The following is a 62,921-nucleotide window of genomic DNA, read 5'->3' as shown; positions in this document are numbered from 1 at the left end:
CAATCCAGGTGAGGCAGTGGCTGTACTGAACCGGTGCCTGGCCGAGGTAATGGGCTGGATGAGGGCCAATAAACTGAAGCTCAATCCAGACAAGACAGGGGTCCTGTTGGTGGGTGGTTCAAGCTCCAGGGTAGGTGACTTGGACCTTGTCCTGAATGGGGTTGCACTCCCTCTAAAGGACAGGGTCCACAGCTTGGGAGTGCTCCTCGACCTGGAGCTGTCTTTGGAAGCTCAGGTGACTGCAGTGGTGAGGAGCGCTTTCCTTCAACTTTGGTTGATCCATCAGCTGCACCTAGAGAACGATTGCCTGGCGACAGTGACGCATGCATTGGTTACTTCTCAGTTGGATTTCTGTAATGCGCTCTACGTGGGGCTGCCCTTGAAGACAGTCCGGATACTTCAGATGGTGCAAAATAGAGCTGCCAGGTTGCTGACGGGGACTGGGCGTTACTCGCCTATAACCCCAGTCCTCCACCAGCTTCACTGGCTCCCCATCGAAGTCCGGGCTCAATTCAAGGTGCTGGTTATTACCTACAAAGCCCTTAACGGCTTGGGACCTGGATACCTAAAGGAATGCCTGCTTCCTTATTTGCCCTCCCACCCCTTGAGATTGGTGGCAGAGGCCCTCCTCCAGGAACCCTCCTTGAAAGATATTAGGAGGGTGAGTACCTGGAGGAGGGCTTTCTCTGCGGTGGCGCCCCACTTATGGAATGCGCTCCCCAGAGAGGTACACCTGGCGCCATCGTTATTTGTTTTTCGGCACCAGACCAAGACCTTTTTATTTAAACGATATTTTAATAATTGTTCATATTATTTATTGGTTTTAAATTTTTAGCCAGGATGAATCCAGATTTTTATATATATTTATCTGTAGGACTGTTTATTTATGATGTTGGAAGCCGTCCCGAGGCTTATGCAAATGGGACGGCATACAAAATTTCCAAATAAATAAACAGGTTTCTATTGGGTTCCCTTGTTCTATATCGGGGTAGTCACACTTTTCCACCAGAGGGTCAGTTGAAAGGTGCCAGGGCTGGGTGCAGGCCGGAAAGGTGGTGCGCCTGGGCCAGGGCGGGGGCGGGGTGCCCAACAAGGCAAGGTGAGGCGAGGTGCAGGCAGGGGAGGGCCTGCGCCACGAGGCGGGCACACAAGGCAGCAGCTTGCTTGCTTGCTTGGAGATCGTTTTCTCTCAACAAGCAAACCGCTGCCTCCGGCATGCGAGGTGAGGCGGGTGGTGGCGGGGTGGGGCGCGTATGCGGCAGGCCCAAATGGGCATGGCGGGCCGGATCCAGCCCCGGGCCATAGTTTGAGGACTCAGGTTCTCTATGTTTCCATTGCTTTTTCCTTTATATCCACAGTTTTAGGCCAAAGTTTTCATTTCAAACTTAGTTCTTCAATTCTATGTTTCATCTTTCGATACTGTCTTTCTGTTCATAATGTTTAATAATTGGGGTTTTTTTTACACAATAAACCGTTTGGTCGTTATACTGCTGGAAAATCCTTTGAATTTTAGTGTGAATGATGGCTTGTCTATCAAAATTGTTCATTAATTTTTTTCATCAAATCCTTATCTCATTAATTTCCCCACTCTGTTCTCATATATTTTAATTTCAATGATACTGTGAAATGCTTGCACTGAAGTTTTTATATTTACAGTCAATCTTTCTTCAAATTAATTAAATTTGCACACATTTTATGAACTCTGCATTTAAGCTTATCTGAGCCTTTTCCCCTTCTCAGACTAGGTTTTCATAATTTCTAGCACCCATAACTAAATAAACTTACAATTTCCAAAATGATGAGCATATATTCTAAGAAGAATATAAAAACACCCTTGATAATAAGACAAGATTATTTACATATTACTTATACTTGACATTTGATCAAGCTGTGTATAAATTCATAATATTCACTAATTTGACTTCACTAATTGACATTTCTGTTTTGTAGTTAAATAGTTATAGCATTCAGTGGAACATGCTGATGGGAAGTTAGTTGAAACCTTTATGAAGAAAAAGAGAAGGATTCAATGGGATAGTTACTAATTGTGTCTAAAAGGTTCAGCACAAATCAGAAGGTTGTTTCAGAATCAGGAGTAGTAGGAAAACGGCACAAAACAATTGTAGTGGACTAGTTACTTGTGAGTTCAGCGCTTCCACTTGGTCAAATTTCATTTACCTCCAGTTCCAAATGAGTAAAGAAAGCAGAGCTAAGTCCTAGATAGGTGAAGTTGTGCCTATTCAAGCCCAAGTCCCCCATGCTTCTCCAGATGATCCTCAGCATACATGGGTGAAAGGGCTTGGTGTGCTGCTGTGGTTCTTCCCTGATTTGCTCTCCAGCGTCTTATAGAAGGGAGTCCACAAGCCCTTCGCTTTGTAAAGGGACACTTAACCCAAACAGTTCCTCCTGGAACTGGCACTTTGCAGTGGCAACCCTGCTGATAGAGAGGATGAGATTGCATTGTTGCTTTATGCAGTAGTTTTAGATACATATAACCAAACAGCCCCTGTAAGTAAGCCTCATTGAATATTTACAAGAAAGGCATGGTATAAATGCTGGACATAAGAAAAATTAATTATTTTTATTTATACTGTGATGTAAAGAATTAGTATGGTGCTGTCATGGTTGATATTTGCAATAATTAAAATTATGTTTTACATTTTGAATTAAATGAAACATAGAAACAAAGAAAACAGAGCAAGTCAGAAGGGGCCTCCCAGGCCATCTAGTCTGACCCCCGGCACCAGCCGGCTCCGCTCACGACATGCCCACCATGTGGACGTCCAGCCTATCCTTGAACACCCTCCCCGATGGGGCCCCAACAACCTCCCGTGGAAGCCCATTCCACACCCTCGGGGTCCTGACTGTCAGGAAGTGCTTCCTGGCATCCAAATGGAAACTTGGCTCCCTGAGCTTTGCTCCGTTGGAGTGCGTCCTGCCTTCCTCTGCAGGGGAGAACAGGTCTCTACCCATCTCCATGTGACTGTTATTGCTCATTACACATGTCACAAACCGCTTTGGGCAAATTTTTGTGAAAATATGAATTAACAGGATGACTGAAATGTATACATTTCTGTCCACAGCATATAAAAAGATTTATTAATGACACCTGGATGGATCGCTATGGCTTTCCACTCCCTCAAGAGACCATCGTATTGCTGTGGTCCTCCATTGTGTCTGTCTATGGTCTCGGAGGACTGTTGGGGAGCGTTTGCTGTGGGTACCTTACAGCAAAATACAGGAAGTGAGTATGTGCATCTTTGTTGTATGTGTGGCCTCCAAGGGCCAGATGTCTGAAATGGAAGCCAGTCACCTGCCCTGGAAGTTGGAAAACTTCATTCAAAACTTGTTGCTTATTCTTCACCATGCAAAAAACCAAAGTAGGTTTCTCCTGTTCTCATATCCACAGATCTGCAAATGAAACTGCCAGCTGGGTCATTTTTTTAATACCTGAAATTCCTGCCTTTAGGCATGGGAATGTGAGTTCTGGGAGGTATTACTCAGCCATAAAGGAAAGGCGCTTTGCATATGTCTCGTGTACTGGTTTGTGGTTGACTGGTTTACTCATTTACTATATGCAGCTTTTAGGGCCTGCCACAGAAAATACAATCAGCACTTGTGCGGCAGTTTGGGGTGAAGTAAAGGTAACCTGAATGGGTGTGTACTTGCCTGTCCATCACTTTACAAGGAGGTTACATGTGTTTTCTCATCCAGGACAATTTTGCTGCATTTGATTCTTGCAGTACTTTGAGGTGCAAACCAGGGAAAGATGTTCAGCAGCATTCGCAGGATGCATGCTCACCCCATACCGTATTGCATGTGTAAGGTTCTTTGAATTCCACTTGGTAAAAGGCCACATCACAAGACCAGTGTGATGCCTCCTCCCGGCTGGGCATATCATGCTATTGTAGTGGTGATGCTATTGCCCCAAAAACTCATTTGAAAAAACTCATGAGAAGATTTTTCTCCTGCTGGTCACTCATTTCATTGCAGGAAAAAATGTCAAATGTTAACCAATGGAATCATGCTGACTGCGGCACTGTCCATGGGTTTCAGCAAGAGGGCCAGATCCTTTGAAATGATCTTCCTTGGGCGCCTCCTCTATGGAATTGGCATTGGTAAGTAGAGAGCAGCAATACAACTGCCCCAACACAGAGCGCAAATCTTCAAGGAGAAGGGGTGGCGCTGATGGCCAGCTATTCCAGAGGTTGCACTTGGCTCAAGGACGTGAAAAGGGTGAGATTCATGGCTCTCCCACAGGCGTCCCTTCCTTCCCTGTGCAGGCTCTGGGCTCGCTTACATTTCCCCTCCATGTTGCGCTCAGCCATAAAGAGACAAGCCGAGCGGAGCCATGTGTGCATCCAGTGTCCGAGCTCAAAGATGCCTGGGCCGCAGGGAGAAGCCAGGACCTGCTGAGCCAGGACCTGGGTGTGTTCTGAACCATGTGAGGGGCCAGTTCATCAGGTGCAAGAGAGGAAAAACAGTTTGTGCTGACTTCATCTTAGATAACAACAGAGATGTCAGATTGTTCTCTCTTCATTGTGTGCTTTTGTTTATTTTAAGGGTTTGCTTTTAATATACACCCTCAATATGTGGGAGAGATTTCACCAAAGAAGCTGCGTGGATTTACCAATGCCACAGTGGCTGTTTTTCTGACACTAGGAAAAGTTGCAGGACAAATTATTGGTCTTGGGTAAGTGCACCTGTTCAGAGGTATCTATAGCACCCAGAGGCTGATGGGGCAGAGAATGGGTGGCACCCTTTTTCAATCTCCAGTGGCACTTCTGTTAAATCCCAGTAGCCCATACCAGAGAAGTGGGAAGCTGAGGTAAATGAACCTAAAGGTAATATGTGCAGAGAGAAGGGGGGAAGAGCCACACAGCCACTCCCATTGCAGAGAGCAGGGCTCTTCAGACATTTTAAACAGGGGGCCAGTTCACTGTGTTGTGGGAGCGGACTATAGTTTGAAAAAACTATGGGTGAATTCCTATGCACACTCGATATTAAAAATTAATTATAATTAAATGAAAATTTAAAAATAATTTAAAAATTAAAAATGTTTGCTCCACTCACATGGGCTGCAGCAGACACCCAAGATGAAGTGGGGAAGAGCATGCCCATATTCAAGGGACATGCTACAATGTCTGCAATCATGCTGGGGGGGAGGGGAGATGGGCGCGATCACAGGCGCACTTGTGCAGGGAAGGCGGACAGGATCACAGCCATCTCCCCCACCAAGCACAGCTGCAGTCGCGGCCATCTCCCCCCCACCCCCCAGCAAGATCATGGAGGGCAGACGGGCGCGATCGCGGGCATGCTCGTGCAGGGAAACATAGAAACAGAGTGAGACAGAAGGGGGCTCCCAGGCCATCTAGTCTGACCCCCGGCCCCAGCCCGCTCCGCTCACGACATGCCCACCATGTGGACATCCAGCCTATCCTTGAACACCCGCACCGATGGGGCCTTAACCACCTCCCGTGGGAGCCCATTCCACACCCTCGGGGTCCTAACTGTCAGGAAGTGCTTCCTGGCATCTGAATTGAACCTTGGCTCCCTGAGCTTTGCTCCGCTGGAGCACGTCCTTCCTTCCTCTGCAGGGGAGAACAGGTCTCTACCCACCTCCGTGTGACATCTCCTCACATACCTGTATGTCGCCAACAGATCCCCTCTGAGTCTCTTCTTCTCCAGGCTGAAAAGGTCCAGTTTCCTCATTCTCTGTTGAGGTGCAACTCAACATGTAAACAACCCAACTGAAGTCCTTTATTGCTACTTATCTACAAGTTTTACAACTCTACAGATAAGCTCTGTTGTTGAGGTCTTTGCAATGCAGATGCTAATCCTTTAGTGGTGTCTCTCTTACTAGCTCTCCTGGCCCCGCCTTTCTTCTCTCTGGTGTAACAAGGCTTGCCTTTGTTCCCACCTCCTCAGAATTCTGCAATTGGTTGATAGGGAACAGTCTATCACGCCCCCTGCGCCACTTCTGGCTATGCAACCAAGGGTGGCGTTCCTTCGCCCTCTTGACCACTCCATCACACTGCTGACTCATGTTTAGCCTAAGTGGAATGTGAACATAGAGGGTATCACCTTTTTAGAAAGGACAGGAAGGGAAAGGGGGGGGCATGGCTTAATACGGCAGGGAAGGGATAGGATGCAGTGAGATAGAATGCAGCACAGATGGGGATTCGGTAGAGGCAGTCTGGGTGAAACTTGACAGGGAAAGAGACCTCACAGTGGGGGTATGTTATCACCCTCCAGGTCAACTTGACACCCTGGATGAAATCCTGACAGACCAGATTCTAAGGATATCTTGGGGGAGAGACACAATAATTATGGGAGATTTCAATCTCCCGGATATTACTTGGGAGACTCACTCGGTGGTGACAGCCAGGTCACGTCGCTTCCTAGAAGCTATAGAGGGAGGGTTTTTCACACAGAGGGTCCGAGAGGTGACGAGGGGGGGGAACATCCTTGACTTGGTCTTGACCGATAGAGAGGAGCTTATAGATGAAGTACAGATTAGGGGAGCTCTGGATGCGAGTGATCACTCCATCCTTTGCTTTGAGATCAGGGGACTGCGGATGGGCAACAGGTCGAGCACTAGAAGCTGGGACTTCAAGAGGGCCAACTCTGGCCAACTGAAGGCCAGACTGGGGAAAGTCTCCTGGGATGGGTTACTGGAAGGTAAGCGAGTTGAGGAGGGGTGGATGACACTCAAAAGGGAGGTTATGGAGGAGCAAGTTTTGACAATACGTCTAGTTAGTAAGGCGGGGAGGAGGAGGAGAGTGCTGCCATGGATGCGAAAGGAGGTGGTTAGAGGGATTAGACGAAAGAGGAACCTCCGTAGGAAATGGGTAGTGGGGGAAATAGACAAAAGGGTATACCTGGAGGAGGAGGCCCGTTGCAGAAGGATTCTTCACAAGGCTAAGGCTGATTATGAGCTGAGACTTGCCAAGAATATCAAGAGCAACAAAAAGGGCTTCTTTCAGCATGTAAATAACAAGAGAAACAGGAGACAGGAAGTGGGACCAATTAATAAGGAGGAAGGGGATCCAGTGACTGATGCAAGGGAACAGGCACAGATGGTAAATGACTATATGCCTCTGTGTTCTCCCCAAAGCAGGACAGGGGATATCCGCATAGGAGATTAGATGAGACTGGGGACTTAGGGACACAGATTAGAGTCACCCCCCTTGAAGTCGAGGGGCTCCTCAGGGCATTGGACATCACAAAGGCGCCAGGCCCTGACGGGTTACACCCGAGAGTACTTAGAGTGTTGGCAGGAGTTCTCCCACGCCCGCTGGCCTCTATTTTTGAGGCCTCGTGGAGAATGGGTGAAGTTCCAGAGGACTCGAGGGTGGCATCAGTGGTCCCAATTTTCAAAAAGGGTAGTAGAAGAGACATGGGGAATTACAGAGCAGTTAGCCTTACGTCCATTGTAGGAAAAACAATGGAAAGGCTCATAATAGCGAGAGATCTAGTGATACCAGATAGGGAAGGGAGGCTGGCAGCCACACAACACGGCTTCCGCAAAAACAGGTCCTGCCAGACAAACCTTGTGGAATTCTGTGGCAAGGTTTCGAGATGGCTAGATGGGGGGATGCAGTGGATGTGGTTTACCAGGATTTCAGCAAGGCCTTTGACAAAGTGCCCCATGATATCCTGGTGGAGAATCTGAGCAGTTTTGGGATACACCAAAGCACTGTCCGGTGGATTAGGGCATGGTTGACTGACCGAAAGCAGAGGGGAATCCCCATTAGTGGGGAATTGTCGGGATGGTGGCCAGAGACAAGCGGGGTCCCCCAGGGCTCTGTCCTAGGGCTGATCCTGTTTAATCTTTTCATTAACGACATGGAAGAAGGAGTGAACAGTCTGCTGATCAAATTCGCAGACGATACTAAAACTGGAGCAGTGGCCACAACTGAGGAGCAGGTGATCCAGATCCAAAAGGATCTGGACAGACTATGGAAGTGGGCAGGAGACAACAGGATGGTATTCAATGTGGATCAGTGCAAGGTCTTGCACTTGGGGCATAGGAATAGGTGTCATAAGTACAGGTTAGGGGACAAGTGGCTGGAGAGCAGCACTTGTGAAAGGGACCTCGGGGTGCCGGTTGACTGCAGGCTAGACAAGAGTCAGCCGTGTGATGCGGTGGTCAAGAGGGCGAACGCCACCCTTCTGCATAGCCAGAAGTGTGGCTTCTAGATCAAGAGAGGTATTACTACCACTCTACACGACTCTGGTGCGCCCACAACTGGAGTATTGTGTTCAGTTTTGGGCCCCTCATTACAGAAAGGATATAGCCTGGTTACAGTCAGTGCAGTGTAGGGCCACAAGGTTGGTGGGTGGTTTGCAGGGGATGGGGGATGAGGCGAGACTGAGGGAACTGGGTCTCTTCAGCCTGGAGAAGAGGAGACTCAGAGGGGATCTGTTGGCAACATGCAGGTATGTGAGGGGATGTCACACAGACGTGAGTAGAGACCTGTTCTCCCCTGCAGAGGAAGGCAGGACGCGCTCCAACGGAGCAAAGCTCAGGGAGCCAAGGTTCCATTTGGATGCCAGGAAGCACTTCCTGACAGTCAGGACCCCAAGGGTGTGCAATGGGCTTCCATGAGAGGTCATTGCGACCCCATCGGTGAGGGTGTTCAAAGACAGGCTGGACATGCACATGGAGGGCATGTCGTGAGCGGAGCCGGCTGGAGCCGGGGGTCAGACTAGATGGGCCGGGAGACCCCTTCAGACTCGTTCTGTTTCTATGTTTCTAAACAGGTGATACCCTTCTATGTTTACATTCCAGTCTTGCCTTTCATCCCACCAAGTTTCCATGATCCCCACCAGGTTATATCCTCTTATTCCCTGGAGAGCTTCAAGCTCTTCCTGCTTATTACCCTTGCTCCTAGCATTGGTGTACATGCACCTCAACTCCTTCCTACAGCTTCCTTTCTTTGGAGTCCCCAGCCTCCTCCTTCCTCCCATCTTTCCCGATACCAGCCCTCTCTTTTTAGGAGTCCAGTCAGTCCCTGCAGTACCTCTAAAACCCTGGTCCCAGAGCCCTCATCCTCTCCCCACACTTGTCCAGTGCAGACACATTTCTGGGGGGCCTGACTCCCCCCCACCGGCTCAGTTTAAAGTCTTCTGGACGAAGCTCCAGAGGACCTTTTCCCCACCCTCAGGAGGTGCAACCGTCTCTTGCCAGAAGTCTATTGGCAAGAAACCAGGTGCCCTGGTCGAGGAACCCGAAGTGACCCTCCAATCCCTGCCCGGCCCAGATCCCCAGACCGGTTAGATAGATGAGAAGGCCACTTGGGCCTTAAGGTCCCTGGGTTTCTTCCCCAAAGCCTCGAAATCCCTGATGATCCCACCCACACCCTGCCTGGCTACATCATTTATACCCACATGAATCACCAGAAGCAACTGGTGACCCTCGGAGTAAAGAAGATGATCTACTCTGTCCTTCACATGCCGGATGCATGTGCCCAGCAGGCAACAGACTTCCCTCGCCTCAAGGTCGGGGTGGCACACCACCACCTCAGTGCCCCTCAGCAGAGAGTCCCCGATGATGATCACCCACCGCCATCTGCTCGTGGTGGTGGGCAGCCGTGCCCTGGCCCTCACCTCTCTGCAGTGGCCCCCTTGCCACATATGGCCCCAGGCTGGGGGGGTCTTGCTGGTCCCCCAAGGCCTCATCAGCCCCAGCCTCCCCAAGCGGAGAGGACCTGTTTCCCAGCTCCAGATTGGTGCAGGAGAAGGAGGAGGCCGTGCTGGCCTCCCCCTCCTGAGGGTGACATGCCTCCACGTCTCTGGGGCTGCTCCTCCTGTGGCCTCTCCCTCGACCCTCTGTCCAGAGGGGGGCTGCTCCCGGGGGGCCTGGAGGGCTCTCTCGGCCCTCAGGCACCGCACCTCCTCCTCCAGGAGGGACACCCGCTTGCACCCAGGGCAAGTGTAGCCCTGCCTCTCCTGGGGAAGAAGGGCGAACGTGTCGCAGCTGTCGCAGCGGACAGCAAAAGCCGTGACTCCCGCCAGGGCCGTCTCCTGGTCTGCCATTGGGAACCCCTCAGAGGCCCTGCCTTGGTCCCCCGCCTTGTCTGTCCTGCGCTGCTCTGCTCCTCACTCGCCCAGCTCTCCCAGACAACCCCCCCCCACACACACACACACACAAGGATAAAAGAAAAAAAATAAACTGGAGGGGAGCCAAGCCCCCAGGGAAGGGAGTCCCCGGGCAGCCCGGGCCACAAAGAAGGGACGCAGACAAGGGACGCGCCTTATCAGCCCCTCAGGCCGGTGGCCCCGCCCCCTGCTTCCTCCCGGCCCCCCTGGCCCCCCCCCCCCCCCCCCGCCGCTCCCCCCCCCCCTCCTCTGCCCAGCTCCTACCTGCCTTCGCCAGCCTCCTGGCCGCCCTCGGCACTCCCTCCCAGCCTCTGCTGCGCCGCTGCTCGATCACGGGTGCGCTCATGCAGGGAAGGAAGGCGCAATTGCGTCTTCCCCCACCCCGCAAGCACAACTGAGATTGCGCCTGTCTCCCCACTGAGTACGCCTGCACCAGCTCAGAACTTTTGGAGCGAGTCCACCAGCGAGTCCAGAAGCTCTGAGGCGGGACCGATAAATCAGCATGGCGGGCTGCATCTGCCCACGGGCCGTAGTTCGAGGATTCATGGCACAGAGTGACTTTACAATCCTGAATGCAAATCGGTGGCAGCAATCCTCATTGACGCAGCACTATATTACAGCAAGACAGAGAGCATATTTGCAAAGCTGTGTGAGGAAGTGGCAGTAGGCAATAGCAGTATCTTCTCAAAAGTAACGACTGAAGCAGCACAGTACAAAAAGCTAGTCTGTGCAGGTAGCCTGAGGGGGAGGACTGGATTGTTCAGGAGTAAATTTGAGGAACAAGCTTTGAGCATCCAGAAAGCCACTTTTTTGCATGGAGTAGTAGCAACAAACCTCACATTACATAGTGAAAGAAACTGAATCAAGTAATTTTGAAATAAATTTTTTATTGTTTTCTTAAAAGAAATAGAATACCAAAAGGAGAAAAAATGTAAAAAAGAAAAAGAAAGAAGAATGCCATGGGATCATCCATGAATATAATGGATAAATTCATAACCTGGCAAATTCCCCTTCTCCCAGAATTGTATCTTTTTGTCAATCAGTACTTTGTTGAAGTTTGCCAAAATCTTAATTATATTTCATTACAAGTCTGCCAAATATGGCAGAAAGTACCATCTACTTCTTTACATTTTCAACATTTTCCATTATAATTCTTGTCCATTTTAAAAATATCTTTCAGAGTAATGTTCCACCAAAAAAAAAAAAACCAAACAATTTTCTCTCAGTGCTTGACTGGCTGGAAATTTAATGTTTTTTCATAAAGCTGCTCTTTTTTGGGACAATATTTCATCTCCAGGGTTCTGTGTCCAAATTATCATGGATTTTTAAACTTTCAGTATCAAATTGGAGTAGTTGCTTGTAGAATTATCCTAACAAATTATCCTTCTGTTGCAAATCAGCTTTTCAAATTCTGTCAGGCCTCTCACAATACCTTTCCCTGAATGGATTTCATTTTTTAATCTTGAAACCAGTTAGTAGTAGTAGAGTCATTTTATATATTTTCTTTCATCTTTTAGTTGTTTCCAAGGCTTAAATAGTCCTTGATTGATCACCAAAGGTTATAAGATCATTGTTTTTCCTTACATACTTTCCATATGTTTCAATCAGGGAGAAATCGGAGGACTGCTTATAGAATACATAATTTTTATTAAGCCATCTCTTGCTTAAGTCCTTTTAAACTGACTCTTTGGCCCACAACTGACTTTTTATGTATCCCTTCTTCTATTTCTAGCTTCACTAATCTATCATTAACATGTATAATCCAATCTGAAATCCAAACCAAACTGGCTGCGTAGTAATATAGCTTTAAATAAGGTACCGCAAGACCTCTTCTCTCTTTTTCATCATGAAGAGTTTCATTTCGTTTCCTATACCACCCCATAGCTGAAGCTTTCTGGGCAATTTACCGTTATTACCTAATAATACTTTTATTAGGCCAACAAAAACATCACCAAACCATTTTGCGATTCTCCACTTATTAGCCCAACCTGTCTGCCATTGCATCTGTCCTGACAGAGGGGCCATGGCTCTTTGTGCTCTTTGGGTAGGCCTGATCACGGTATTTCACGAACAGGGAGCTGGAAGATCCTTAGAAATCACACCCTCCACTCTCCTACCTCATACACTTCCAAACCCTGGGCCTAAATTGTGCTGGGACGATATTTGAAAGCTAGCTTTCACTGTTCTCTGTACCTGGACTAAAGCAACTGGCTGAAACGTGGCTGCTTCTTCGGCAGGGTCTGACAGCCACACTCATTTTTGGGCACATAAGTATCTTACGGAGCTCACACACAGGGTGCAGATCGCTCACTCTGATGCTTCTTGCACCAGCAAAGCTGGCAAGGCAAAGCAGCATGCAGGTGCTCCTCCTCCGATGCTGCCACCTTTCCTTTTCTGCCGCTCTGGCTGCCTGGGGGCGAATGTGTTCTGAGGAGAGGGGGTACGGGGGTGGGGGAGAAGAGCAGCCAGCTCCCTGTGCCTCACTGGCCTGGGGTTTCCTTGCTGCTGCCGCCACTCCCAGTTTACTCCTCCACCCCCGTGGCTGGGGAAGCACTGGCCCATGTGTGCCCAGATGTGGCACCCAGGAGCAGCTGTGTCCAATAGGAGGGGGAGACAAGAGGAGCATGTGTCTGAAAGGAAGGGAGAGGCACGGGCACAGGTGGTGCAGCTGGAGCCCAGCCACAGCGGCAGCAGTTGCTGCTGTTGCTGCTGCTGGGGAGGAGCAGTGCCATGTGAACGCAGCTCCGAAGCAATTCTCTTGAAGGTCTGGTGGTCTCCACAGCACTCACTAAAATGCAGTTAAGCCAGGCTGAATGGAGTTCTCCATTTCCTCACTGAAGCTGCAGAATCTGAATTTGGGTTTGGAGACAGAAACATGAGATCCAGGGGTAAGAAACCAAGTGCTAGCCCTGGCCTGCCCTTTGGGGATGGCCTCAAAGGTTGCCTGGCCAGCTGCAGCAAGGAGGGTGGTGAGAGGTGGAGGAGGCTGTGCCAGCTGTGGGAATCCTTATTTTCTGTTCATGGACAAGTGAAATTTTACTTGTGCAGGGCACTTAAGGCTGCATTTGATGTATGCCAGCCTTTTAAAAACTTTCCATACTTGGTTTCAATGCTGGTAGCTATTCTAAGAGCTCTCTTTTTGTTTCTTTTATTAGTGACTTTTATTAATTTTATTAATTGTATGTATTTATTCTATTGACTCTATATAAGCCAGAACTCTTTGTGGCTCTTCTTGGTGGTATCATTTATTCTCACATGGAATAGAAGAAAGGGACAGGTGTCTGTGGGCTTCATGAGCTTTGGGCCTTTCACTTATCTCTCCAGAGTTCCAGGGAGATGGCATGCCTTGGTGAGGCATTGCAACACACCTGCATTTCAGTTCCATGCAACCGAGAGCCCCCACAATAACCTCCTCCTCAACTGTCTTTCTGAAACTTGCTTCCTGTTGTGCAGGTTCCCTTGTCATTCTTCTTCTGCAGGATGTCCTCTTGTTAGGGTTCTGCTGAAAGCACTTATTTAGTTCTAGTGGTTCCACTGGAGAAAAGTGGTCTTTGATTCTTCTGCTCCTGACTGCTACCCTTCTCCACTGAGTTTCCTCTTCATTGGTTTCCCTCAGCAGTCTCCACTTCTGCTTCCATCTCTGGTGCTTCAAGTTGTTCTTGCAGCTCCACCTTCTGTTCATGAACTCTTTACTCTCCCTTATTTCTTACTCTCAAGGAAATAAAAAGAAGATAAAGTCTGGTTCCTGACTCTTAGCTGAGCAGATGAGCAGAAGCTGCCCCCGCTGGTCTAGAGAGTCTGGAGTACAAGTAGTCAAGCTCCCAGGGAGAGCAAACTGGAGTTTGGCAGCTGGGGTCAAGGGAGGTCCCTAACCCTTTTCCTTTCCATGTTTCCCTTTAGTTTCCACCTGCCCCCACCATTTTCTTCCTTGTAAGAAACTCCTATTTACTGGTAGGACCCTGTTGTTAACCTTCAGCAAAGACGGAAGAAAGTACTGATTGTTACAATGGCACAGCAAGATAGAATCAAAAAGGCAGCAGAAAGAACGGACTGAGAAGGCTCCGCAGTGGTGGTGACCTGCATGGTCTGTGCAATGTTTGTCTTCTTGCCAGCAGTCAGCATGGCCCACACTTGCAACAAGTGCAGGAAAAGGTGACAGCATTAGAGCAGCAAGTTTCCACCCTCAGGGATTCGAATAAAAGAAGACCAAGAGTTCTTAGGGAGAGTGGTGGAACTGCAATTGCTAGAAGTGCAACAGCAAGCTGAACAGAAGAAGAGAATCCTGAGGTAATGGGAAATGAAGAAGAAACTTCCCGGAGAAGGCAACAGTTAGGTGCAAAAGAACTTAAAGATGGCACTGCACCAGTGGAAGGAGTGGAGCCACATTCATCGAGGATGGGACTGGAGGGCAGTGGAAGAAAGGAAGGCTGCATACATGTAACTGGCATTCTGACACTTTACTTATTTATGGACTTAGTGTCTGCTACATCAGCCCAAAGGTCCTCTGAGCAGGTCACAATTTGTAAAACACAGTGTGGGTTCTGTGCCTGCATGGGGCCAGTTTTTGGGAAGATTTTCCCAGATAAACTCATTCTCATGGGAGCCCTTAATGGAAGACAGTTGCAGGTCTCTGGAGTGCAGCCCATGGAGGAAGTTAAGGATATGACAGATGGATGCCCAGTGTGGATCAAAGGTTCCCTCTGCCCTGGTGACAGCTGCAAAACAGAGAGAAAGAGAGGCAGAGAGAGAGAGATCCATTTCACTACAGAGGGACTTCCCGTGTTTGGTTGTAGGGCTGCATCTAGGGTTGCCCATATCACAGGACAGATAGGGATGTCCTGGTTTACTGGCTGATTCTCCATGCAGTAAGGCAGATGGTCCTGGCATCTGGGTACAGGATCATCCCTTGGTTCAAGAGATGATTTCTGGTCTTGAAGGGAATTAACTGAAATTGTGGTTGGACAGACAGAATAGGTAGGCAAACCATGCCTGTTGGGATCATTATGGCATGATGAGAATGCAGATGTGCCTTTCCTCCAGATCTTTGCCAGCCTTCTGGTGATCAGCAGGAATGGTGGAAACAGGCAGATCAGGGTCCCTTCACAGTGAAGAAGAAATGAGTCCCTCCACTGAGCCCTGGCTGAGTTCAGCTTAGGAGCAGAAGGCAGCACTTTTGGGGAAGAGGTCAACCAACAGGGTACCCAGGTTTCAAAGAGCTGCATCCAGACTTCTGCGTGTAGCTCCCATTCATAGGTACCCTTGGTCTTCCTGCTCAGGGTGTCTACTGTAATGCTCAGGGTGTCTACAGGTGAATAACTATGATGACATTGCCTCTCTTGAAGCACCAGTCACAAAGTGAGGTGAGTCTGGGATGTTGATAGGGGCTGCCTTGCTCCTTGCTCAGGTTGAACACCATTGTAGTGTTGTCCATGATGACCTGAACCTGCTTGTCTTTGAGGCAGAGGTGGAATGTGACCAGCACCTTCTGGACCATGGGGATCTTGAAGTAGTTTATATGCTGTCCCTGGTCCTGATACCCCCAGACTCCATGGGTCCTGCTGCTGGCTCAATGTGTTCCCCAGGCTGGGCGCAACATGTCCATAGTCAGGGTCAAGCCTGGCTTCTTCAAGCATGAAGGTGACTCCCTCTGCTAGGTTGTGTCGGCAAGTCCACCAGGTGAAGTTTGCCCAAACCAAACACAGGACCACCAGCCACTTCCGGGCTAAACTGTGCTGGGGCCGGAAGGCATGCACAAACTAGCTGCGGCGGCCAAATCAATAGCCTTGCGAACAAGGTGACTTTTACCTTCACTGCCATGAGCCCCAGGAGCTGCTGCATCCACTGCACCATTTCTCTGGGTTTGACCTGGAGCCTGAGGTAGAGTCTACCAGTGCCACTGCCCTGTCTGCTGGTAGGCACTCTCATGCTGCCATTGCAATGAGCCTTGCCCTGATGTAGCCAATTGAGGTGAATTAGTTCCCTTGGCACAATAACAGCAGAAGATTCTGCACAAGACCATGTGGAACTTCTTATAGGGGATGAAGAAGTTCATGTCATGGGAAGAAGGCCAGCATCCTGTACCACAACAGAATACCAAAGCAGAGATCGTATGAAGGAATGAGCTGGAGTGCTCCCTGCAGTAGCAGCATGAATACTTCCTCCATCAGCATGGGAGAGAGTGATGTTGAGTGCCGGTGGTGTCACTCCAATTCTGCCAGGACCATCAGAGGAACCATTGCAGGAACTGGTGCTTTCTTCGAACCAGCTGCATGCAGCTGGAGGGGGACTGGCAGGCTGCAGTGGTTAGCAGCATTGCCCTTTGGTGTCCAGTCTCCTATTCTGCACCAGTAACTAACTGGTGCGGATACTGAAGAGGTCTTCACTGGCAAAGGGCAATTCTCCAATCTGCTGCAAAGCGCCGGAGAGAGGAGCACTCCACTATGACCACAGGGATGCTGCGGAAGGAACAAGATGTCGCACTCCTGGACCCAGTACAAGCTTTCCAACCAGTTGGATATTGGCTGTGGCTATGCTGGCGCCCTCCACATCCTCTGTGAATACAGTCCAAGTGATGACATTGTCTGGAGGACCTGTTTGGAAAAAACCTTCCCAGGTCTTTGGAGGGGGATTCCCAAGTGCTGCACTGAAATGATTTCTTCTGGCAAGGAAGTGAGCACCTCCTCATAGCATTGAGTCTGAGGCTGAGTCATGGTCATCTGGGTCTGAAAGTGATGATTCTCCAGCTGGCAAAAAAGGCTGCCAGGAGAGGGGAGGTAGCTGGGGTGCAGAAACAGGCATGAGACTAGATGAAGGAACCACAGAAAACAGGACCCTCATTTCCTCTAGGTGGTAGACGGGAAAGCCCCGCTGCAGAACCTGCAGGTCGAGTGGACTGCCTTCAGTTCCTCAGGTTGGTAGACCAGGATCCCCAGTGCAGGAATTGCTTGCCAGCGCAGCCTCCCTGCAACAGCAGTGGTGAAGGTGGCATCCAATTTGGATGGCACTTCTGGTGAAGCAGGCTGCTGGGGTAGGGCAGGCGCAGCAGGAGGTGGCACGGGATCATTGCAGGAACCAGCATGGGCACTGGCGTGGGACCAGGCGCAGGAAGAGGCACAGGGAATGGAGCCCTCAGAGTCTCCGGGCAGTCAACTGAAGGGCCACTGCAGAAGAGTGTGGGGAAAAGAACAGTGTTGCCACTCGCTCCATCAAGGCGATTGCAGGAGCCTGTGAGGGAGCTGGGGAGAAGGACTGCGGGAATGGGCAGGTGCAGGAACCAGCATCAGAGGTGGTACAGGGACTGCAGCAATGGGCACGGGAGGGGCCACGGGAACAGGTGTGGGGACTGGTATAGGGCCTGGTGCGGATTGACTGTGGGACTAGGCACAGTATCCAAGGTGGGGAACAGAACTTTCAAAGTTCCCAGGTGCTAGGCTGGGGGCCCCACTGCAGAAAAAATGCAGAAAAGGACAGCATTGTTGATGGTTCTGTCAGGGCGATCGCAGGAACCTAGCAATCACAGAGCTGGGGAAAGGACTAGGCAGGAATGACTGCAGAAAGCACACAAACCTTCTGTCATTTTGTGGCCTTTTTGCCTTCTGTGCCCTGTGTTCCTCCTTGTCCATGCACCTGTACAAAGGTGTGGGTGGGATGGGTGGAGCTCTGGAGATGGATTGCAGGAGAACGGAGCTGCAGGTGGGGGGTGTGCCAGCGGCAGCACTGCAGCCAGGTTAGCAACCCTGAGGGTGCAACTTGACAATGCACACTCTGTTCAGTAAGTCGGCACCCTCGGTTCCTCTGGACCTGGCATGGTTCTGTCCCAAGCAGAAGAGGCACACGGGGTGACGTTCATGGCAGGTAGGCAGGGTTCATAGCAAACACATTTCTTAACAGATACTTTGAGCACCATCAGGGAGAGAGAAGAAGAGTAAGGCAAAAGGATAGACCCAAAAGAGTCAATAATAGGTAGGGGGTTTTGTTTTATTTTAATATTATTTTTAGAGAGAATACTATTAATTTATTTGGGGATTTTTTAAAAAGCAAAGGTGGGGTAAAAGGGTGAGGACAGTAATAAATAGAAAGAGTTACAGAGAAAGAGATCAATCTGGATGGGTGACTTGAAATCTTGTGAGCTGCCCACAGAGCCTTGGCTATAGGCAGTATAGAAATGGGATGATGATGATGACGATGATGATGGACGATATTAGAAGGTAGTCATGAGATAGCAGGAGAAAACTCAAGGAAGAGGCCCGAGGCACCCAAAGAACTGAAGAAAATGGTGGGAGCCCCTCCTGTGTATATGGGGGGGGGGGCTTCCACCAAACAGACTTAGCTAGGAAAATCTTCCTGACAGTAGGCCCCACACAGGTGCAGAGCCCACGTGTGTAATGCACAGAGACCACAAAGAACAACGGCAAGTCAGCCGGTGCAACACTGAACAAGAGACTTGATGAGCAGTCCAGTCGTGGCAATGACAGCAAGCCTTGCAAGAAGAAGAAGAAGAAGAGGAAGAGGAAGAGGAAGAAGAAGAAGAAGAAGAAGAGAAGAGTGTTCGTTGTGGCAGAGTTGTTGCATGAGATGGAAACACACATATCTCAGGAAAACTGATGGAACTTGTCAGGTATGTTCTCTCTCTGGAGGACAGATTAGTGATGTAACTGAAGGACTGCCAAGGTTCATACTGACACGTATCCCTTTCTTCTTCCACATGTGGGAACAAATGACACTGCCAAGCAGTTCTTTGCAGAAATCATGTCAAACTTTGAAGCTTTAGGGAGGAAAGTCAAGAACTTTGAGGCCCAGATAGTTTTCTCTTCAGTCCTTCTAGGACTTGGAAGAGAACTAGGTGGGATTACAGCCCATGACTGGAATTCAACAATTGAAGGATAGAACCTTCAAGAAGAACAGAAGGAATAGAAAGGGAGGTAGAGTCACACTCTGTTAAGAAGACATATCTCTGCACAGAAATACAGGAGGACGAGCTTAGTAGCCCCATAAAGAGCATCTGGATTAATATAAATGGAGCAAGGAATGAAAGGAACACAGCGGTTGGAGTCTATTACCGAACACCCAGTCAAAGGGACAATGAGGATGAAACTTCTGAAAAACAAATTGCCAGGAGTCATGATGTCATCGTTATGAGGACTTGAAATTCCCTGATATCTGTTGGGAGACAAATTCTGCCAAACATTTCCCTTCCAAGAGATTCCTGACATGTGTTGCTGATAACTTCCTCCAGAAAGGGCAAATACTATTTTAGACTGCATTAAAGACATATCACTTCCAAATCACTAATTCCTCTCTATTCAGCCCTGGCTAGGCCTCATCTGAAGTTCTGTGTCCAGTTCTGGGCACCACAGTTTAAGAATGATGCAGACAAGCTAGAAGGGGTTCAGAGGAGATCAACAAGGCTGATCTCAGGACTGGAAACAAAGCCTTATGAGGGAAGATTGAAGGAGTTGGGCATGTTTAGCCTGGAGATGAGAAGACTGAAGGGAGATGTGATCGCACTCTACAGGTAATTGAAAGGCTGTCAGAAAGAGGAAGGACAAGGTCTCTTAATCCTACGGGACATGGAATCATACGGGCTCAAGTTACCGGAAATGAGATTCCAGTTAAATATCGAAAAAATTCCTGACTGTTATAACAGTATGGCAGCAGTATGGCAATTACCGAGCCAGGCTGTGGGCTCTCCCACACTATGGGCATTCAAGATGCAACTAGACAGCCATTGGAGGGGGATGGTTTAACTGGGAGTCCTGCACTGAGCAGGGACTTGGATCCAATGGGCCTCTGGCCCTTTCCAACTCCATTCTATGATTCTACCTCAATATTCCTATAGCAAGCTGCCTATATGATTCCCCACCTGATCCTCCACCCCACTAACTGTGCATGTAACTGATTATAAAAGTGTTTTGTACAGACTCGATCTTGTACAAGTCTCTTTGAGGACTACCTAAATCAGGGGTGTCCAAACTTTTTGCAAGGAGGGCCAGATTTGGTGAGGTGAAAATGTGTGGGGGCCGACCATTCAGCCTGACATTCTTTGAACCATTAACATTAAATGCAAATGAACTATTTTATGAAAGACCCTGCACTAATGTGAAGGGTGATACTGAGATCTCAACTGCATTATATAGGCCAGGTCTGGCTCAAAAACAGTGGTTTTGATGCGCAGGATGTCACGCAGGTGAAAGTCACTTAGTCTCGTCCTCACGCGGTTCTTGTCAATGTTCATAACCAAGAATGTCTTCTCGCACAAGTATGTCGAACCAAACAAGCTCAGCATTTTCTTAGCAAATGTTCGAATCTCTTGGAACCTGTCTTTATCCAGCTGGTGGTAAAAGATGACAAGAGGGAGCTGTTGGTGCTGACTGCGACACTCGGCGTCACACTGCAGCTCAATAAGCTCCAGCTGCAGGTGGTCTGGAGCATCATCAGGGTCCACAGAGAAAGGAGATGAAAAAAGCGTGATCTCCTTTTCAATAGCTGCAAAATCCTGAAAGCGCTGTTGAAACTTCTCAGCCAGAGATGAGATGTCTGCTTCATACCTCCTTATTTGCGCACTCATATTGTTCTGTGAAAACTGGTCATTTCCTGCAGCGATGGGAAATGTGTGGTATCGGGCTGTGTTTGTGACAGGTGCCTTTGGAAAAGTAGCAGCTTGGTTCCAAAGGCTTTGATATGTGAATGCAGTTGGCTTACCACTGCATTTTGCCCCTGAAGGCTCGTGTTCAGCATGTTCAGATGTCGTGTTATGTCAACTAAAAATCCAAAATCAGCCAGCCAAACAGGATCAGATAGCTCTGGCATCGGTTGTCCCTTGTTTGCCAAGAATTGTCCGATTTCCTCCCTAAGAAAGTAGAAGCGCTGCAGTGCAGACCCCCGACTGAGCCATCTTACCTCGTTGTGATACACAACATCTCCGTATTCAGCCTGGATGTCGAGTAGAAACTGTTGAAACTGGTGGTGGCACAGGGCTTTGGAGCGAATATAATTAATAGCCTTCATCACCGGTTTCATAACATGATCATATTTCAGATGTTTGTCACAGAGAACTTGTTGGTGAATAATACAGTGGACTTTTATAGATTTGCCTCCTTCTTCGCTGACTTTGTTACAGACTAGGGTTGATAATCCACTTCGCTCACCAGCCATGGCAGGTGCGCCATCCGTAATAATCCCAGTGACTTTATTCCATGGTAGTTTCATGTCATCTACGGCGGAACAAACAGAAACAAATAAATCTGTTCCTCTTGTTTGGTCCTTAAGGCTCTGGAGGTCAATTAGCTCTTCACTCACGTTCATGTCATTGTCCACTCCTCTCAAAAAAATCAATAACTGAGCGGTGTCAAATGCATCCATGCTTTCGTCGCAGGCTAACGAAAAAAAGTCAAACTCCACTCCTTTTGCCTCTTAATATCAGATGAAACGTCTTCAGTTCTCCGTACCACAGTGTTACGAGCCAGGCAAACATTGGCAAACTCTTGCTTCTTCTCAGGACAAATTTTCTCCACCATTTTCATCACGCAGTCTTTAATAAATTCACCCTCAGTAAAAGGTTTGCAGTGCTTGGCAATCAGCGTTGCCACCTCGTAGCTCGCCTTTGTGGCATTTTCATTTGACTCACGGACTCTTGTGAAAAAGCGCTGCTGTGCCGTTAAAGCAGCTTCCAGTTCCTTCAATTTTTCGCCATGTTCGTTCCCAGATAGCTTGTTGTAGTTAGCATGTTTCGTCTGGTAGTACCTCTTGATATTGAATTCCTTGAAAACAGCCACAGTCTCTTGGCAAATTAGGCAGACACAGTTGTTGCGTATTTCAGTGAAAAAATACTCCAATTTCCACTTGTCCTGGAAGCGGCGGCCCTCGCTGTCAACTTTCCTTTTTTTAGTTACAGTCGCCATTTTAGAAATGGGCGCACAAGCCTTGTGTCGCAAGGGTCACGCGGCGAGAGTGCTGACTCAGGTCTACTGCCATCTTCTGGTGAAACCACCAGCCTTGAAGGGGCAGGAGGCAGCAGGGGACAGCTGCGGGAACCGCTGTGCTGTGAAGGGAAAAACGCCAGCCGGCGGGGATGAGTGACAGGCTGAGCCGGCGGGGAGAAGAGATTGCGGGCCGCTTGAAATTTGAAAACAGGCCACAATTGGCCCCCCGGGCCGGACTTTGGACCTACCTGACGTAAATGCTGCATATATTTCCTCTATGTCTGAATAAACTATAAATGTTCTTTTGATCGTACACCTCCAGCACACCTGCTCTCTTTAGTTTTTGTTCTCAGTATCAAGTGAAGAGGAGCTTTTCTCATAGAAATAAAATCACATGTAGAGGTTCCGTGACATGGTCTTTCTTACAACGAAATACCAGACAGAGGAAACACAAATACTCAGAAAAAATCATGGCCCGCTTTTTCCAGCCACGATGGCTTCTCTGATTGGAAGTTCATTGGGTGTGAAGTCTTGTTTTCTTTTGCAGGAACAGGGCCTGCTGAGATTGTAGGGTTGCCAGAAGAGTGGTGGCACTTCCTGTTAGTCTAACCTTGACATTGTGCGGTGGGTCAGGGAGCAAAGCAACACAGAGGGGAGAGGATGGGCCTAGGCAAGCAAAGAACAGCCCTAAAGGGAAAACACGAAGGGTGTGAAAGTTTACAGAGTGGAGGGGCTGGGGAGCCTCCTGATGGCAACTGGCAAAAGCAGAAGAGGTCCCTCACATGCAGCAGGCAAACGGCAAAAAAGAGGTGGCTGTTGGTGCGAGGAAGTAAACACTCATGGGATACAGATGGTGCCTGAAAGGCAATCAGAGGCCGGGGGGGGGGGGGATCAGAGAGTCATAGAACAGTCGAGTTGGAGGGGGCCATGAATAGCATTGGACCAAACCCCCTGCTGCTGCAGGTCTCCAATTTACATCGTCCCACTCAGAAGCCAGAGCAATCGCCATCCTCTGTCAGGCACTGTGCAGCTAGTTCCATGAACAATGAATCCACGCGGCTTATTTGCACATGAAATTTGAACTAGCAATTTGGGATGAGCAGTACTATTTGATATGTTTCTGATTTTAAAAAATGTTTCAAGATCAGCTGATGCCAAATAAATTGACTGAACATAAGATAGTTTGAATATGATAATTTGATACTGGGTAATAGTTTCCCACATACTTTCCCCCATTTATCATATACAGTTTGAAAGAATAACAAACAAGCCAGTTGCAGAATAACCCATAGTATATAAAATCCCCTTGTATTTGTTTCAGTATAAAAGCTGGATTGTACTTCATTCCATTATCCCTGAAATAAAATGTGCTAGCCACAGTGAAAGTCTCTAGTACTTAAAGTTCTATGCTAAAATTACTCCCCTTGTTCAAAACGATCAAAAAGGTTACAACATTCTATTCAACATTTGAACAATGAATGGATTTTCTATTTGGAGAACTTATTTCAGTGGGTTTTTGGGGAGGGGGAGTAGAGGGGGAAGAGAAGAATAATGGAATTGTTTAAATGTTGGTGCTGTTCCTTCTTCACTACCAGATTCAAAATAAACCCATGTGATTTATATGCCCTAAAGTGTTTTTGTATGAAGGGCAGTCTCATCTTTGTGTGGCATTAACCCTTCACTTCCCACTCTAGCTAGCGGACAGAACCATGCCGTGTCAATGCCGGCAATGTTACCTATGCCTAATGCCTCAGAAGCCTGGCCTGGTAAGGAACCTTGTGAAGTGTGGCATGTAGTCCACTGTGGGTTTTGAAAGCAGTACAAGGGCCTGCCTTTGTTCTGCATAAACCAAATGACTCTTTCGTCCTCCTCTTGGCAGGGAATTGTTAGGAAATGAATCCTCGTGGCCTTTGCTGCTGGCCTTTAGTGCACTCACAGCCGTGGTCCAGCTGGTGATGCTCCCTTGCTTCCCTGATTCACCATCCTACCTTCTAATACAGAAGGGCAACGAAGAAGCCTTCTTGAAAGGTAGGAGACCCCTTTGCAATTGACAGGACCTTGCAGGACCAGGCTGGGACTCCACCAGGCCCTGAGGGCCAGGCTTGCATGTGTGCTCAGGGGCGGCCCTTGAAAGCTCCTCTCATCTTCTGCCCTCTCCATTCTGTCAAAACCTGTAATCAGACTTTCTGCTGTCAGCGAGTGGAGGCCATGGGAAGCCGCCTCCAGCTGAATTGGCCTGCCCATTTCCAGCAACCAGGGTGGAACTGGGTTTCTGGTTTGTAAAGGGGGGACAGGTGTGCCACATGCCTGTTGCCGGGCATATGTGTGCATACATACATATCTAGGATTTTAGGGCCTACTCAAGTTTCACATTATTCTTTTGCCAAGTTCAATGATGTAAGTGCCTTCCCCAGAACAGATGCAACAAAAAGCCCCAAATAATTCTGGAATCCTTATAAAGGCAATTTAACAGTTTTTTCACTGGTCAGCGACTGCTGTTTCTGCAAATAAATCCAGTGTGGTTTTGGACTGACCATGCCTAGCTCTGTCTAAGCATTGACCTCGCACAGAATTATCACAAGACTTGCTACACTGCAGGGGTATTTTCAGTATTCATTCTGTATTCCTGTGCATAAATGACAAAGTTATGCCAGTGGACAAGAGGCAATGAACCTCAGCATGCCATGTTAGCAACGTGTTAGTTTCTTGTATTTATTTTCATGGTCATAGTGTCTCCTGTGCAAGATAAGTCATGGACGAATATACATTAGTTTTAGATTTTGTTTAATATTGTAGTTGCCTCACTTTATTTTAGCTACTTAGTATGTGAATGGTGAGAATGCAAGAACAAACATATTGAATGTGTACATAAATGTGAATAAAAATATAATCAAAGAAAAGCAATAGAATCAACTTTAAAGCCAAGTAGAATGGAAAGGTCTGAGCTACCCACCCAGATGAGCAAAGATGGGACCAAGTCCCGCTGCAGGAGGGGATTTCACAGCTGTGGTCCTGCCACAAAGAAGGCTCTTGTCCTGCACTCCCACCAGCCCAGCCCCTTTGGATGGTTGGATGTCCATGCTTAAGGCTGTATTAAAATTCTAACAAATTTCAGTGTTATCACTTGACTGTGTTGTTTTTTTGAACATAAGCAAAAAGCACTTTAACACACTTTAAAAATGAATTCAGGAGTAATACACATGACTAAAATAGCATTGACTGAAAAGGTAATAGTGAAGATGTGGAGAGGTGCAGGTGCATGGATTTTGTGAACTTTCAGCACAGACTGAACCATCATAGGGAAAACAGGAGAACAACATTAGATGACAATGTTGTATGTGTTCAGTTGTATTACACATGAGAGTAATTCCAGAGCAAACACCTAATGTGTAAACAGCCCTAATAGACTGGTCTCACTTTTGCTAACTTTCAGCCACACTTCATGTGTTAAGTGACTGACACATACACTGTGTGCATGGTAGGGCACACGGATAGATTCAGATATTTATTTTCTTCTGTGTCACAGCCATCAAGCAACTCTGGGGTGAAGGAGACCATCAAGCAGAAATTGAGGACCTAAAGAAGGAGAAGGCAGCTATGCCAAGCACCAAGCACTTACGGGTCCTTGAAGTGATACAGGCACAATCCCTGCGCTGGCAGCTGTATGTGATGATCACCGTCATGACCACGTTACAACTCTGTGGCATCAATGCAGTTGAGTCTTGCCTGTCTATGGTGGTAGCTGCTGAGAGTTGACAACCTGTTGGACCAGCAGCCCCAGAGAGAAGCAAGGTTCAGAGAACTATGCTGGGAAGGTTTCTGAAAGCCTCAGCCCTTCCTTGGCTTGTTGGGCATGGCCCAACCATCTCCAGGTTAAGGGTCAGGCATTCGGGTGAACAGGAGGCCCATGGGCAGGGGGCCAGGTGATCTAGCCCCTACTTCAAGTCAAGTGCACATTAGCAGTTATGTGCAGCCCCAGCACATCAACTAGCAGTGACTCTTTGTGCAGGAGCCTCACTCAAGGTAGGTTGCCTTCATATGAAAGCTAATCTGAGGCTGATGTGAGTTTCAAGGAATTGCAGCAGGAGCCTCCACTGACTCATGTGTAAGGAAATGCTGTAGCATGTGGAAGGCAGGCAGGCGGGCCGAACAGACCCTCTGCTGGCTATGTGTGCAGGCCAGCAGACGGCTCCGTGAGAAGGCACAGCTCTAATCCCATCAGAGCCTGAATCAGGTCTTGCATCATAAACCAGCCATAAGCCACTTATCTTCTTTTCTTCTAAAGAAGCAGACACCCTCATCTCCTTTCTGCCACTTTCAGATCTACTTCTACTCCTTTGAGGTCTTCCGCACTGCAAGGTTTGAAGAAGAACTCATCCCATACCTTGCACTGGGGGTCGGGATCTGCGAGTGCCTCTCATCTATCCTGTGTGTAAGTTCAGAGAAAAATTAGAGCTTAAATAAAAATTGAGGCCTTCCTGTCCTCCTGCCTCTTTTTGTACAGAAATGGGGCCGGGGGAGGTTGCAGGTGCTCTTTATACTATGTTATGCTTACATGTCATAAGCATGCTTACATGCTTAAAATGTTTATATTTTAAACATTAAAACATTCCAATTTTTAAATCTTTGTTAACTGCCCAGAAAACCTTAGGCTGTTGGGTGGTATAAAAATGAAATAAATAAATAAATCCATTTCAAAATCTACATTTAAAAAAAAGACAGAGCTTCAGGATTCTTAGCAGACTGTCACAGTATATTTTCCAGATCCTTCTTCAAGATTGGGAAAGAACTGCAAGGGAAAAACGGGATTTCTTATGCTAATGCCATGTCAATGGTATGCTGTTGAGGGGGTGGTTTTCTGCCACCAGAGGCAATGCATCGGCTCAGCTCTTCTTCGCTTCACCTTCTTGCCTTCCAGAGCTCCATCATAGAGCATTTCGGACGGAGGCTGCTGCTCTGGGGAGGCTACGCATCGATGGTCCTGGTGCTTGCACTGCTCACAGTAACCCTCTCCCTCCAAGTAAGTCAGTCTTTTGGGCCTGGCTGTGGGGCATGATGAAGCTGCTGCCCCAGGTGACAGTTCCTCACAGCTTCTCAGACACAAGGCATGAACACCAGCTCAGCACACACTGTTACCCAGAACCTTGACTGCCTTAGCAAGAGGCCAGAGTGCTGTGTTTTCAAGGCACCTTTTCTTCATTCTAGCATCGCTTCTTTTGGATGCACTACTGCAGCGTCCTTCTCATCTTCCTCTTTGTTCTCTTCTATGGGATTGGACCTTGTGAGTACTCAAGCCGTGGGCACAATGGGCAGGGACACTTAGCAGCGAGCACTGCACCAACACCTGGGGTACACAAGCAGCCCACTGGGGCTGAAGAAGCTGAATGGCTCTGCCTTACCACCCTACAGAAAGTACCCAACCATTGGAGGAGGAGAGGAAAGGACATGCAGCCGCTTGGCATCCCCAAAATGTGTGACCACCCCAATTCTGCGCCCCACAACCTCTCTTGGCACCAACACCGTGGGCTAGAACTAAGGCATGTGTCAGATCCTGCCAACCTGCTGTTTCCAGAAGGCTCGGATGAAGCCTACTCTTAGGCACCTCCAGAAGGCTGCCAATCTTGAGGACACCGCCATATGGGTGGGTGGTGGAACTACAGCTGAAGCCAGGTAGCAACAGGCTTTCAGGTCACATCCAGGGTACACAGACTTCCTCTCCCTGCCTCCAGAAAAGCATTCACCCTGAGAAGCATGCCTTTGTACAGGCGCACTGCAGCCCCCTGCCATAGCCACTGGAAAATCCTCTTGCCGGGGTACCTCGGCACTCTGGTGACCACCTTCTCAGCAAGGTGGCCACCATGAGGAACAGATTGTGTGCAACTTACTGTGTATTTACTTTTCTCTGCCTTCACCAGCTGGAGCCACCATCTCTGTCATGGTTGAAATTTTCAACCAGAACTTCCGCCCATCAGCCTTTGTCATTGTGGGCATTATCAACTGGATGGGCCTCTTTCTGCTTGGGATGATTTTTCCATTCACTGTGGTAAGAGATTCAACTAATGAGCAAACAAACAGCAATCACTGCTCTATCCAGTTCCAGCTAGCCAAATATTTGCAAACAATATGTAAGAATGGAATGCATGCATGTCTTTTTTTTCTTTTTTAAATTCTAAATTTTCCTTTATTTCTAATTTCAGGAATATCTTGGTCCCTTCTGCTTCCTGATCTTCATGGGAATCCTTGCTGCCTCAGGTGTTTTCATCTATCTATTCCTTCCAGAAACAAAGGGGAAATCCATTGTGGAAATTACAATGGAGTTTAATAAGTTGAATTATGGAAAGACTCACGTTTTTCCTACAGAAAATAATTTCCCAAATGGAACCAGCTTTTGCACCAGGCTTTAACTCCCCAGTTACAGAACCGGTATTTCTTGGAGGTATTGTGTTGCTGGTGTAGCATTCATCGAAGATGGAGCATTTCCAGTTCATTGTTTTGTCATTTTTGCAAAAAAGCTTCATTGGTGAAATTACCCTGTTTATATCCTATTAGCCAGAATATTTGTTCAAGCCCTTACTTCAGATGTGTTGTGGGAAGCTCACTGGGCACCCTAATGCTGGTTTTCCTTTTGTGTTGTGAGGCTAACATGCTCGGGCCCCAAAATGCCATTCGTCAGTTGTTGTCTCCTGGAAAGGCCTGCCCAAGCCATAGAACTGAAACTGCAGAGCTGCAAGGGAGGGAGCCAGCTCAGTTTCCATGGCCCACTCCAAAAAGCAAGGAAAGCCCTGGCCTGGCCTGCTCCAGCAGAGATGACCTGGCAGTGGTTGCTTCTCTTTACGTGACTATTTACTTGTGCTCTTTGCTGTGATAAGTACAAATATTGGCGGGGGGGATAGAGCATGTCAAATAAATAACACTAGTTAAGGGAGGGAGGAATAAGGGAGGAAATCCTTTCTTCCAAGGGAGATCCCTAATATTCTGCATGCAGCTGAAAACCGGACAGGTTGAAATGATAAACTAACAAATCACTGCTACATGTATCTGGGCCTCATAACTGAGAAGCCTGTTGGATTTGGATGAAATCTTTTCCCTTATTGCACACATAACAAGAAAACAACACAGGTAACTCCATCACCAAATTTACCTTAATCCAAACACATCTTACTACATAGGTACACAAGGACTGCACACTTGCTTAATACTAAACCTGGCGTGAGCCATGTTTCTCCATCCCAGCAATAATGGTCTCACCAGCCCTTCTTTGCCAAATGCCTCTATTTTACACACAATTCTCTGAGCATACACAAAGCAAAATGCTGAACCTTCTCTGACATTCTTCACCCAAAGCTTTCCTTATGAATCCACTTGGGCCACCCTACAACTCTGACAATGGACTGTCCTCAGGAGGCAGGAGTTCCCCCAGCCTAAAGACTCCTCACTTTGGAATCTTCTCCCTCAAGATGTTGCTGCTCTTCCCCATTCCAGCAGGTGGGTTGACTGGCCCCTTTGGCTGCCCTCGAACTCATCTCCCCCATAGCGGGCACAGGCAGGCACAGAGGGCCTTGTGGAACTGGGACTGTTTCAACTGTCATCTCCTTCAGTCATCTCAAGTCTGTGAGGGGCTGTCACATGGAGGTGGGGAGAGACCTGTTCTCTCCTGCAGAGGAAGGCAGGACGCGCTCCAACGGAGCAAAGCTCAGGGAGCCAAGGTTCCATTTGGGTGCCAGGAAGCACTTCCTGACAGTCAGGACCCCGAGGGTGTGGAATGGGCTTCCACGAGAGGTGGTTGAGGCCCCATCGGTGCGGGTATTCAAGGATAGGCTGGACATGCACATGGTGGGCATGTCATGAGCGGAGCCGGCTGGTTCCAGAGGTCAGACTAGATGGCCCGGGAGGCCCCTTCTGACTCACTCTGTTTCTATGTTTTCTTATCAGAGTCTGAGCTGTCAGTTCTGCCAGAAGAGGCAGCCTCCTCTGCACACATCTCATCCTCCGATCTGGAGGAGGTTAGTCTCTTGTGTGCAGCTGAGGTTCACCAGAACACACACACACACGACAAAGCCATGGCATGTGGTTTCCATGCACCATGGCTTCTTCCCTGGGGAAGGCTGTCAGGCAAATGCATAGTTTCCACCCTTCTGCCTCATTTCTCCCACTGATGAAGTATTCCAGCAGCTCCAGCAGCTGAAAGCTCCTCCCAGGATGCAGCACTCCTGCCTTCCTTGCCTGCTTCTTCCCAACTGGTGTACACACTCCCTTGGACATGCCTTTGGCCAACCATTTTTTCACTGCTCTACTAGAGGAACCACTTACGAGAGCAATACTTCTCCTCCCCCATGCTGCTACCCACACATGTAAGCATATCTGCCCTCTGCAGCATCCTTTCCTTGCTGCAAATCTTCCAAGGCTTCCCCGTGAGTAGGCCCTGCACATGCCACCACGGGCCCCCTTCCCCCTGCAGCTGTGCTCACAGAGGGCACTGGTGCAGGAAGGCTGTGCCCTTCCCCTCCCATGCCATGGCTGCAGCCAGTGTTGCCCAGTGCCCTGCACCCCCACTCCCAACAGAGGCTCCCCCACTTCTGGCTGCTCTGCCACACATGGGGGCGGCTCGGCCTGGCACCCCCTCCTCTGGGCCAGCCCACAGTGGGAGCACCCTCATCTGGCATTAACCTCTGCCCATCTTCACCCATTTCTACATGCAGCCCTTCCCACAAGAACTGCATTGCTGTTGCAAAACATGGCTTTATTTCTGCAGCGTTACTGGAACATGGACACAGGGAAAGGGCTGTGCCGGCAGGAAAGAAAGCCGTATGTTAATACAAGCTAGCCGTCTTGCTGGCATGAAGCTATGCTGCCCTACAGCTGGGTCCACATACGGTGCCCCCCACAGCTCCCCCCCCCCATGCAGGCATGCATCCAGGTGCTGGATGCCGATGCTGCACTTCTACTGCTCACTATACCTGGCACTGCTCCCTCCCTAACTGCATGGACAGATGGTTCTACCTTTACACACAGAGCTGGCTTGCAGTAATGCACCAGGGCAGGGGTCAGCAACCTTTAACCCTCAAAGAGCCATTTGGACCCATTTCCCACAGAAAACACCAGGAGCTGCAAAACGCTTTTGACATCTAAAATGAAGATAACACTGCATAGTTTTTTACCTTTATGCTATGTATAAAAAAACTATAGTGTGTTGTATTTATGAAATCAATGAACTGCTACAGAGAAAACAAATTTTTATTTCTGCATGCAACAAAAACATTTTGAACTCCAAAAAAAAAAAGATGCTGGGTTGAAAGTTACTTTCAAATAAAATACTCAGTGTCTGAGTCCTCCTCATATTTATGAAAGAAAAAGCTAAACTTATATTATCCATTAGCAGCAAACCAAACATGCCACCTGCAGCAAACCAAAAATGCTGTCTGCTTCTGTGTGCCCTCATCCTTTTATCACGTGGTGAAATATTGAACAAACATCCCTCTCCCAATGTAATAATGTAGCTGGAATTTTATAAGAATCTTAAAACAAAGAAGTAGATCTATATCTTCATTATGATTTAGCTGCAGCTCTTGTTCAGTCACAAAAAACTTATTTTTAATCTTACATTATAAACTAGTAGGATTCCTTTCATATATTTTGAATAGGAGAACAGCTTCCTGAAGAGTCAAAGTCAGTGCTAAAGGGCTGCATGCATTAAACAGCAAACCCCATAAGTTCGTCAGCAGTAAAAGCAAATGAATCTACCCACGTACCATTAAACGTTCACTTTTCTTCAGAAACTTTTCTTCGGATTTATCCATGGTTGGCGGGGGGGAAGCTCCAAAGTAAAGCCAGTTGCAGATATGGGGGTGTTCAGTGACTGATTAGCAGATAAACAGTCAAGTAATGTGACTTGTGACAGGTCCCAAGCGCAGCTTTTAACATTCAGATGGAGATTACATTGGGACAAAGAGAATCTTTTCATGTAACAGGAGAGCTGCAGGAAGCTTGTTTAGCAGAGGAATGCAGCAATTTACTTAACTAGCTGGTTTACTTAACTAGCTAGCGCTGTGTTCCTGAGTGGCGCTGTTTTGAGCGACGGAGCCGCAGCAGGGGGGTTCAAGAGCCACGTGCGGCTTCGGGGGTTGCCGACTCCTGCACTAGGGGCTGTGAGAGCTGCTTGGGGTGTTGGGGGGGGACCATCTGCACCAGGCCCCCATCCACCTCCCATCTGTCTGAGGCTGACAGGAAGCCCAGAGAGACACTAATGTAGCTCCTGCCAGGAAGCGGGCTGGCATCCAGGCTGGGGCAGAAGTGTAGGACTACTGCTGGAACCTCTACAGTTCTCCCAGATCTGCTGGGGAATTCCAGTGTGGTTCTCCTGTGCCTCATACCTAGCTGCAGGGAGATAACGGCTGGGCTTGTTTACAGTCTCAAGGAATGCAAGGGACAAGACAGGAGTGGAGGAGAGCATGGCAGCAAGCATGGGGGTCATGGGCTTCTCAGGGCAATCATCCTGTTGGTGAAACCCTGAATGTAGCCCATGTGCTCCTCTCATGGAGGGGAACTTTGCAGAGAGAAGAACAGTATTTTTTTCCGTAAAAACAAAGGCCAAGCAGTTCACACACAGTGTTTGTGTGAACTGCAGCAACCAGATAGGAGAGCCAAATACAGTTGTCTCCCAGATTGCTCTGGAGGCAGTGCAGAAGGCTTCTCTGGTGCCAGCAACATCCCAAAACTGCAGGTGGGCACCTGGAGAGCAGTGGAGAAACCAGAGGTGTGAGGGAGCATAAAGCAGCCAATTGGAGTGAATCTGGAGCCAAGACATCAGTTGCTTGGCAGAGCTGGTGTTCTGCCAGCCAAGAATCAACAATCAACATGGTGTGGAAGCATGAGAAGGACAGATACAGAGTGTGCTTACACGCTTAAGTGTACGCTGACAGCCACACTTGGGTGTCACAAATGGCATATGGGAAGATGTATTTTGCTGTTCCCACAAGGTGCAAACCAAATCTTGGTGAAATTCCCTGGATGGATTTCATCACCATAAGTTAACCTTGACTCCATTGCAATACACAATTATTCTCTATAAATCGAGATCACTTGGCACCAGCAAACAGGAGTCTCACATTAAAACGAGGCCTGCAAAGAGCTTGCACCCTGTGGCACTGGATATCTGCACCCCAGAAGAACTGAGGAACCAACATATGCACTAAAATTAGGCACAACTTCCTGCACATCCCGTTTGAAAGAAAAAATGTGCAAAGGATGCACAAAAGGAGGGGGGGTGCTGTCCACCCCTGAACTCCATGCAGGCCTAAGTAACTGACTCTTAAATGTTTGGTTTCTTGCTATCTTTCGTTTACGCTAGTCTGCTAATCTGGGTGCCTCTGCTTATGCAGCTACAAAATGGCACCACCCCCACACAACAGTGAGGCTCACAGAGGCTGAGGAAAATCTAAGGTAGGAAAAAATAACACGTGGGGAGTATCTCCAGACTAAATGAGGATGGAGCATGCTTAACAGAGAGAACAGTTGCTGCAAGTGGGGTGGGAAAATAGGAAATGGGTAGGAAATAGAGTATTCTGGAAGAGAGCATGACCGGCCTGTTGAGAAGTATTCCATGCTGCAACATTTTGCTACAGGTCCCACTTGTAGATTCACCATTGTTACTATATTTTATTGTATTGATTTTCTACTGTACACTGCCCTCAAATCCAATTCATTAACAAGTTACTTATCAATGTTCTAAATGTTAAATATGAATGAATTTGGAACAAAAACTTCTGAGGAATCAAGGTAAATGCCAAAGAGTAATCAAGTTCTACACACCGTAAGAGAATACTATAATACTGTTGTCCATGGAGCCTTCAGTGTATTCAGTTAAGGGGTTTGAGGCATAAGTGGTGGTTGGTGCAGGTGCCAAACAGCGGTAAAAAAAAATCTTCCTTTTGAAAAATGTTTACTTTGCACAATAAAATAGTTATTATAAGATCTGAGGAATATCACGAATGCTAAACTGTTCCTTCCTCAAAGATTTTGATGTATGTTCACTGTGGGTGTAATTTTGGTTAAAGCTTTTGCCAGCTATAGGCTAGATGAGGCTGTCCTTGAGCCTTCAAGCTGAAGAGAAACTGGTCCCTAAGATGTGATCTCTGTGAGTGTCCAGCCCAGATGTCCTTCTGGGGACAGCAAACACTGAACTTAGCCAGAATCTATGTGCCATTTCAATTTCCACTCCATAACACAGAGACATGACTATGGTCTCCATAGGCCTTGTTATGCCTGACTCCCCAGGATCCTGACATAATAGAAATATCTATCAGCTTTCTCAGAGCATTCAGGATAGGCATGACTCCTCTAGGCTCCAGATAGGCATGACACGGCCAAACACTAGAATAATCAAACTGTCTCAGGGTATGCATGATAGGCTTAGCTCTCCTAAGCTCTAGCCCATTCAAATGTCTAGTAACTGCCTCAGAGAATTCCCCTCGGAAAATGGAAAGAGCTTACCTACAACGTAATGGGCAAAGATTGCCTAAAAGGTGTAAATTAAAAGATAAAACTTACTGCTAATCAAATCTGCTTCTGCATATCGCTTGCCTAACTGCTGCTATGTGATTTTGTAACTTCCCGTTGTCGCCATTGTTCTGATTTTTGTCAAAAACTGATTGTATTGTTTCCCATTTACCGAAAGCTCACTGTGAAGCTATAAAAACCTCATTCCAACTCTGTTCAGGGCCGCATTCTAACCATGAATGTTGGCCCCTGCAGGTAAATAAACTCCTCTTTATTTTTACCAACTGGTCTCTGGTCTCATCTGCAAAACCGCGAGTTACAACAGGCCTCAGTGTCCACCTATGACCCAATTCAGGGTAAACATGCTGACCTGGTGTGGATAACTGGAACCTGGCCCTGGAAAGGGGCAAGATGTAGATCCCTCCCAGAGATGCCTGTATTCCCTATTCTATGTGGTTTTAACAACATACTGAGCACATGGAAAACTCCATGGGATACAGTCAGGGATGTGATGAAGGTGGAGAATGTGAAGGCCACTTGGTCACCAGCATTGCCAGAAAGCAGGTACAATAATCTACTCTCACTTGCTGTTGATCCTGTTTACTGTGAAATATGTGCTCTCTGCCTCTTTTCTAACCCCCACTTCCTTAATAAACTCAAGGGCCAGACCTCATCATGCTACAGTGATAGAAGCACCAGCCATGTTAACTGAACATTTCTCCCTCGGATTATCCAGGTCTCCCGGGGCCGCCGATCTTAAAAATTTGCCAGGGGCGCAGAGCAAGCAGCCCCTGCAAACCTAAGCCTCACCAGGAAGTGCCCTGTCAATCCACACCTGCAGCCTCACACTCAGTTGAAGCCCCGGCTTGCCATCAGACTGTAGGCACAGCGAGACGCCCCAACAGCCTGAGCCACAAATACTGAAATCTGCCCGCGGCAACAGTGTTGTGGCTTTCCAGCAGCACTACAGATTTCACCCTGGACAGATGGCAAGGGCGACAGCAAGGAAACCACACCAGCAGGATCCCCCTTTTTATGGCTCAATGCCGAGGAGTACAACACTCAAAGGTGATAGGTGTGAAAGGATGATTTGAGACAAGGGAGTAAAAGAGATTTAAAAAGGTAACGAAGAAAATTACTTAACCCAAAGGAGGGGAGGGGCTAAAATCAAATAGCGCAAGGTGTGGGGAAACAGGCACATAGGCAGGAGGGCCAAATACTTCCCGATTGTTTATTGACAAGCTGGGCAGAACAAAATGAGCCTCTTGTAGCCCACCGGGGGCAGGGCTGGACTGGGAAGAAGGGCCGGTGTTGGGGCAGCGCGGAGCAGGCGGGCGGAAAGAGTGTCCCTCTCAGTGCCCTATTAGCCAATTAGGGGAAAGGAGGAGGGAACAAGCGGCTGGGAGCAGGGTTCAAAAGGGTGTGTGAACAGGTGCTCAGGTGAACAGAAGGATGGGAAGGAAACCGTTCCTTTCTGTTCCCTTCATTGCAATAAAGTTTTAAAAAACTCTGCATGCCTGGAATATTTTTCTCTTCCGATGGAAAGGAAAGAGTGTTTTTTAACAAAGGCACGTCATGGGCAAGCTAGGAAGGAAGAACAGCTCCTTGGAGAAGAGAAAACGCCCCCCCTCCCCGGGCCACACCAGAACCACTTTTCCTGTTTAAAGCATTCTTGCTATGCCCTTCCAGCTTGCCAGAACTGATACTTGAACAAGAACCGGGAGGAGCAGAACCGGGAGGGTCCCGCTGAGCTCGCCCTGAGCAGCGAACCTCAACCTCGGGCAGCTTGCGTAGGCCTGGAGGCGCTGGCGGCTCTCCGAGAACAGGCCGCCTGCCTCCGCGCCATCTCGAACAGGCGCTTTGGCTGCTCTTCTCTTCGCCGCGCAACCACGGCGGCGGGGCTCCGGCTCCGCAGGGGGCGATCGAAGCGAGCCTGGAGAGGGACGCGGCCCACCCTAACCCCAGCCCAACCCGCTGCCCGGGAGGATGCTGCCTCCTCGTGCTCGGCGCGGGCTACGCGGCGAGGCGAGGTCCCCGCAGCAGTGCCGCACTGTCAGGTCGCTGGCCGCCCGCCCGCGCCGCTGAGCAGCGAGCCCGACCCCCCGAGCCCTGCAGCGCGGCCCGCGGGGCTTGCCCGCGCCGCTCTCCACGCAAGCCCGCGCCTCGGCGGGGCGGGGCGGGGCGGCTACGTGCAGCTGCGCTCGGCCGCCCGCGCCGCGCCGCGCCCCTCCCAGGCGCGCTCCCGCCGGCGCGCGGCTCTCGGGCGCCCTGCGCAGCAGCCCGCCAAGCAGACCTGCCGCCCGACGCGCCAGGAGCGGTCCGTGCTGCGCGCTCGCTGCAGCCATGCCGATGCTCGTGGTGAACACGAACGTGAGCCGGGACGCCGTGCCCCAGGGCCTGCTCGGCGAGCTCACGCAGCAGCTGTCCAAGGCCACCGGCAAGCCCGCCCAGGTGAGTGCTCCGCTCCCGCGGCGGCCGCAAGGAGCTCGCTCCGGCGGGCAGCGCCCGCGCCCGGATGGATGGCGCGCGTCTCGGCCCGGCCCGGGCCCTGGTGCCCGAGGCGGCCTGGCGAGGAGAAGGGACACCCCGCACTCGCCCAGGGGCTTTTCGTGTCCAGGTCATCCGACTGTGGGCACGCCGTGTGGCAGCCGCCCTTTGCTCTCTTGGCCATAGCGGAGTTCAAACGAGCTCTGAAACTGAAAGGGAGACGCTGGCCTTTGTGTCCCGAAAACGCCGCCGCTAAGGAAGTGGCCAGAGGGATGGAGCTACATGTTGCTCGAGGGGACGGTTCCCATGGCCAGGAAGCCCAGGAACGGCGGTGTCGACCCCTTTCTAACCGTTCTCATTTCCCGTAGAGCTTATCTTTTGTAAAGCCTTGCTTGCCTGCCCAGGTCCAATACTATTGCATCTCTGCAGGGATAGCTTGCCATAAAGGATTGTTTCAGGGGGAATCCATTTTCCTACCTGCTGTGAGGCTTAAGAGGTCCCTGCTAATCAAAAATTCCCTGCAGAAAGCATACCTCATGGTGGGGGACTGGGGAGGAGGAAGTAAAAGAGACTAAAAAATAATTTAAAAAGAGAATTTCACCTTGCTCGGAACTGCATTTTAAACTTTTAGCCTCAATCTCAACCTTCGTGTAAATCAGTCCAGACCAGAAATAAAGCACATTTCTTTGTTGACTTCTTTCACAGTACATTGCCATCCACATTGTGGCTGACCAGCTGATGGCCTTTGGGGGTTCCTCTGATCCATGTGCCCTTTGTAGCCTACACAGCATTGGCAAGATAGGTGGGCAGCAAAACAAGACCTACACGAAGCTACTATGTGACCTGTTTACTAAACACCTGCATATACCTGCTGACAGGTAAGATGCAATCCAAAAGGCAGCAGTTCTGAATTGGGGCTGCCATTTCTTACGGGGGGGGGGGGGTGTTTCCTTGCTTCAGCCTTTCACATGTTTGGACTAAGTTCCCAGAACCCCTGACCATCAGCCCTGTTGGTAGTGCCTGTCTGCTCCACAACATCTGAAGGGTACCAGAGTGGAGGAAGTCTGCTTTATTTGGAAGCTAGTAGAACATGAGTGTGAGCTACTTTTAGCCCTGTGGTGTGGCAATTTCCTTGGTCTCATCTGCTGCTTTCTTTTACAGGGTCTACATCAACTATTATGACATGAATGCTGCAAATGTTGGATGGAATGGGTCCACCTTTGCCTAGCAGCCCCACTTACGAATGGAGGCCCTGTGAGCCCGCTGTCACTTGTGCCCTTCAGTGACCACAGCCACTTTTCTCTCCGAATAGTTCTTGCATGTGCTGCTGTAGTAATGCCCCTTCATCTAGCTGAAAGACAAATAAAAACATAGAAGCAAATCTGTGTGAATGTCCAGTGCCTGTGACAAGGGGCCAGTGCGGCATTAAAAGGGGGCACTGCAAAGGGATGGCAGGCTGGGAAGCATACATGAGGTCTGGGGCACATGTGGTGACAGCTTTAAGCATGACTGTCCTCCCTCTGTCCTTGGGGTGCTTCTAGGAAAGGAGCTTGGTGCACTGGCAAGGCTAGGAGCCAGGCAGGCCACATCCCCTTTACGCTGCAAGTGAGGCAGTAACAGTGGTGCACTCCTAGCCCACAGACGAAGAGCTTTGTGCCCAACCCCACAGGCATGTGGTACCAGCTTGGGCTGAGCGAGGCAAAGGATTCGGGAGACCCGAGCCTGGCTGGGGCAGCAGCGTTTCCCCTGAGGTGGGGGACACCATGCGGCCCTCCGGGCTACTGAGCTCCAGCACAGAGGCGAAGGAATCCGCCCCTGGGGCCGCCGCCGCGGCCGAGAAAGCTGCGCCGCCTCTTGGCGGCGCTTCCCGAAAGGTCCTGCGGCGCTAGAGCGCCGCCTAGGAGGACTGGGCCACCATTGGGCGGGCGCGGCCGTCCCATGATGCGGCGCGGTACCCCTCTTGGATTCAGAAGTCCTGGTTGGCCGGCTGGCTGCGGTGAGTGGGGGAGGGACTCGGTTGCCGCGGTGCTGTCCCGGCCTTTCCGGCGCAGCCTCCACACGTCATCAGGGAGCGCCGGGGAGCCTCGGCATGGCGCTGTTCCTCGTGCGCAGGTGAGGGGTGCGGAGGTGCCGCGAGACGGGCGGCAGCGGCCGAGGGCCCCCGGCCTTGGCCCTTCTGGCCGCCAGCGCCGCGTCTGTCGCGAGGGGCAGCGGGCGGAAAGCCTCGTGTGAGGCGCAGGCAGTGGGTCCTGTGGGTTCTTCATTAGCTTAGCCGCAGCCCGCGGTCTCTGACTAATACGAATTGCCTGCCAAGTACGTGGACAGGTGTCTGGAAAAGGATTGTTTAGGGTTTTGTTTATTAGATTTATACCGCGCCGTCTTCTTTTTTTTTTAAGAACTCAAACCCACTTACCCTGTGAGGTAGGATAGGTTGAGAGTCTGTGCCTTACCCAAAGTCACCCAGTTGGTTTTTAATTACTACGCCACACTAAATCTCATTAAATTATCCCTTTTCTAAACCTCCTCTTTTCAGGTGGAAGTACCTCTTACGGATTTCAACCTCAAAAGCTAATACACTTGCAAGGTTTCATAATTCTGCAAACGTTTTTCAAGGTGAAAAGCCCCAAGCACGACAGTGTCTTTTTACAGGAAAGTCGTCTAATTCTTTGCCTTTCCATTTCCACTCACTCAATCTTCCTTGGGATGATGCTGGATGCATTTGAGCCTGGCTAAAAATTTGACTAACCCAAAGTTACCTAAAGAGTTACATAGCTGAGTGGTGACTAAAACTAGGATATCCTGAGTCCTAGTTCTTCACTCTTAACTATTGCACCACACTGACTTTCAGGTGTAGGAATTTTTTTCTATCTAAACACGCACAGGATTGCACCCTTAATACTTTGGTTATGCTCACATACTCTAGCAGTAACAGTAGCAGCCTGGCTTGGGTTAATTTAGAGGAGGGGCTGCTGCATTGGGCTGTGTACCTGCAGATGCTTGGCTTCTAATGAGAAACCCATGTGAGAGGAGTTATTCCAGGGCTGTCTAAAGCAAGCCATGGGTTTTTTCAAAGAACCCCTGCTGCTTCTTATTGCATGATATGACACCTCACAGTGAGGTATTATATGGGAATCGTAGAGTTGGAAGGAGCCATGACACCAGTTTACAGCAACCCACTCCAATGACTGTCCACTTTCTTTTTGAATGTCTCTACTGTGGGAGAGCCCACCACCTCTCTAGGCAGCTGGTTCCACTGTTGTATTGCTCTGACAGAGAGGAAATTTTTCCTGATATCTAGCCTGCATCTGGGTTGTCACAACTTGACTTGATTTTTGTGTATCCTACACTTTGGTATGAGTGAGAAGAGATCTTGACCTTCCTCTTTGTGACAGCCTTCTCAAGGCTAAACATGCCCAGTTCTCTCAGTCTCTCCTCGTAGGGCAGTGTTTCCAAATTCTGGATCATTTTTGTTGCCGTTCTCTGTACCCTTTTTATTTTTTCTGCATCTTTCTTAAATCTTGATGCCCAGAACTGGACACAGTATTCCAGATGCAGTCTGATTAGTGAGGAGTATAGGGGAACTATAAATAGCATTTACTTTATTGACAGGTGTATCACATTGTTGGCTCATATTTAACCTGTTGTCCACAATTACTCTGATGCATTTTGCTTTTTGAGCTCTGTTGAGTCACATATTCCCCATCTTGTATCAATGCATTTAGTTTCTTTTTTCTAGATGGAGAACTTGGCATTTCTCCCTATTAAATCTCATTCTGTTGCTTTCAGTGCAGTGTTCAAGTTTATCAAGATTGCCCTTGATCTTCATTCTGTCTTCCAGGGTGCTCACTATTCCACCCAGTTTTGTATCATCTGCAAATTTAATTATTTTTCCTTATTTTCCTTTGCTGTGAGCTGTCCAGAGACAAAAGTGATTGGATGGACTAGAAATATCCCAAATAAATAAATAAACACTTCTGCATATAAATCATGACTAAAGATGCTGAAGAGCACTGGGCCCAGGACTGAACCCTGCAGCGTTCCACTAGTTATCTCCAGTTGGCAAAGGTGCCCCTGATGAGCACTCCTTGTGTCCGATTTAGCAGCCAATTTTTGGATCCACCTAATAGTTTTTCCATCTAGTCCAGGTTTTGCTAATTTTCTTATTGGAATGCTGTCGGGTACTATGTCAGAAGCTTTGCTAAATTCTAGGTAGATTATATCCATAGAATTCCCCCTGTTTATCCACAGGTACATTAGTGAAGAAGAGGATGAGCAAGAAGAGAAATCGCAAGAACTTCTTCATCAGCTACAGGAACGAGCAAGAGCCCGGGAGTTGCAAAAACAGCAGGATGTGCTCGTTTCTTCAGAACAACGGGGACTAGAGAATGAAATTAGTGGACTGGACTCTGAGCAGAAATCAGAGAAGAAGAAGACAAGTGAGGTATCTTTTTTTGAAATAAGCCCTAGAAAGAGGAACAGAAGACTACATGTTGATGAGAAAAAAAGCTTGGATGAAGCAAATGGTGGCTTTGGTTCAAGTAGAAGGAAAAAGAATGGAAAAGACTCCCAAGTGGCCCAAGGAAGGATAGAAGCCACTGAAGGTAAAACTGGGTGGCTAGAACTCAGGGATGGAGCCTGAGTCAGGCTTCTTTAATTGCTGGGCTGGGCTTAGTCTGCAAAATGCTTTCATCCCTGAACTAGGTCACTGTTCACCTTTTGAAGAGCCCCAAGCATCAATTGACACTATGCCTTGGCTGACTCTCATAAGTAGCAGGGGGCTGAAGCATATGTGCAGCATAATATGAGAGGAGCTTCCCCAGGCGAAATGCAGCCAAAATGTTCACCAGTTGGAATTTCTGCATCTCCAAGTGTAGCCTGCTCAGTAATGTTACTTAGGTATCTTTCACAAGTTCTCTTCCTCCATCTCCTATTGCTTGCAGGTAGACAGCTGCTGGTTCTGGCTCTTCTCTTGTATTGTTCTAGTTAAGTGTAAAGTTGGCAGCTGTCTGCTTCTTTGGCTTTATTGATAGGTACTTTGGGGACTCTTGGGAAAGACCTCCACACTTTCGTGTGTTTTTACAGTTCCTTCCCACATGGATCTCCTTTCCCACCACCCACAAACTTCTTTTTTAATTTCTGGGACTGCTACAAGTAGGGATGTGCAAGGAATCTGCTTTGAGTGGAAATCCTGCTGGATTCCCTGCTTTTGGATTCTCAGACTCCGGTCCATTTTGCAGTGGCCCAGAGTTCAAGTTCCTGATGAGCACACCAAGGGCTTGTGGGATGCTCACCAAGAACTGAGCCTCACATGTGCTGCACATACAGCACCATTCTTCCACACCTGGTGCTGGCAGTAGTGAGCAGGAAAGAAAGTTGGCTGCCAGGATTGGTGGCTGGTGCACCTTCTCGGTGTTCTCCCTTTCCCTGTGCTCCAGAGACAGTGAGCAGGAAAGGAGTTGGCTGCAGGAACTGGCAGCTGGGGAAGGTTCCTGGTTACACAACTGGGAGTCTGAATGCTAACGGACTTCTTCCAGGCTTGCCTCACTTCTGGATGAGCACCAGAAGAAGTCCGGCAGGCAGGCTTGAACCAGATTCTGGAGATGCTTGGTATATCCCTAACGGCAAACAACTTCTTCTGTATATGTTTCTCAGCATGCCAATCATTTGTCTCTTTTCCAGGAAATGCAAGTCAGTTGGTGAGTTTTTTGGAAAGCAGAGGAACAGGAGCAGGCGAGAGAAAGGATGATCTTGGATCAAAGAGAAGTCAAGGCAGAGAGAAGCAGATGATGCTGGCACCAAATCCAGAGGAGGGAAAGCCTCCAGCTTCTAGCATGGCTTTTCTGGGTCACTGTGCTCAAAAGACTGTGCAGAAGGTAATTCACTCCAGCCTGAGAGGCTCCCACCTTTAAAGGTGGTCTAGACATAATTTTGATAGAACTCAGAGGCAGGAAATGATAGTTGGTCTGTGCTAAACCTTACACTGCACGCAGTTCCTTGATGTCAATTGCAGTGAAGTCACCTGCTGTGAAGCAAAATAAGATCAGACGGCAAGTTGGGCTTGGTTATTTCTTAGGGTACAATCTGATGACATCACAAATCATCCTGTGCCTTTGGTGCTGGGATTCTGAAGGCCCAGCCCCTGCCCGGCCACCTGCAGAGCCAGCTGGGAAGGAACTGAACTAGCTACCTCCCCAAGGTCACTAACTGATCGCAGAAGGGAGAAAACAAAGGTGTATTGGGATGGGAGAAGGAGAGGCTGAAGCCAGCAATTTATGCCCTGTTCAGGGAGTGTCCCAACCTCTTTCCTTCCCTCCTTGCATTGCTTCATCTAGAGATAAAGAATGACTTTTTGATAAAATGCATGGTGTGAGGTGCCACAACAAAGGTCCCTGACACCACCACTCCATTATGTGTGTGAATTTCTCTGTTGCAGAAGAGGTTCTACAGTTCCTAGCATGCCTATCCAGCTTGGATGGCTAGATGGAAGGTGGGAGTAGAGGACATTTGCCTCCCTAAATATGCACAGGATTGCATTATTCACATCTCACCATGATCATTCCTCTTTTCCTGTAACCAAGACCATACTTTATTAGCCCTAAATGAAGACTGAGTCAGGAGAAAACACATGAAGAAGAAACATTGTTCAGTAGGAGACTGGGTGTGCTTTGCCTTCAAACTGTCCAAATTTCCTGTGTGGTTCTTTGCCTAATCAATGGCTCTGTGCCTGCAGTTTTCAAGATCATCCACAGTTTCAGTGCTTCATATACATGTGTGCCACCTCTTGTGCCACTTGTCGCTTCAGGGGCCCTCTCTTCTGCCACAGTGGCTCGCTCAACCCAGGCTAGTCCAGAGACAGATTAAGGAGAACCTGACCTCATTTGAGGAAGTCCCATTAATCCATCCTAAATTGGTGAAGAAAATGCAAGCAAATGGAATAGAATCTTTGTTTCCAGGTATTTTAATAGTGTGGAGGGTCACTAAATAATAACTTTCTCTTTTTTGTGTTTGTATATTTAAAGTGGCCATTTTGGGGGATGGGCAATTGTTTGTGACTAGTTTATGGGCTTCCTTGTTCTCTAAATGAATGCTGATCAGAGTTCTTGGCCGAGGTGCTTCTTAAGGCCTCCTCTGACCTTTGTGCAATGTTTCATGTGGGAACAGGCTTGATATTGAGTGTCTCCTTCTTGGTAACCAGTTCCATATTAGATATATAAAAGGAGCTTTTTAATATAGTTTTTTTGGTTGAACTAGGAAAGTACATCTGTATCAGGGTTTTTGCTCTACTGCCTGCCTGTAGGGTTAGGTATGAATGTGTATCCATCTGCTGTTCTGCAGTTAGTTTCACATTCTTTCCAGGTCTGTGCATCCATTGCTGTCTCCATTTCTGTCTGTGCAGATGAAAGAGAAGTAGTTTCTGTGCTGAAGGCATATTTTAGGCATTTATTGAAGACATCGGTTCGCTTTGACTTTCATCAACCATGTATCTGATGTTTGTTTTGTTGTTCTTTCCTATGCTGCCTTAGGATTTGTTTCAAATTGGAAGTGATATGTAAATACTGCTAGCAAATACCATGTTATCTAAGAACCTGGTCATAGTTGTATGAATGCATATAAGAGTGTAAGGATACTTCAGGATGCCTATTTTAGGGGTTTTAGTCTTTAATTTTTTCTAGTAAAGACTGAAATCCCTCTAAGGCTACATCTTGGTGTCTACATGCCAGTGGTAAATGAGGCCGGTCCTTTTTTAAAATAAAATTTATTAAACATACAGACATAGAAACACCAAGTCAGAAGGGGCCTCCCAGGCCCTCTAGTCTGACCCCCAGCTCCAGCCGGCTGCACTCATGACATGCTTGCCATGTGCATGTCTTGCCTATCCTTGAACACCCTCATCGATGGGGCTTCCTGTGGTATGGAAAGCCCATTCCATACCCTAGCGGTCCTGACTTTCAGAAACTGCTTCCTGGCATCCTAACTGAACCTTGATTCCCTGAGCTTTAATCCATTGGAAGGCACCCTGCCCTCCCCTGCAGGAGAAAAAAGGTCTCTATCCACCTCAGCATGACACCCCCTCATGTACCTGTATGTTGCCAACAGATCCCCTCGGGAGTCTCCTCCAGGCTGAAAAGACCCTGTTCCCTCAGTCACACCTGATACAGCTTTTCCTGCAATCCAGCCACCATCCTTGTGGCCCTGCGCTGCACCAATTCCAACCTGGCTACATCCTTCCTGTAATGTGGAGCCTAGAACTGAACACTGTATTCCAGCTGCGGGCGCACCAGAGTTGTAGAGAATGGTAGTAATACCTGTCTCTATCTAGAAGCCAAACATCTGGCTATGCAACCAAGGGTGGCATTCACCCTCTTGACTGCCATGTCACACTGCTGAATCATGTTTAGCATGCACTTGACCAGTACCCTGAGATTTTTTTCCTACGTGCTGCTCTTCAGCCACTTGTCCCCTAACCTGTACTTATGACACCCATTCCTATGCCCCAAGTGCAAGACCTTGCACTTCTCCACACTGAACGCCATCCTGATGTCTCCTGCCCACTTCCATAGTCTGTCCAGATCCTTTTGCATCCAGAGTACCTGCGTCTCAGTTGTAACTACCACCCCCATTTTAGTATCATCTGTGATTTTGATCAGCAGACTTGTCACCCCCTCTTCCAGGTCATTGATGAAAAGATTGAACAGGATGAGTCCCAGGACAGAGCCCTGGGGGACCCCGCTTGTCACTGATGATTCCCCACTAATGGTTACCCTCTGCTTTCGGTCTGCCAACTATGCCCTAATCCATTGGACAGTTCATCCCAAAACTCCTCAGTTTCTCCACCAGGATATCATCTGGCACTTTGCCAAAGGCCTTGTTGAAGTCCAGGTATACCATATCCACCACATTTCCTCTGTCTAGCCACCTTGAAACCTTGTCATAGAATTCCACAAGGTTCATTTGGCAAGATCTATTTTTGCAGAAGCTGTGTTACATAGCCACCAACCTCCCTTCCCTATCTAGGGTTACTAGATCTCTCACTATTATGAGCTTTTCCATTGTGTTTCCTAGAATGAACATAAAGCTAACTGGTCTGTGATTCCCCATGTCCCCTCTACTACCCTTTTCAAAAATTGGGATCACTCATGCCACCCTCCAGTTTTCTGGAACCTCGCCCGTTCTCCATGAGGCCTCAAAAATGGAGATATATACCATGTTAGCCTCAGGAAGGAACACAAAGACTATGCACTTTGCAGGTCACTGCCACTGGAGAATCTTTTCCAGCCATTGTGTGGTCTAGAATAAGGACGTGGAAATGTTGATTTATTGATGCAGGCCACTGTTCTTGACCTGATCAGTTGAAGTCTGTCTTCTGTGCAGTGATCACTTCTCAGAACTCCTCAGGCATATGCAGATTATCCTTGCTGCAGTTGAGGAGATTGGCAGCCCCACTCCTGAGTGCCGAAAGGTTGCTGCAGGGCAAGGGACAATGGCCTGCAGTGAGGACAGCTTAGCGGATTCTTTCCTTAGTTCCTGGAGAAGGAGGTTGTGTGCTTGCTGAAATAGGGCCTGGCTGCTTCAAAAGGCAGGATGACTCTTCCAAAACCGGTGTATTGACCATTATGGTAGTTGGCTGTTGTTTAAAGAAGAAACTTAAGTTTTCTCTAAGTGGTCAAGGAAAGTCCCACTTCTTCCTCTTGATGGGCTGGTTGAATCATAGAATAGTTAAAAAAGCATCAAAGAAGATTGTGCTGATCTTTAACCTCTCTTTCTTCAGTTCAGGCTGAGGTGATTCCAGTCATCTTGGAAAGTGTGTCCAATGGATTTTTGGCTGGGAGGGGTGGCTACCGGCCTAGTGATATCTGTGTCTCGGCCCCTACAGGCAGTGGGAAAACACTGGCCTTTGTCATTCCTGTGGTGCAGGTGAGCACTGAATAAAGGATAAGGTTGCTGAATGGTGTAAATATGTTATCTGTGTCAGAGTCATCTCAAAGTCTACAGCTTGAACAGTGTTGCACTGTGGACTGACACAGAGGCACTGGGATGACCTGAGTAAGTTCTCTTCTGCCAGAGGAATTATCCTTGAACTGTCTGGAGAATGAGTGGGCACAAGTCCTGAACCTTCAGGAAATGCCATCACTTTTTTCGGCTAGCTTCAACACAGGTAGCAGTTTTCATGGCTTTTCTGGCTGCTGGCCAAGCAACTGCAAGCATCTGACTCTCGTCCCTCATGCCCTGCTGGGGCATCTGGGGCCAAACTGCCCCAAGAGGCATTTTTCAAGTGTAGAGCGGTTTTCCTTTCTGCAAGCATTTTCTGAAAACACCTGGGCCTGTTCACATGTCAAGAAGCTCAGCATGGCTTAATTTACCTATGGGGGCTAATGTCTTGTGCTCTTTTCCTGTGGACAGTATTTTTTACAGTCAGTAAGTTTGCCATGGTTTGTTACATCATGTGAGCCCAGACAGTGGGGGTTGTTTGAGGGTTGTCTAACCTCCAAAAAAACCCTTGCCACCTCAATTTGCTGAACACAGCAAGCCAGCAAGGCAAAAATGGTGCCTGTAGTAACCTGGCATGATACAACAGCTCTTGCAGGTTAATCAAGCCAAGGAGCATTTTAGCTGTGAATAAGCCAGATCTTTGTAGGCTGTCCTTTGGTAGCCAGGAAGGAATCCAGGCCTTTTCCAGCTGGGGGAATATGAAGGAGCATTTCAATTTAGTGAGCAAGAGGTAGCTATCCACCTGATTTCCTGGGACAGACAGTGAACAACTCATGCTAGGTCCCATTCCCTCCCCATGCTGTTATTCCAGCGCCCTTCTCAGCATTGCTCTTTTCTTCCAGTCCATCTCAGCCTGTTTTGCATCTTGCATAACTTGCAGAGTTTTAACCTTCCAGGATATAAAATCTTGAATGGTTAACATTGCATTCCACGTCTCTTGGATAAGAGTTGTTCAACTGAATAGCAGGGAACGAATCCAAGCTGTACGGTGGCAGGTTGGACGATGATTTGGGAGGGCTCTATAAAAGGCCTTCTTGGTCTTTAAGATGATGGCCTTTCACACATTTTAAAGGTGCTGTGTTATGTTGCTTTTTGCATGCCATTTGTGCAGTGTGAGATCAAGAAGCCCCATGTCACTTTCTGATCTCTGGTCTTTGTTTTGGCAGGCTCTGTTAGACCGAGTTGTCTGCCAAGTGCGAGCCCTGGCCGTCCTGCCCACCAAAGAGCTGGCGCAGCAGGTACATCCCTGAAGGGAGCAGACCCTTTGGGCCTCTGTTGGGTATTAATCAGGAAACAGGTTCTTGTGATGTGTCTTTCTGTCCAAATGCTACAGGATTGGGTTGGTGATTTATAATCGTGGCATGCTGCCACCATGTGTAAGATGGGTTGAATGTTAGGAAAGGTTGGTTTGGGAATCATCTTTTTTGTGTGAACAGCAAGGCATGGAAAGAGAAAATGGCATGAATCCTCCTGGCGGGGGCCAGTCTGTCAGAGTTCAGTGGCCTGTTAGCCTTGCGGCAGAGTCTGTAAGCAGCCCCACAGATTAGGGCTAGTCAAGTTTGTTAGGATTACTTCATACTTTAGATTCACCAACATTAAAAGAAAGGGACGCCCTATTTTTCTGGGAACGTGTTTTAAGTACTGAAATGGAACTGATCCCCAGTCTGTCACACAGGAAACCACTTCTCTTTACCACAAACTTTCTTTGTGTTAGTAGCCCAAGTTAGGTGGAAAAAGTCATGTTCTTGCTATTGTGAAATAACTGGGAGTCAGGACCCCTGGGAAATGGTTGCAAATCACCCAGAGACCTACCAGCAGATTCCACTGAGCAGATTGCTTAAGGCAGGAGCCAGGTGGGCAGAAGGATCCTCCGGCTTTGATCTTACAGGTCTCTGATTCACATTTTTCTGTAGGTGAGTAAAGTGTTCAACGTCTACACTGATGGGCTGGGGCTGAAAGTGGTACAACTTACTGGACAGAAGTCTTTTGCAAAGGAGCAAGAATCACTTGTTGAGAGGACGTGAGTTAAGCTTCTCTTTGGTTTGCGTATTGATTTAATCCTAATGTCTTGGGCTATTAACTTTGTCAACAGGAGATTGCAAAAATAGACTCTTCATAGCCAGAGCAAATAAGTTCTCCAGTGCTGCTACCCTTTAAAGACTGCTTGCAGAGGAGTACTTCAGTTTTTGTACCTTCAAGCCACACCTGCAATGCTTTCAAGACAGGCAGGTCTTGGATTACAAAGGAGTTCTATTCCTGAGAAAACAAATTTGTCTTGAATTTGAAGTTGAATTTGTATGCAAGTTGGAACACATATAGTCATCCCTCTACATTTGTGGCGGTTAGGGGTGCAGGACCTCTGTTAAAGTGGAAAAATCACAAATATCTCTAGCCCCACCCTTACCCAAACTCGCCAGTGCCTCCTCTTTGCAGCAAAGAAATGCCAAAGAGATTTCCCTCTCCAGATGGACAGGGCAGGTGGCTGTCCTTTGGAGGCTTCCCTCTCTCCCTGTTCACATCCTCTCTGTGGTAATGACAGTTTTCCACAGGTTTTTTTTTTCTTCAAGTAATAGGCTTTATGGCAGTAAGTACATGTTGTTTGTAACTTAGGCATTCATAGCTTAGGGACTGTTTTAAGCTGCCCTGAGCCCCTGCAACAAGATGGGAAAGAGATCCAACTCTGAAAGGAAGCAGCCCCTGACCTGGGGCCCCAAAACAATGAAATGAAGACTCAACAGAAGATGCTGCTCATTACCTCTGATATTTCATTTCCCAGGCTGACTGGATTCCGCAGTCTGGCAGACATTGTTGTAGCCACTCCTGGGCGCCTTGTGGACCATCTCCAGCAAAGCCCCCAGTTCAGCTTGAGAGAGCTTCGCTTCCTGGTGAGGAGAAACACTTTTCTTTCCCTGTCAACATGCTGGGTTTGTCCAAGTGCCCAGCAAGCCTCTGCCTGTTCAGGCACCAGCATGGAGTTGTTGGTTTGACTTGGTTCCTTCACTATGTCAGTCTTTTCATTCTCAGTCTCCCAGGTATGGAGAATAGGGTGGGGAACGGTCTACCCCCAAGATCTGTTTTCAGTGGTTTTGAATCAATTAGAAAAATCAAAGCTCCTCCATTGTTGCTATAAGACAATCAAATAAAAGAACCTGAGAAGGTGGTTTATTAGTTTTTCATCCCACAAAAACAAATCAGACAACTGATTCCCAGATTCCTACAAGAGTTTCTTTTATTTTCTTTTACTTTCAGGTTCTAAGTTTCATTAAGGGAGGCAGCTGCCATTTACTGCACAGCTGAAGGGAGATGGGGTGATCAAACAGATGCTTAGATACCCTTCATTGGAATAAATGGGAATTGAAAATGCTTTGCTTTGGCAGAATCCAGACAGCCTCTCCTGCTGTTATTTCTCATAGATTTATGACATTGGAAGTTTCCTGTAAGGTAGACCTATGTTGATGGGGGGACAGGGTTTTCCTTCCAGCCCCAAGCATTTGCATGCATTTGCTGGATTTCCAGCAGTAAACCACTACAGCCAGAATGGCAAGTCCCAGGCCAAACTCCTTCAGGTCATCATTGCAATCTTTCCTCAAAGCACTGTGGCCCTCCCCAGTCCTTGTCATGACAACCCCAGCTGTGGCGACAGGGTGACCCTGGAGGCTATAGGCACCCACTACTCAAGCTGTGCTTTGCCTGAAACCTTCTTTTTGCTCATTTACGTGTGGTTGCAGATCATAGATGAAGCAGACCGCATAATCGACAGCATGCAGCAGGACTGGCTGCAGCAAGTTACGAAGGCTGCCTGTCATTCTGAAGAGGAGATGGGTCCCATCAGGCTTTTCAGGCAGGTGGGACATGGGCTTCCCATCACAGCAGCCAGGTAAGAAGCTGGCCATGCCTAGTTTTGATGGGCAGGGTGGGCAGAGCTGGGAGCCCTGGAGACTGAGTGGCTCAGGGCCAACCTTCTGATCCTGGAAGCCCCCCTCCTTCAAAATTCACACCTTGGAAAGAAACGGGGGGTTCTGCTGAGCCCAAAGGCCATCCCTGCAAATATGTCCATTGCCCCCATGTATGGGGTAAAGCAGGCCTGAATGGGGGCTGAACAAAGAACAGCTTTGAAGGTCATTTGTTTGGAGCAGCTGGGCTCACATTTGTACATTCTTGGGCATTCTCTTTTCCAGGTCTTGCTGTCCATATCTCCCTCTGCAGAAGCTTCTCTTCTCAGCCACTTTGACTTGGAACCCTGAGAAGTTGCAGCAACTTGGCCTTTATCAACCATGCTTGTTCATGCCAGTCTCCTCTGAGAAACAGGCTGAAGTCCAACAAGAACCTGAGAAGAAATACACTATCCCTGAGGGGCTTTCAGTAAGGAGTGTGGCTTCTCAGGACCATGTGATCTGTTTATTGTGTTTGTTGACATGTCTGGTGGGACAAGGAAGAGCACTGGGCATGTGGTGGAAGACAAAATGCCGTGCCTCTTCAGGAAATTCTTCCCAAGGCCTCCGTTTCCACCAAAGAAGTCACCTATTTGAGGAAGCAACCTGTAATTGGGGCAGGGGGTGGAAAAAATCCTTCCTTTTTGTCAGGAGACTTCTTGGACCCAGAAAAATTACACAGGGCATCATGTCTAAGAAATCCTTTGGGAGAGAGGGGAAAAGTAGAGAAAGGGTCGTGCTCAATTTATATAGTTTCTATCCTGTACCTTCATCTTGTTCCTAGACTGGTCAGCAAAGTAGTAAGCTGCCCTAAATTAGTGCAGCAAAGTGAAACTGTTTGTTTAAAATGTTTATATACCATCCTTCATTTAAAAAATCCCAAGACAGTTGGTTTCTGGACATTAACGTTGGCTCCAAAGAGCCACATTTTCTAGCTGGTGATTTTGTGACAAGATGAATCAGGAAGAATTATTATTATTTATTTATTAAAAGCTTTTGTATGCCATCCTATTATACAAGATCTCAGGACAGCTTACAATATTTAAAAAGACAATTAAAACAACAGTTTCAATAAATCAAGCAGAACAAAACAAATCACAAAACAAACAGAGTGACTAAACTTAAAAACTATTAAAGTTTAAAATACTGTTTAAATAAAAAGGTTTTGGCCTGGCGCCGAAAAGAGTATAAACTTGGTGCCAGGAGTACCTCTCTGGGGAGTACATTCCAGAGTCTGGGCGCCACAGCAGAGAAGGCCCTACTCCAAGTTGATGACCTTTTTGCCTCTCTTAGAGAGGGTTCCCGGAGTAGGGCTTCTGCAGATCTTAAGGGCCGTGAGGGCATATAAGGAAGGAGACATTCCTTCAGGTATCCTGGTACCAAGCCATTTAGGGCTTTATAGGTCAAAACCAGCACCTTGAATTGGGCCTGGACTTCAACTGGAAGCCAGTGGAGGTGGTAGAGGACTGGCGTTATGTGAGAATGGCTGGTGCCCGTCAGCAGCCTGGCAGCTCTTTTCTGTACCAGTTGCAGTATCCGGACCATTTTCAAGAGCAGCCCCACATAGAGCACGTTGCAGTAATCCAAGCGGGAAGTTACCAGAGCATGTATACAGTTTCTCAACTGGTAACCAGTATTTGAGGTATTTAAACTCACTGCCTTGAAGTGTAAAGTAAATTACAAGTTCCAAATTAATATCTCTTGGGTTGCAAAGAATATATCCTACCTCATCTTAAAAAGTTAATTGGAAACATGGTTCCTTGCAGAGGGCATATGAATATCACTAAGGGAAGGAACAAAAATGTCAGCCATTTAGAATATAGAATCCTGCCACGGGATTTGCCAAGAAACAATGGAATGAGCTGGGCCAGACAATAAGAGCTCCAGGGCCAAAACTGTCCTTTCTTGTCATCTCTAGCAGTACTATGTGCCCTGCAGCCTGAGTTGGAAGCCACTGTTTCTCTTGCATTTTCTTCTGAGGCTGAAGTTCTCCCGCGTTCTCTGCTTCACCAACAGCAAAGACACTTCACACAGGTGATACTTTGCAGTAGAGCCAGCACCAGGCAGGACTGGCTACTGCCTTTCATAGGCCATGGATCCTAGCTCGGGATCACTTAAGAATGCTGGCAACAGCTTCCAGCAGGGCTCTTTCCCAACTCTACTGGGGATTGATCCTGGGACTTCTACTCAGCCACTGAGCTAAGCTTCCTTCCCTCTACTTTACTCCAGGCTGTTCCTGCTGATTCGAGCCTTTGGTGGAGTGAATGTGGCTGAATTTTCTTCTAGGCTGAGTCCAAGCCAAAGAAAGCGGACGCTGAAGGAATTTGAACAGGGGAAGATTCAGCTGTGAGTGTCTTCAGGGGGACTTCTGATATCCTCATGCTTGGAATATGTCAGGCACCTACTAATTCAGTTCCATATTGCAAATCTGCAAACTTGTCCATTGGTCTGAGAGTAGAGGGTTAGGATGGTACAGCACAAGAGGTGCAGTTGCTGCAATTAAGAGCAAGGGCGCTAAACCTCCAGGTCAAGACTTGTGGGCAAAAATGCCCATGCCCCTTTCATCCAGTCACCAGTGAAGTGGTAGTTTCTCAGCTTTTGTTCAGCTTTCCAAACGGCTGAAATACCTAATGACAGTAAGAGCTTAAAGGTAAAATATCCTGGCATATTGGGCCCACTTCTTGTCTTTGGCCTCACCCACCACTAGAATGTGGCCCTTGGATGGAACCAGGTGCCCTTCTCCTGCTTTTGAGCCAGGAATTGGTGCTGCAAAGCTGGACAAACAGGAAGCATGCCTGCTTCCTTGAGAAGTCTCTTCCCAGCTTTGGTACCCCCAGACCTGTCCATAGATAAGTTAACCAGGCCCAAGCAGCTGCATGTTGTTTGTGTTTTGCTGCACTGTTTAGGTCCTGATGAGCTGAGGTGGTGTGTGTTTGTGTGTTTCTCTGAACAGTTTGATCAGCACAGATGCCACCGCTCGAGGGATTGACATTGTTGGGGTAAAATGTGTCATCAGCTATGATGCGCCTCAATTCATCAGGACATATATTCACCGGTAATTTCCTCTGAATGAAGCTGTTTCAAGTGACTGAGACGGGTTGATTCTTTCTCGGCAGCTGGGATGGGACTGCACAAACAGTGGTCATGTAACTGGGCCACAGAAGGAATGTGGATCCACTGAGGCTGCGTGGCCTGACTGCTGGATGCTCAACTGCCCCCCCCCCCCCCAAGCACTGCACTCTTCTTGGTCTGCATCCAGCATTTATTTATCTATTGTCTGTCTGTCTGTCTGTCTGTCTGTCTGTCTGTCTGTCTATCTATCTAAAGCATTCCTTCCCATCTGTTTTCAGGGTGGGCAGAACAGCCCGTGCTGGGAAAGCTGGCCTGGCCTTCACCATGCTGCTGAAACAGCAGGTATGTTCTGGGGTGGGGGGGTGTCTCCACTCCTGCCCGTGAGGACCCAAACACTGCCCTTTGGCCGTCATGGCTCAGCATGCGCTGCTTCTCAAAGGAGATTGAAATGTGGTGAGACTTGGCACACAGGAGGCCCAGGAAGGAAGGCGAAGAGTTGCAAGTGAAAGCCAGCTTGCCAGGGCCTTGTGGGCGCTGAGGCTGCGTGGCCTGACTGCTGGATGCTCAGCTGTCCACCCACCCCCTAACACTGCGCCACTTGTCGGGTCTGCATCCAGCATTCCTTCCACTGTTGCAGATCCACTGTGCCAACTGGAGTGGGAATGATTGGGGAGTGGGTGTTGAAGACCTGATGTTCATCTGCCTTTGTTCTCTAGGAGCGCAAGTTCTTGAAGATGCTGAGGGATGCTGGCCTTCCAAAGTTGGAACAGCAGCTGGTGAAGAGCAAGTTTATTCAGCCTCTCCTTCAGCCGTACCAGGAAGCACTAGCTGAACTGCAGCAAATTGTCAAGGTATCCCTCACAGACAGTCCCTGCAGTGTTGGAAGAAAGGTGTTCTTCACTTGAGATTGTGGCTAGCTAGTCAAGATTGTTGCATAAATCAGCACTTGGAAATACCTGTTTCCACATCACCATGGCCAGTAGGAATTACGTCTTGTATTTCTGCTAGTCATGGGATGGGGGGTGGGGTGGGAAATGCTGTCCAGTCCCCTCTGACTACAGACGGCCTGCCCACACTTCTCTCTGTCTTCTGTGTTCACTCCTGCGGGCAATTTTAGAACTATTTTTTGCAGCCCTCAGGCTTGGAAGTTTGACTGTTCCTTCTTCAAAGAAAAAAGTAAGCAGGAATCACCGCAATCCTGAATTGCATAGCTGGCCCAGTTTTTGCACTTCAGATCACAGCCACACACAGCCCTTCCAGTTACATTTCTTCTTTGTAAGGAGGTAGATGTACAGATGCCATACCACCCGCTGACTGTATCCCTATCGGTCAGCCAGGAGGAACCAATAGGCTGGAGTCTGCAGTTGCGAGATTCCAAAGTCCAAGTGCAGCTGAGCCCATTCTGGCACTTGGTGCAATTGAGAGAGACTCCTGCCTCCATCAAGGGATCTTAACTTCTGCATGTGCAACGGGGTGGTTGACATTTGCCATGGGAGTTGAAGCCAGGAGGTACGGACTATCCAAGATAGCGAAGGCTGATCTAGCTAACAAGCAGAAAGACGAGAGGAGGGTTAAACATGACTCCTGGCCGCCTAAGAAACTTTCCTCCTCCAAGCCCTTCTTTCTCTCTCCCACAGTTGGTTTTTGTGCAGAGCTAAGGTGCAACTGGCCACCTTTTTTAGCTGTGGAAACAAGAGATTTAAATATTGTTCGCATTACCTTTCTGTACTTTGTTTTACTGTAATCATTTTCAGGGGCACAGGCCTGCAGGGGGAAGTGGGGGGAGCTGTCTGCATCCATCGCTCAGGTCTTGGGCTAGCTTGAATTCCTCTTTACCTCAACAGGAGGAGCAAGCTGAGAAAAGATCCTGAGGCAGCTGAAGGGAGTGGATTCATGTTTGGAGAGGAGGTGGCAGAGAACAAACACAGATGGAGCGCAGCTGGAGTCGTGATTTGGACCCTGCCCTTCTTGTGTCTATAGCATTCCAAAGCAAGTACGAGTGATTCCAGGCACCCTGAAACATCAAGAAGTGGTCCATCCCGCAGTGGAAGTACAGCAGGTTGCCATTCCCTGCTCCTAGAAGGCCATTATATTTAGATGAAAATGGTTCTTTAACTCAGCCCAGCCTCTTCTTTGAAGTGGTCCCTACCCTCTTCAATTTTGCTTGATTAATTGGAGCTTGCTTGTTCTCTCAAGAAAGGATCACATCTTTGCTGTACCACCTGCACCCAAAGAGGTGTTTCTGCAGCGTGGCTTGTTCTTCACCCAGGGATGCCTTCAGCAGCTGAGATGGCTGCTCCAGTAGGAGCCCTCTCTTTACAAAGTAGAGGAGGCGACCCTCAGACATGATTTATGTCAAAATGTGGCTTAGGCTTTTTGTGTTTTTAAGGAATGCGATGGATTTTGGTCAAGAGTGATCTTGTAAATGAGACAAAATATTAACTGCTCTTGAACCCTGAGCACTCAAACACAGCTCTGTTTCTAGATGTGTCGGTAGCATGCTGGAAGTGGTGTATTTCAGAAGTGAGTTACCTGTGAAGAACTTTTTGTCATGCCTGAATCTGCCAGTCAACAATTGTTTGAGCAGTCCTAGTAGGGAAGCAGGAGAAAATAGTCTCTCTCATCCTTTGAAGGTTTTATCATGTCCTAGTTTCGATGTCCTTTTATTTAAATTAAAGACCCTGATCCACTTGTAGAGTAGTAGTTGTGTTTTTATACCTTCTTGGCTCCAGGATATATTTTTGAATATGGAGGAACCAAAGCCTAGGCAAATGCAGTTAGGCAAGAGTCCTGTCATAGTAAAGACTTGCATTTTCTGAAAAGTTACAGTTTCTACGCGTCAAGGCTCTTTGGATTTTGTAAAGTCTTTGTCTTTCAGTCTCTCCATCTTATTTAAATTGTAGATCTGTGTACTGCTGCTAGGTGATTATTTTGGCTTTTGCTTGTATTTTATGTTGTAGTTTGATTTTTTAATTAATAGTGTATTTTATATTTTTAAATTGTGAATCATCCAGAGCGCTTTGGTCATTGGGTAGTGTAAAGGCATAGTAGATAAATAAAAAAAGTAAAAACAATACAAACTTAACAATTGATAAAATCAACAGTAAAGAACATTAGGTACACATATTATAGCAATAGTTAAAATACTTTTTAAATGTCTGGAAAAATGGAAATGCCTTTCTTGAAATAACTGCAAAGAAGGTGCTCACAAGTCATCACCCCCGACTCTCAGTGTGTAGGTGAGTGAAGATCTTGGGGCACCATTTGAAATACACATCAAAAGCAGGAAATAGTCCAGGATGGCAGTTTAGTCATTGGATGATGAGATAATTAAATGAGCATTAAAGGGATTATTAGCATTTGCCTTCACTGCAGAAAACCTAGGGCAGGTACCTGTGCTACAGCAAATATTTTCTGGAAGAGGAACTGAGGCCACAAGTGGTGAGAAGAATGGAAGCTGTAGACTTCACAAACAGACTGAAGATAAGTCATTGGCCATGATGGTGTTCAGCCATGAGTTTAAGAACTGTTTGAAACAGTTTGTGACCGGGTCACTTGGCTGACTCCCTTCTGTCCCTTTTGGCTGCTGGCACCTGCAGTGCAGCACCAAAAGCCTGCCACACGTGCCCCCTTGAGGTTTTCTGCTGGCTCTTGGTACCGTCTAGGCCACAGGTATATATTGCTTTTGTGTGGTTTTGACAAAATTATTTGTATTTTTTGTGCTGTTTTATTACTTATATGGTTTGTTTTATTGTTGGAGGGCTGTCTTGGGAGGGCTTTGAGTAGGTTAGAATGTAATAAGAAAAGGCAACCAAGAAGTACTTTGAATTAATGTGAAGTTGCTGAAATTAATAACACAAGTATTTAGCATGTAGTAGTAGTTTCCCAATACTAGTCAGACCCCATTGGAAATACTGTGTCCAGTTCTGAGCACCAAGATTTAAGAAAGATGAAAGGGTCCAGGGGAGGACAGCAAAAATGATCCAGGGTTTAGAAACACTGCCTTGTGAGGAGAGACTGGGAAAACTGGGCATGTTCAGCCTTGCGAAGAGAAGACTGAGGGGGAACATGATATCTCTATAAGTACCTCAACGGCTGTCAAGGTCAAGATCTCTTCTCGCTGATACCAGAGTGTGGAACACAGAATAATCAAGTTGTGACAACCCAGATTCAGACTGGACATCAGGAAAAAGCTTCCTCGCTGTCAGAGCAATATGGCAGCGGAACCAGCTGCCTAAGGAGGTGGTGGGCTCTCCCACACTAGAGACATTCAAGGTGAAACTGGACAGCCATCTGAGTGGGTGTAAATTGGTGTCCTGTAATAGCAGGAGGTTGAACCCGATGGCCTTCATGGCCCCTTCCAACACTATTATTCTATGATTATATAGGCAGAATTCAGCTGAGGCAATGTAGAAAGTGTTCCTTTTGTCCAATTGGGAGGTTACCCAGTCCAAAAATGAGATTTAATTAATCTGACATTAAATAATTAAAAATAGGATTTAATTAAAAATTAAATTAAAAAATAGGAGTTTTTATCAATCCATGCTGACTTTTATTAATCACTGCATTTTTTTCAAGATGCTTGCAAGATGGATTTTTTATTTTTCCAGGAATTGATGTCAGACTAACTGGTCTGTAGCTCCCAGGTTCATCTTTTTTCCCCTTTTTGAAGATAGGGACAACATTAGCCCTTCTCCAGTCATCTGGCACTTTTCCTCTTTTCCAAGATTTATCAAAGATAATACCCAGTGGTTCTGAGAGTTCCTCTGCTAGCTCTTCTATGACTTTGAGATGGAGTTCATCAGGCCCTGGAGATTTGAATGTGTTTATTCTGTCTAGGTATTTCTTGACCATTTGTCTGTCAATCTTGACGTGCCATCTCTCACTTCCAGCTTGTACTTCCTCTTGAATGCAGATTTCTTTGTGGGAGAAGACTTAGGTGAAGTAGGAATTGAGCACCTCTGCCTTTTCCTTGTCATACGTCAGCACTCTGCCATCCACCTTAAGTAGCTGGACACCCTTCTCTTTCTCATGGCTTTTGTTCTGGATGTATCTCAAGAAGTCTTTCTTGTTGTGCTTAGCATCTCTTGCTATTCTCAGTTGATTTTCTGCTTTGCCCTTCCTGATGCTATTCCTGCAATTCCTTGCTATTTGTTTATATTCTTCTTTTGTGGCCTGGCCCTGGTTCCACTTCCTGTATATGTTCTTTTTTTTCTTTCAGGCTGTCAATTAACTTTTTGTGTAGCCACATGGACTCCCTCTGCTCTCGCCTACACCTTTTTCTTAATGGAATTGTTTGTAGATGTGTTTGGAGAATTTCTTTTTCAAGATTTCCCACCCTTCTTGAATGCCTTTCCCCTTAAGGGTGTGTTGCCATGGCACTTCACTTACACTTACCATTTTTCTGAGTTCCCAGCTGTCTTTCCTGAAGTCCAGGATACATCCAGTGAGCCTTTGTCTCCTTTATAATTGAGAATTCAAGTATTGCATGGTCACTTCGCCCCAAGCCTTCCCATAGTTGTTATTTTGTCCACTAGGCCATTCCATTCATCCATCCATCCATCAAAAGCTTTTCTATCCTGTCCCCTACAGAATGTCTTGGGATGGTTAATATTAAATCGAGGATAGCTGATCCTCTCATACGTTCCTCTACTTTCTGCTGGAGAAAGTTGTCAGCAACACATGTCAGGAATCTCTTGGAGGGACCATGCTTGGCAGAATTTGCCTCCCAGCAAACATCAGGGAAATTGAAGTCTCCCATGATGACTATGCCATTCTTTTTGGAAGTGCTGGCAAGTTGCTTTTTGAAGGTTGCATCCTTGTCCTCTTTTTGACTGGGTGGTTGGTAATATATGCCAATAATTATGTTTTTCTTATTTTTGCTCCCTTTAAATTTAGCCAGATGCTTTCAATGGGGCTACTAAGTTCCTCTTTTTGTATTTCTCTGCAGATATATATGTCTGTTACATATAGTGCAACTCCACCTTCCTCTTTGTTTTTTCTATTTTTCTTAAACAGGTTGTGTCCATCAATTGTAGAGTTCCAGTCATGTGAGTCATCCCACCAAGTTTCCATTATTCCTATGAGACCGTAATTGCCCTCATGTACTATGAGCTCAAATTCGTGTTGTTTGTTTCCCATACTCTGGGCACTGGTGTAGAGACATCGAAGTTCATTCTTGCTGTGCCCTGGTTTTCATCCTACATTTTTGGGAGCCTGGTGTTGGCCCCTGCTTGAGGTTTTTTCTCTGTTGAAGTACATAAGTCTCTGCTAGGTGATGGTGTGCCATGCTGCACATCTCCCTCCCCCACAGGTTCTAGTTTGAAGCCCTCCTGATGAACTTTTTCATGCAGTGGCCAAACGCCTGCTTCCCGTTCTTTGTGAGGTGCAGCCCGTCATTTGCCAGTAGTCCGTCTTCCAGGAAGCTTAGCTTGTGGTCCCAGAGTCAGCTTGTGGCCCCTACCTGAATCCTGCCAGCTCCTGCTCCCATTCTTGTCTCTAGTCTGCCCTCTCTTCCCAGGCATCTGCACCCATCCTCCCTGATCTCACCTTGCTCTAGAATATGACTGTTTTTCTGGATTTTGACCTTTGTGCTGTGCTCCTGAATTGTGTAATCTCAGGCTCTGTTTGCCTGGATCTGTTGTCTAACTGGCTTTTTACCATGGACTGCTAAACAAACATGCCTTTTGCCTCTGGCCAACCTGTGTACTGGTCCCAGTGTCTTGACCACAGTTGCTTGCTGCTCACGCTCTGAACTTTAAACAGGCATCTCCCCTGAATGTTCTGCAGTGAAGGCAGAGAAAAAATTCATTTAACTTCCAATTCCAATGGTCCAATAACCTCTCCACTTCAGTGCTCCCATTTTAGCCCCAGGGTTTCAAGCTTTTGCATACAAAGAGCTCAGCACAGCATCCTTCTATGAACACATGCAACTTTGTCCTAACCAACTGTTATCATGTGTCACTGCCACGCTATACAACTCTGGGGCACCTGCAACTGGAGTGTTGTGTTCAGTTCTGGGCTACACATTACAGGAAGGATATAGCCAGGTTAGAACTGGTGCAGTGTAGGGCTACAATGATGGTGGCCGGATTGCAGGGAAAGCCATATGAGACAAGAGTGAGGGAGCTGGGTGCTTTCAGCCTGGAGAAGAGGAGACTCTTCTGAACAATCAGAAACTTCCTCCATCCACTATTTGTTGCTAGTCGTGAAGTCATGTCCGACCCATCGTAACCCCATGAACAACATTCCTCCAGGCCTTCATGTCCTCCACCATCCCCCAGAGTCCACTTAAGCTCGCACCAACTGCTTCAGTGACTCCATCTAGCCACCTCATTCTCTGCCATCCCCTTCTTTTGCTGTCAATTGTTCCCAGCATTAGGCTTCTCTCCAGGGAGTCCTTCCTTCTCATTAGGTGGCCAAAGTATTTGAGTTTCATCTTCAGGATCTGGCCTTCTAAAGAGCAGTCAGGGTTGATCTCCTCTACGACTGACTGGTTTGATCGCCTTGCAGTCCAAGGGACTTGCAGGAGTCTCCTCCAGCACCACAATTCAAAGGCCTCAATCCTTCGGTGCTCAGCCTTCCTTAGGGTCCAGCTTTCACAGCCATACTTTGCAACTAGGAAAACCATAGCCTTCACTATACACACTATTGTTGGCAGCATGATAGCTCTGCTTTTTAGTATGCTGTCTAGATATGCCATAGTTTTCCTCCCAAGGAGCATTAATTTGCTGGCTGCAGTCCCCATCTGCTGTGATCTTGGAGCCCAGGAAAATAAAATCTGTCACTACCTCCATTTCTTGCCCATCTATTTGCCAGGAAGTGAGAGGACCAGATGCCATGATCTTAGTTTTCTTCATGTTGAGTTTCAAGCCAACTTTTGCACTCTCCTCCTTCACAGGCATCAAGAGGCTCTTTAGTTCCTCTTCACTTTCTGCCATTAGAGTGGTATCATCTGCATATCTGAGGTTGTTGATATTTCTCCCTGCTATCTTAATTCCACTTTGTGATTCATCTAGCCCTGCCTTTCTCATGATCTGCTCTGCATATAATAGACAGGGCGACAGTATACAGCCTTGCTGAACTTCTTTCTCAATTTTGAACCAGTCAGTGGTTCTATGTCCAGTTCTCAATGTTGCTTCTTGACCCGCATATATGGTTTCTCAAGAGACAAATAAGATGGTCTGGTCCTTTAAGAATTTGCCACAATTTGTTGTGATCCACACATTCAAAGGCTTTAGCATAGTCAATGAAGCAGAAGTAGATGTTTTTCTGGAACTCCCTAACTTTCTCCATGACCCAGTGTATGTTGGCAATTTGATCTCTAGTTCCTCTGCCTCTTTGAAACCCTGCCTGTATTTCTGGTAGTTCTCAGTCCACATACTGCTGGAGCCTAGCTTGTAGGATTCGGAACGTAACTTTGCTAGCATGTGAAATGAGTGCAATGGTGCGGTAGTTGGAACATTCTTTAGCATTGCCCTTTGGAATTGGAATGTAAACTGACCTTTTGCAATCCTGTGTCCACTGCTGAGTTTTCCAAATTTGCTGGCATATTGAGTGTAGCACTTTAACTGCATCGCCTTTTAGGATTTTGAATAGCTCAGCTGGAATACTGCCTCCTACAGTAGCTTTGTTGTTGCTCAGACTTCCTAAGGGCCATTTGATTTCACATTCCAGGATGTCTGGTTGAATTCAATGACCACCCCATCGTGGTTATCAGGGATGTTAAGATCTTTCTTGTATAGTTCTTCTGTGTAATTTTGCCACCTCTTCGTAATCTCTTCTGCCTTTGTTAGGTCCCTGCCATGTTGGGCCATTATCATGCCCATCTTTGTATGAAACGTTCCCTTCATATCTCCAATTTTCTTGAATAGCTCTCTGGTCCTCCCTATTCCATTCTTTTCTTCTGTTCCTTTAAGAA

The 62,921-nt window shown here is 47.7% G+C and overlaps 3 protein-coding genes across 6 annotated transcripts; all 3 read left to right on the top strand.

Annotated features, from left to right (window-relative positions):
• The first annotated feature begins 3,092 nt into the window (after positions 1 to 3,092).
• On the top strand, positions 3,093 to 28,429 carry LOC123030299 (solute carrier family 2, facilitated glucose transporter member 11-like). Its single transcript, XM_044444126.1, has 10 exons — positions 3,093 to 3,244; positions 3,994 to 4,118; positions 4,564 to 4,693; positions 23,905 to 24,053; positions 25,552 to 25,739; positions 26,347 to 26,457; positions 26,944 to 27,045; positions 27,231 to 27,306; positions 27,941 to 28,068; positions 28,223 to 28,429. The coding sequence occupies exons 1-10, from the start codon at positions 3,114 to 3,116 to the stop codon at positions 28,427 to 28,429; spliced, it is 1,347 nt and encodes a 448-aa protein (XP_044300061.1). The 5' UTR covers positions 3,093 to 3,113.
• Positions 28,430 to 36,788: 8,359 nt separating this feature from the next.
• MIF (macrophage migration inhibitory factor) lies at positions 36,789 to 38,388 on the top strand. Its single transcript, XM_044444090.1, has 3 exons — positions 36,789 to 36,971; positions 37,713 to 37,885; positions 38,169 to 38,388. Exons 1-3 carry the CDS (start codon positions 36,864 to 36,866, stop codon positions 38,233 to 38,235), a joined length of 348 nt encoding a protein of 115 aa, XP_044300025.1. The 5' UTR covers positions 36,789 to 36,863; the 3' UTR covers positions 38,236 to 38,388.
• A 676-nt stretch (positions 38,389 to 39,064) lies between these two features.
• DDX51 (DEAD-box helicase 51) lies at positions 39,065 to 56,696 on the top strand. 4 transcript variants are annotated; one of them, XM_044444121.1, is made up of 16 exons: positions 39,065 to 39,119; positions 41,256 to 41,608; positions 42,687 to 42,880; positions 43,831 to 43,960; positions 46,777 to 46,922; positions 48,164 to 48,235; positions 48,911 to 49,017; positions 49,774 to 49,882; positions 50,726 to 50,874; positions 51,176 to 51,359; positions 52,848 to 52,963; positions 53,159 to 53,275; positions 53,883 to 53,984; positions 54,280 to 54,343; positions 54,718 to 54,852; positions 55,846 to 56,696. In XM_044444121.1, the coding sequence occupies exons 1-16, from the start codon at positions 39,097 to 39,099 to the stop codon at positions 55,870 to 55,872; spliced, it is 2,028 nt and encodes a 675-aa protein (XP_044300056.1). In that variant the 5' UTR covers positions 39,065 to 39,096; the 3' UTR covers positions 55,873 to 56,696. The 4 variants fall into 4 exon arrangements, with proteins under 4 accessions (XP_044300056.1, XP_044300055.1, XP_044300054.1 ...); XM_044444120.1 differs by having other exon boundaries at positions 43,810 to 43,960; positions 52,851 to 52,963; XM_044444119.1 differs by having other exon boundaries at positions 43,810 to 43,960.
• The last annotated feature ends 6,225 nt before the right edge of the window (positions 56,697 to 62,921 follow it).

Source organism: Varanus komodoensis, unplaced genomic scaffold (genome assembly GCF_004798865.1).
Source record: "Varanus komodoensis strain SLA01 unplaced genomic scaffold, ASM479886v1 scaffold44_1, whole genome shotgun sequence".
Classification (NCBI taxonomy): domain Eukaryota; kingdom Metazoa; phylum Chordata; class Lepidosauria; order Squamata; family Varanidae; genus Varanus; species Varanus komodoensis.
Note: the sequence above shows the minus strand (reverse complement) of the source record. Positions and strands in the feature narration are given on the sequence as shown.

Bases quoted from the DNA above. Each gene is read 5' to 3' on its own strand.
- LOC123030299 (XM_044444126.1), top strand. From the start codon at position 3,114: ATGGATCGCTATGGCTTTCCACTCCCTCAAGAGACCATCGTATTGCTG. The intron at 3,245-3,993 runs GTGAGTATGTGC...ATTTCATTGCAG, and splicing joins CTTACAGCAAAATACAGGAA to GAAAAAATGTCAAATGTTAA. The intron at 27,307-27,940 runs GTGAGTACTCAA...TGCCTTCACCAG, and splicing joins CTTCTATGGGATTGGACCTT to CTGGAGCCACCATCTCTGTC.
- MIF (XM_044444090.1), top strand. From the start codon at position 36,864: ATGCCGATGCTCGTGGTGAACACGAACGTGAGCCGGGACGCCGTGCCC. The intron at 36,972-37,712 runs GTGAGTGCTCCG...CTTCTTTCACAG, and splicing joins CCACCGGCAAGCCCGCCCAG to TACATTGCCATCCACATTGT. The intron at 37,886-38,168 runs GTAAGATGCAAT...TTTCTTTTACAG, and splicing joins CTGCATATACCTGCTGACAG to GGTCTACATCAACTATTATG.
- DDX51 (XM_044444119.1), top strand. From the start codon at position 39,097: ATGGCGCTGTTCCTCGTGCGCAG. The intron at 48,236-48,910 runs GTACATCCCTGA...ATTTTTCTGTAG, and splicing joins CCAAAGAGCTGGCGCAGCAG to GTGAGTAAAGTGTTCAACGT. The intron at 49,883-50,725 runs GTGAGGAGAAAC...GTGTGGTTGCAG, and splicing joins TGAGAGAGCTTCGCTTCCTG to ATCATAGATGAAGCAGACCG.